Genomic DNA, 72,089 nt, shown 5'->3' on the forward strand with positions numbered 1-72,089 from the left:
AGTAGAGGAATTGAATTTAGAAATAACAACAGTTTATCTGTAGTACTAGAGAAGGCAGAGTATGGGGTACAACTATAAGTAAATTGGAAGGTTTGTTGATGGGGAGATGTGGAACTTCTCTTTTGATTGTTCTTTCCTTAATGAGTTCAGCAACGTCATCAGCACTGAAAGAGTAGGGCAAAGATGTTGGAAGAGAGAGGATATGGTGTGAAATGATCTAGAATAACACTATTTAAATAGAATTATTTAATACTTATTATATGCCACATACTGCCTTACACTTATTAACCCATCTAATTCTTTTTTTTTTTTTTTTAATTTTTTTTTAATTTTTTTTTTTAAAGATTTTATTTATTTATTTGACAGAGAGAGATCACAAGTAGGCAGAGAGGCAGGCAGAGAGAGAGGAGGAAGCAGGCTCCCTGCTGAGCAGAGAGCCCGATGCGGGACTCGATCCCAGGACCCTGAGATCATGACCTGAGCCGAAGGCAGCGGCTTAACCCACTGAGCCACCCAGGCGCCCAACCCATCTAATTCTTAATAACACTAAAAGGTGGATACTTTCATTATCCCAGTTTTACTGAGGGATAGTGCCTTAGTCCATTCAGGCTACTCTAACAAAATACTGTAGATTGGGTGGCATATAAATAAGAAACATTTATTTCTTGTGGTTCTGGAGATTGGGAAGTCCAAGATCAAGGTTCTGGCAGATTTGGTATCCGGTAAGTGCTTGCTTCTTGTTTCTTTGACATCTGTCTTTGCTGTAACCTCAAGTAGAAGGGCCAAGGCAGCTCTTTGGGGGTTCTTTTTTTATTTATTTGTTCGTTTGTTTGTTTTTCCAGTTTTATTGAGATACAGCTGGCATATTGGGGTCATTTTAGAAGGGCCCTAATTCCATTAATGAGAACTGCACCTTTCTGACTTAATCATCTCCCAAAGGCTCCAACTACTAGTAGCATCACTGGGGAATAGGTTTCAATTTATGACCTTTGCCTCCTAATCTAAAAGTGCTGGAGGATAGTCTGACAAGACAATATAGAAATGTTGAACAGTTCTGAGGGCCCATTTGACACTGTAGTTAGAAAGTTACATTAGTCAGAAGGATTTTGTGCATTCTTCAGATCCATCCAGTATAATGACTTAGTAGGTGGAGAGTTGATTTTAACAGAGCTGGCAGTAGAATCTAGTCAAGTCAGTGTGATGGAGGAAGGGCAAGGGAGTTGAGAGTGATTACAAGGGAAGGGTTGCAGTGAGCCATGAGACTGAAGCTGGAGGAGTAAAGAGCCAGGGATAGTCAGAACACTTCTGAAGACCTGGCCCTACCAGAGAGGAGAAATTTCTATGAAGCTAAATAAGATAGTTTTAGTATAGAAGTAGGTCAGTTGACCAATGAATAGAACAGAGAGGCCTGCAAGAGACTCATAAATGTAGAATATTCTTAAATAACAGAGTTAGATTGTCAGATCAGTGTATAAAAGGAAGACTGATGGAGCTGTGAAAATCTGGCTACTCAGAGGAAATTGGGTCACCATGTCATGCTAGAAACAAAATCAACTCCAGACAGATGGAGGACCTACATGTCAACAACAAAAATTTTAATTTCTTGATAGAAACAAAGAGGAATATCTTCATGAACTTGGGAAAGGAAGATATTTCTGAACAGGATAGGGAGAAATGAATTACCGAATTACCGATAGTAATAAGGAAGGACTCAGCTGTATTGCTTAGGGACAGAATTTGGAATAACTGTGCTACTATAGTGTTTTTGGAAGGTATTTTTAAAAGATTTTAAAAATTTAATTTAGAGAGAGAGAATCTTAAGCAGGCTCCAGACCTGGTACAAAGCCTGACACAGGACTTGATCTCACAACCGTGACATCATGACTTGAGCCCAAATCAAGAGTTGGATCCTTAACCAGCTAAGCCACCCAGATGCCCCTCTTCTGAGTTTTAATAATTGCTTCATAAAGTTGTTCAGACTTTCTGTTATGTGTGAATATATGAATGCTTATATATGCTGTTGGGAGGTTTTTAACTATGAATTCAGCTTCATTAGGAAATGTAATACTATTCAGGTTATTTATTCTGAGTGAGTTTTGGTAACATGTACCTTTCAAGGAAAGTGTCTAAGTTGTCAAATATATGGCCAAAAGTTATTTTTAATATTCCTTTATAATCCTTTTAATATCTGTAGATTCTGTAGTTTAATTATTACATTATTATAAAAACATAAAACAAGGCAAAAACCAATGGTTAGAATGCATTATGAATGAAAGATTTTGATTACTCTGGCTAAGAGAAGGAAAAAATAAAAGATCTTATTTTTGTTTTTGGAGCTTTGAGTTTTTCATTACCTGATAAAGCACTTATTACTTAATTTGAAGCCTGAAAAGAGAAGGAATTTTCTTTGATCTTGGGTCTAAATTTCTTAAAAGGGCCCCAAACAAGAATTGGGTTTAGGAATTAGAGGGAAAAAAGAAGGCTGCCGTGGCTAAAGCATAGCAAGTCAACAAGATAATAGAGGAAGGTAAAGTGAGAGACTTGGACAGGACAGCTCAAGTCCAATTTGTAGGCCAGGATGAGGAGTTTGCACTTTATTCTGATTGTGATGAGAAGCTAGCCATTGAAGAGCTTCAAGTAAGAGAGTGACATGATTCTGATCTACATTTTTAAAAAAGATTTATTTATTTATTTTAGAGAGGGAGCATATGCGCAGAGCCTGCAACAGGGAGCAGGGGGAAGGGCAAAGGAACAGGGAGAGAGTGGGAGAGAAACATATTCCCCACTGAGCTGGGAGCCCATTGCAGGGCTTGATCTCACGACCTTGAGTTCATGACCTGAACCAAAATCAAGAGTTACATGCTTAAGTGACTGAGCCACCGGGGAGCCCTGATCTGATCTACATTTTTAAAATATCACTGTGTCTGCTCTGGAAGGGCACTATGAAGGGGCAAGAGAACACTTGGCCTATCCAAGGAGGGGACTGACACAATAGCACTGGTCTTCGGAGATGAAGAGATGTCATGAAATTCCTAATATAATTTGGATGTAGATCGTGATGGAAAGAGCAACATTATTGACATCACCAGTACCACCATCTGTAATAGGTTTTAAAAGCTGTTTAGGTGCCAGGCATAGGACTTCACATGCCCAATTTTTTTTTTAGTCTTCAAAACAACACCTGTGTGGTAGGTGCTATTTTTAGCGCTGTTTTACGGAGAGGAAACTGAAACTTAAAGAAGGTAACTTACTTAACCAGAACATATTTGTTCATTTCCAGATTAGTTATAAAAGCAAAATCTTGATTTTTAAGGAATTTAGAAAAAATTGTAATGAATGTTAGGTACATAGGGCACAAAATTAATGAAAATAATTTTCTAGCCAGCAAAGTATCAGGAAAGGTAAAGGATACATTCTTAATATTACCTTATTCTTACTGTAAGTTATAACATGCTATCTGTAGGTTGTTAGAGGTACATGAAAACTGATAGACACTTTGTTATGAAAGAATTGTGTTTGGTAGTTCTTGAAATGTTGGGAAAGTAGGAATAAGAGGTAGAACAAGCCTTTCCCTTTTCTAGTATTTCCTTCTGAGTAGAGGGAGTTAAATTAGTATAACTCCTTATTTCTCTGCCAAGGTACCTATTCTGTGCCAGCTAAGGGTAACATCTGTGGTAAATTAGGAAAAATAGTCTAGGTATGTTGAGTGTTTTTTCCCTTTTTGAGACCCAGCCTTTCCATAGCGGATACCTTTCCCGTTTCTTCTGTGGCAGGCCTTTCTTCCTTCTTGAGAGCCTATGCTGCCATGATGACAGTCATGTCCATCTTCTGCGAGAGGGGGTTTGGTTACAATACACTTTGTTCCTGCACCAAGCTTTGTCTGCCTTCTTGCCCTTTCACGGTGAAGAGGGGGGTGCTTTGGCCGCCTCTTGTCTTTCCCCTTGTTTTATTTCTCAGTTGCTTTAGCACTCAGATGGGGCAGAGAGATATTATTGTTTGACTTATCTCAGAGTACCCCCCCCCACGAAGAAAAAAGAAAGGTCTTCATAAATTAGATGAGTCGATGAGATTTAGGTCACAGATGATGCTGATTCTTTGTACTGTATGAGAGAGAAGTTAGCTGTTTGGCGAGAGCAGCCAAGGGTTTTAACAATGTTGACAATTTATATTGGAGCATTTAGAATAGTTAGAAATGACTCCAACTGTTTTAACTATAAAAATTGAGGTATTAGTTGCTATGGAAATGTGACAAGTTAAAATAACAGCTTTAAGTGAGAAAGAAGCAGCAGTAAGAATAAGACCGATGATTACATGCTCTGTAAAACTGCTAGTGATGAATGTTGAGTGCTTCATTTTACCTGATTAAATTATTAATCACAATTTTTCCCTTATCCAAAATGAATGAGATTTCTTATCTTCTCATTCTACCTACTTTTGGTAGACTGAATATTTCTTCTCATATCTATTCCAAGGTGGAACTAAAGAAGTATGTGTATATTACCATATAAACTTAACAGTATTCAGGCCTGGTCTTTAAAATCTTGTTATTATAATTAAACCTCTGTGTAGGATCTAGGGAGAATTGACAACACTGTTCTTTGATGCTCTTTGTGAAGTTCCTGGAAGGGAATTATCATTTTAATGTGCGTATTGAAAGTTATTCTCCAGGTATTCTCTAAGTTGGCTGAGAACCAAACAAAAGAAAATAGGCTTTTATTTCTTCAGGGACCTTTGAGTTTAATAAATGATAAGAAATGATAATTTTACTCACTAGGAAAGGAAAGATAATTTCTTTCACTCAATGGAATATTAGGTTTAAAATCTCATTCCCTGGAGAGGTGTAAAGAACCTGGTATATGGGCCAGATCAGTGTTCTCTGTGAGTTCACTGAGAATGAGCTGATCTTCAGTGATGAGGAGTGGCCAAGGGTCAGTCTTTCAGCTTTTGCATTCCATGATAAAATGAAATTTCACTAGGACTATTTCTAGATTATTTAAATGTGAGAATATGTAAGTTATTATAATATATATATAAAAAATCCTATAAAAGTAAGTGTATTTTTATATCACAAGAACATTATTGCTTAAAGGACTTTAAATAGGGTAGAATAGGATTTCCCTGCCTTAAATTAAAAGAAAAAAGAAGAAGAGAAAAGGAGTGAGGAACTAGAGGAAGAAAGGAAGAAGTGACATGAGGGATTCTGGGTTTATATAGGTACAAAAAGGACAGGAGTAATTTTTCCACTGATAACACTATTGGTCCTAGCGGTCATTACTGATTATTAAGATAACCCAAATGAATGAATCTGTAACCACTTCATAGATACGGTCATTTTTCTTTTTCTTTTTTCTTTTTTTTTTTAGATTTTATTTATTTATTTATTTGACAGAGAGAGAGAGAGAGCGAGCGCACAAGTAGGTAGAGCAACAGGCAGAGGGAGAGGGAGAAGCAGGCTCTCCGCTGAGAGGGATTGATGCGGGACTCAATCCCAGGACTCTGGGATCATGACCTGAGCCGCAGGCAGCTACTTAACTGACTGAGCCACCCAGGCACCCTCATTTTTAATTTTTAAAGGAATGTTGATTCAATTTATTTAAACTCAAAAAAAGAAAAACCCAGTTTACCCATTTTTCCTGTCCTCCAGTATCCTGTGCCCCTGGTAACCACCAGTCTGTTCTTTGTATCTATGAGCTTGATTGTTTTGTTTTGTTTTATCATTCCACATATAAGAGAGATCATATGGTATTTGTCTTTCTCTTACATATTTCACTTCGCTTAATGTCCTTGAGGTCCATCCCTGTTGATGCAAATTGAAAGATTTCATTCTTTTTTATGGCCAAATAATATTCTGTTATGTATGATATTCCATATAAATATAATTTCTTTATCCATTTATTCATCATAGTTAATCAGATTCCAACAACAAATATATAGAAACATACATAGAGGTAAATTAGATGTCTGCCCCTTAGGTCAAGGTTTTAATATAAGTAGGTGAGCTTCCCTAACTGTAAGTCTGGATGTGATCAGCTGCCTCTGAGCTGGGCCCTGGGGTGAGTGATCTGAGCGAAAGAGCCCTTCTAGGGGCACTTCTTAGATCACTACTATCTTGTGGGTTTTGAGTATGAACCCCGCTGGTTTTCAAAATTGGATGTTTTGGGAGCTCATCTCTCAAGTACATGTCTTAAAGGTTAAGGTGTCCAATGTGGAATTCAAACTCTCCAGTGCTCAGGAAGAAGCTCTGGGTTTGAGTTCCCCGCGGTTGTGGGTTGCCACACCTGGGGTGGTGTTCTGGCCTCTACTACACACTTTGATTTGGTTTTATTATAATTTGCCTGATGTGTAATCATCATTCAGCTAGGCTTTAAGTTTTTTTAAATAGGAACTTGTTCCATGTGTAGTGGTAGACTCAGCATGTCTGTGGACTCAGCATGTCTGTGAGTTGAGGATCTTAGAACATAACGATTTTAAAACCAGAACCCTTTACCTCTTTGGTTAGGTTTATTCCCAGGTATCTTATGGTTCTTGGTGCTATAGTAAATGGAATCGATTCTCTAATTTCCCTTTCTGTATTTTCATTATTAGTGTATCAGCCACTGATTTCTGTACATTGACTTTGTATCCTGCCACGTTGCTGAATTGTTGTATGAGTTCTAGTAGTTTTGGGGTGGAGTCTTTTGGGTTTTCCATATAAAGAATCATGTCATCTGCAAAGAGAGAGAGTTTGACTTCTTCATTACCAATTTGGATACCTTTTACTTCTCTTTGTTGTCTGATTGCTGTTGCTAGGACTTCTAATACTATGTTGAACAAGAGTGGTGAGAGTGGGCATCCTTGTCGTGTTCCTGATCTCAACGGGAAGGATGCAAGCTTTTCCCATTGAGGATAATATTTGCTGTGGATCTTTCATAGATAGATTTGATGAAGTTCAGGAATGTTCCCTCTATCCCTATACTTTGAAGTGTTTTAATCAGGAACCGATGCTGGATTTTGTCAAATGCTTTTTCTGCATCAATTGAGAGGACCATGTGGTTCTTTTCTCTTCTCTTACTGATTTGTTCTATCACATTGATTGATTTGCGAATGTTGAACCATCCTTGTAGCCCAGGGATGAATCCCACCTGGTCATGATGGATAATCTTTTTAATGTGCTGTTGGATCCTGTTTGCTAGGATTTGTTGAGAATCTTAGCATCCATATTCATCAGTGATATTGGTCTGAAATTCTCCTTTTTGGTAGGGTCTTTGCCTGGTTTGGGGATCAGGGTAATGCTGGCTTCATAGAAAGAGTCAGGACGTTTTCCTTCTGCTTCAATTTTTTGAAACAGCTTCAGGAGAATAGGTGTTATTTCTTCTTTGAAAGTTTGGTTCAATTCCCCAGGGAATCCATGAGGATTTGTACTCGAGGAACTACAGAACACTCATGAAAGAAATTGAAGAAGACACAAAAAGATGGAAGACCATTCCATGCTCTTGGATGGGAAGAATAAACATTGTTTAAATGTCTATACTGCCTAGAGCAATCTATACTTTTAATGCTATTCCGATCAAAATTCCACCGGTATTCTTCAAAGAGCTGGAGCAAATAATCCTAAAATTTGTATGGAATCAGAAGAGACCCCGAATCGCTAAGGAAATGTTGAAAAACAAAAGTAAAACAGGGGGCATCATGTTACCTGATTTCAAGCTTTACTACAAAGCTATGATCACCAAGACAGCATGGTACTGACATAAAAACAGACACATAGACCAGTGGAACAGAGTAGAGAGCCCAGATAAGCACCCTCAACTCTATGGTCAAATAATCTTCAACAAAACAGGAAAAAATATACAGTGGGAAAAAGACAGTCTCTTCAATAAATGGTGCTGGGAAAACTGGGCAGCTATATGTAGAAGAATGAAACTTGACCATTCTTTTACACCGTACACAAAGATAAACTCAAAAGGGATAAAAGACCTCAATATGAGACAGGAATCCATCAGAATCCTGGAGGAGAGCATAGGCAGTAATCTCTTTGGTATCAGCCACAGCAACTTCTTTCAAGATATGTCTCCAAAGGCAAAGGAAACAAAAGTGAAGATGAACTTTTGGGACTTCATCAAAATCAAAAGCTTCTGCACAGCAAAGGAAACAGTCAAGAAAACAAAGAGGCAACCCACGGAATGGGAGAAGATATTTGCAAATGACAGTACAGACAAAAGGTTGATATCCAGGATCTATAAAGAACTCCTCAAACTCAACACACACAAAACAGACAATCATATCAAAAAATGGGCAGAAGATATGGACAGACACTTCTCCAATGAAGACATACAAATGGCTATCAGACACATGAAAAAAATGTTCATCATCACTAGCCATCAGGGAGATTCAAATTAAAACCACATTGAGATATCACCTTACACCAGTTAGAATGGCCAAAATTAGCAAGACAGGAAACACGTGTCGGAGGGGATGTGGAGAAAGGGGAACCCTCTTACACTGTTGGTAGGAATGCAAGTTGGTACAGCCTCTTTGGAGAACAGTCTGGAGATTCCTCAAGAAATTAAAAATAGAACTTCCCTATGACCCTGCCATTGCACTACTGGGTATTTACCCCAAAGATACAGATGAGGTGAAAAGAAGGGCCATCTGTACCCCAATGTTTATAGCTGCAATGGCCACAGTCGCCAAACTGTGGAAAGAACCAAGATGCCCTTCAACAGACAAATGGATAAGGAAGATGTGGTCCATATACACTATGGAGTATTATGCCTCCATCAGAAAGGACGAATACCCAGCTTTTGTAGCAACATGGACGGGACTGGAAGAGATTATGCTGAGTGAAATAAGTCAAGCAGAAAGAGTCAATTATCATATGGTTTCACTTATTTGTGGAGCATAACAAATAGCATGGAGGACATGGGGAGATAGAGAGGAAAAGGAAGTTGGTGGAAATTGGAAGGGGAGGTAAACCATGAGAGACTATGGACTCTGAAAAACAATCTGAGGGTTTTGAAGGGGCGGGGGGTGGGAGGTCGGGGTACCAGGTGGTGCATATTATAGAGGGCATGGGTTGCATGGAGCACTGGTTGTGGTGCAAAAATAATGAATACTGTTATGCTGAAAATAAAAAATAAAATAAATAAATAAATAAATAACAATAATAAAGACAAAGGAAAAAAAAAAAAACCAGAACCCTGCTCTGAGTATCATTTTTCATAGTATGGAATGTGCATCTGCCAACCAGTGTTTAAAATTTACTTGGACAGGATTTTTAAGTTAAAATTTCCAGTGATATTAAAATGTACTCAGACAGGTTTTTGGTGTTTTTTTTTTCTTTTAATTTTTATTTATTTATTTGACAGAGATCACAAGTAGGCAGAGAGGCAGGCAGAGAGAGAGGAAGGAAGCAGGCTCCCCTGCCAAGCAGAGAGCCTGATGTGGGGCTCAATCCCAGGACCCTGACACCATGTCCTGAGCTGAAGGCAGAGGCTTTAACCCACTGAGCCGCCCAGGCGCCCCACTCAGACAGGTTTTAAGTTAAAATTTCCAAACTTAACTTTAACTATTTAGCAGACAACATCTTGGATTTGTAGCTGGTAGCTACATACAGTGCTATCTTTGAAACTAAGTGTGCTGATTAATTTTTGTCCAAAGAATCAATTTTGCACTTACTATAAATGATGGCCTGATCTGTAGGGCAGCGTCAAAATAGCACATATCCTCAATATGAGTTTTACTTCAGTGAGTTAAAACTCAGTCTCTCTTGAGGTAGGGAATGTGGGACCTGTATGTTCCTAGTGAGTATTTTTGAGATTGTTGGAGGCCTTTTCTTCCTTAGGACCCAGATCTGTTAGGTTTTCCCTAATACTTAAACCCTCCTTTCTAATCCATGCCTCTAATTATCACACTAAATTTGGTACTTAGCAAACCCTTCTAATAAAGTTTCTTTTGCACTATAACTAACAGAAACCCATTTCAGGCTGTTTTAAGAACAAAAGCCAAGTTACTGGAAGGACACTTGCATAAGTGACAGACTTCAGTAGCAAGAGATACATACTGACCTCATGAGAGAGTAAAATCGGGAATTGGAAAGCCGCTTCATACTCTTCTAAAGAGTTAGTCATGTCTCATCTTTTGTCTCTTTATTATATACCTGCCTCCCTCTACCCCTCAGCCATTGCTTGGAGTAGAGGGGTGACCAGAATCAGTGGAGGTCACAGGATTGCTATGTGAAACATCCCTAAGATGTTTGCACTGGCAGTTTATGCTCACATTTCTGTACACCACTGGGCTAGGAGCCTCATGGGGGGAGGACTGGGTGGTTTTCATCTTGTATTCCTGGCATGTAGCATATGGCAATGAATATTTGTCTAATGGACCAATTTATGAAAGTGTAGGACTCTTATCTCAGTTTAGCTTGAGAACCAAGAACATAAATATATGCCACTAATTTGGTATATTATTTGTGTTCTAAAAAGCCAAAGGGGCATCAAAAGTAAGAAAAATTAACATTTAAATCAAAAGCACTTATAAGTATTTCATTTACTAACCTGATTCTAATCAACTCAGAAGTTGATTTGATGAAAATTAGTAGAAATCATGGCAGCAATTAGGTTCTGAACTTAATAAAGCATCTGTATTAGTCTAGATTCTTCAGAGAAAACCAAATATATATATATATATATGAAATTAATGTATATATGATTTATTACAGAAATTGACTTATGCAGTTATGAAGTTCTAGTATCTGTTGTCACCAAGCTGGAGACCCAGGGGAGCCAATGGTATAGTTCCAGTCTTAGTGAGTCTGAAAGCCGGAGAAGACTTCCCTGCTCCAAGATAGGTAGAGAAAGAGAAGTCTCTCTTACTCACTTTTTTATTCTTTTCAGACCTTTAGTGGATTGGATGAGGCCCACTCATACTGGGGAAGGTGATCTGTTTTATTCGGTCTACTGATACAAATATTAATCTCACTTAGGAATACAATCAGAGACACAGCCAGAATAGTGTTTAACCAAATACTTGGGCACCTTGTGTCCCAGTCAAGTTGACATGCATTAACAGAGTCACACCCCTCTACAATGGGCAAGAAGTACATAGTCTGGTATTTTGCTAATGAACAGATGTAACTTGGATTTTGTATATTTGTGTTTTCAAGATATGGAATTTGATGAAATACTTGTATTAGTTGATTTTCTAGTCCTAAATATTTAGCTCTTGGAGTCACAACCATGTGAGATGAAGTGAGAATTTTCACAGGCTTATTCATTATCCTATACACTTTATTGAGCATCGTCTAGGACCAGCAGAACCTAAGGCTCTAGTTAGATGCAGTCCCTGCTGCCTTGGAGCAGACCTTCGAGTGAAGAAACACTCTGTAAATAGGTAACAAGAAAATAAATGTCCCATACACAGGTGATCTATGTTATGATGAGGGTGAACAGAATGCAAGGAAGGTTAGGAGAGTATGAGGCGATCTCTACAGATGGAACAATATGTGTAGTTATTGAGGTGCAAAAAAGTTAGCATTTGGAGGGTGTTGAGCAAAATCCAAGCCAGTGTGCTGGAACATAGTATGGGGAAGGGTTGACATAAAATGAAGTAATAGAAACCAGCAAGGGCCAGATCATGCAGGGCTTTGAAGGAGGTGGATGGATTTGGATTTTGACTCTGCGCGTGAAGACCATTGTGATTGATATGAGCATTTGACTATAGTAACTTTGGGTCTGAGAGCATTTAGATGATTAGAGACTGTAGTCTGGCAAATGCTAGTTATTCCTTCAGGCAAATATTATAATTAAGTTAGGGCCATTTTTTTCCCTTACGATAATACAATTCTATATGGTCACATATGATATTGGGAAGATAGATCAGTGATAGTCAAATTTTCAGGTAACAGTAATATATCGTAAATCGGAACATGAAGCAAACACAAGATATTTTAAGTTGAAAAGAAGGCAGCATGGACGGACAATCTCCTGTTCTCTCAAGAAAACTGTTGGGATATTTTCCACACCCTTCTGAATTTTCTGCCTGTCTTATGCGTGAGTCACTAACCTTTCTGTTTTGGAATATCTTTAGGATATATGTATAGTGAATGGCCTTGAAAGGTAGAAATAGTGTCTTTCTCTTACATAGGGCAGGTTTACTTATAGCCTTGGAAACTCAAGGCTATAAGTAATGAAATCCTGAAATGAAATCCACTGTGTGTACAAGCATCCATGTTGGTCCAGTGGGATTGCTCTGTGAGCACGGGAAATTGACACAATATACTGTTGCTCATGCTGCTTGCTTCTGTGGTGAGGAATAAAGTTCTTTGTCTCTGACCCTGAAGTCTTGTGTCTTCTGCCAGCATCCTTGAAACTGGCAGCTAACTTGTTAGCCTATCGGTTAGGTAAAATGTCAGACCCGTCACAGTTCTGGACAGGGACTCCTCTGCTATATAAGCAGTGAGATGTAGTGCCAGGCAGGTGATATCCTAGCACTTTGCAGCCTGCAAGTTATCGCATTAACATTTTTGTCACTGCTTTTCTCTTCTAAAGTCACAAGATGAGCTATTCTCTGACAACCACATCTTAAGTGTGACTTCTATTTTAAAATACATGTGTGAAACCTACTAGCTACTAATTATTTTACCTTAAATATTCTTAACCAAGTGGAAGAAAATGTCAACAACAGAAAGATTGCTATGTTGAAATTTTAGGATTATCGAGTCATAAAATATATTAAAATGAAAATGATTTAAAATTAAAAGTGTTGTATCCATTTGTATGCCTGAAAATATAACGGAGGCATATGTCCATGGAAGGATTGTCACATGGTAAGCTCTGAAGAGCTTCCACTCTGGCTTCTGAGTGTTAACAATATCATAATTATCATAGTGCAGTATCTTCGTGGGCTTGGCTTCCTACCTTCCCCGACCAGAAATTTGGGGAGCAACGGGTCGGGCAGTGCTGCTGCTGCTGCCATGGGACACCATGAGGTATTGCTCTGGCAGCTGGAGGATTTGTTTTATATATGCACTGCCCAGTACAATGACCCCTAGCCACAGGTGGTTACTGACCACTTGAAATTTTGGTTAGATGTGTGTAAGTGTAAATTATATACCAGATTTCAGACTTTAGAGCCGAAGAAGAAGGTAGAATATCTCGTTAATAATTATGTTTGAGATAAAAATTTAAGGATGTTAGGTTAAAGAAAAAATAGTAAAACTAATTTCACCTGTTGATTTGAACTTCTCTCAGTGTGGTGGCTACTAGAAAATTTTAAATTACGTATGTGGCTGGCTGTCATTATCTTTCTGTTGAACAGTGCGATTCTAAATCCTTGCTACTCACAGAACAGTCGGCAGGCCAGCAGCTGCAGCTGTCATGTGAAAGCTTGTGAGAAACAAAGAAGCTCTCGCCCTACTCCAGACCTACTGGATCAGAATTTGCATTTTAACAAAATCTCCTGTGATTTGTATGCATGTTAAAATTTGAGTAGCACAGAGCTCTAAGACTGGGATTGCCAGATTTAGCAAATAAAAATGTAAGATGTCCAGTTAAATTTAATTTCGGATAAACAACAAATGATTTTTTTTTAGTATAATGTGTCTAAATATTGCATGAAACATACTTATTATTAAATTTTTGCTTTTTTGAAATTCAGATGTTACTGGGTGTCGTATACTTTATTTGGCAAACCTGCCCAAGACGAAACTTCTCCTTTCCAAACCTGTCTTGCTACCTGAAATTCCACATAATCACGAAAAATGCAGAAAGGCAAAAGACATGAGAAGTGGAAGTAAAATGAAAGAACAGAGAAGAAAAGGAAATATGATGGGAAGTAGGAATAAGATAGGCATGGAAAGGCCACCTTGATAGTGGTGACCTTTTCTATTTTATAATATTTCTTAGCATCTTCCTTTTTAATTTCTCCATCTCCATCTCCACCCCCTGCATCCCCCCCAATTCCTAGTCATTGTGCTTTCATCTTCTCTTCTCATTTTCTGTAGGGTTCCTTAGAGCTATGTTAGAAGATGGTGTGTGTGCAAAGTAGATAGTAAGGAAGGGGAGTATGTCCTTAGGGTCAAGTCCCCAGACTTCCTATAATCAATCAGCTCTGAAATGTCACTTATAGATAGCCCCTTTCAGCTACCAGTACTTTGCCATTAAAGAGATCAAGATTCTTAAGTGCCAAAAATGCTAACGCTTTCGTTTTGGAGAATTTTCTTTATTGTGGCATTTTAATTGTATTTTTAAAAAAGATTTTATTTATTTATTTGTCAGAGAGAGAAAGAGAGAGTGAAGTGAGCACAGGCAGACAGAATGGCAGGCAGAGGCAGAGGGAGAAGCAGGCTCCCTGCCGAGCAAGGAGCCTGATGTGGGACTTGATCCCAGGACGCTGGGGTCATTACCTGAGCCGAAGGCAGCCGCTTAACCAACTGAGCCACCCAGATGTCCCTTTAATTGTATTTTTTATTTTATTTTATTTTTAAAGATTTTGTTTATTTATTTGACAGAGAGCGAGATCACAAGTAGGCAGAGAAGCAGGCAGAGAAAGGGAGAAGCAGGCTCCCTGCTAAGCAGAAAGCCCGATGCGGGCCTTGATCCCAGGACCCTGAGATTATGACCTGAGCTTAAGGCAGAGGCCTAACCCACTGAGCCACCCAGGCACCCCTAATTGTATTTTTTAAATGTCAAATAACTCTTTGGGATTTTGTTGTTTGGTTTGTGTTTTTGCATGCATTTTAGGTGGCAGGGGAGTGGGAGTGAAGGCTGGCAAGGAAGGAATAACAATAGATAGTCTTTATTTAGCTAGGCATTGAAGTAAGAAAAGGCTTTCCTCTATTATATTTATTTATTTAAAATTTTATTTTATTGTGTTAAGAACACTTAACACAAGATCCACCCTCTTAACACATTTCTAAGTGTATAATACTGCATTGTTAACCATAGGTGTGCTCTTGTACAGCTGATTTCTAGAATTTATTAGTTTTGCTTAACTGAAACTTTATGCCCATTAATTGGTAACTTCCTATTTTCTCCTCCCTCCCCTGCTGCCCAACCCGTGGTAACCACCATTTCTCTCTTTGATTCTATGCTATGCCTATTCTAGATGCCTCATATAAATGGAATCATGTGGTATTTGTGACTGGCTTATTTCAATAATAATAATGTCCTCAGGGTTCATCCATGTTGTCACATATTGTAGAATTTCCTTTTTTTTTAAAGGCTGAATAATATTCCTTCGTGTGTATATACCATATATTCTTTATCCATTCATCCATCCACAGACACTTGGGTTGTTTTTACATCTTGGCTGTTGTGAATATCAGTGCTGTAGTGCACTAATACTTCTTTGAAATCCTGATTCCAAGTATTTTGGGTAAATATCCATACGTGCAATTGCTGGATCATATGGTAGTTCTATTTTTAATATTCTGAGGCATCTCCATATTGTTTTCCACAGCAACTGTACTATTTTGTATTCCTACCAAAGGTGTACAAAGATTCCAGTTTCTTTACATGACAACACTTGTCTGTTCATTTGTTCTTTCTTACCTTCTCTCTTTCTTACCTTCTCCTCTTCTTCTTCATCTTCATCTTCTTCTTTTTTTTTTTTTTTTAATAATAGCCATCTTGACAGGTGTTAGGTGATACCTCTTTATGGTTTTGATTCACATTGCTGTGGTGATGAGTGACATTGAGCACCCCCCCTTTTATTCTTAAAGATTTTACTTATTTATTTGACAGAGAGACACAGCGAGAGAGGGAGCACAAGCAGGGGGAGTGGGAAGGGGAAAAACAGGCTTCCAGCGGAGCAGGAAGCCCGATGCGGGGCTCGATCCCAGGACCCTGGGATCATGACCTGAACCAAAGGCAGATGCTTAATGACTGAGCCACCCAGGTGTCCCTGAGCACCCTTCTATATATATGTTGGTCATGTGTATGTCGTCTTTGGAGAAATGTCTTTCCAAATCTTTAGCTCATTTTTAACTTAAGTAATTTGTGTTTTGTCTGCTACTGAGTTGTAAGAGTACCTTACATATTTTGGAAATTAATGATTTGTTAGATGTATGTTTTCCAAATACTTTCTCTTATTCTGTGGATTGCCTTTTACTATTGATTGTTTCCTTTGCTCTACAGAAGCTTTTTAGTCTGATGTATTTCCACTATTTTTGCTTTTATCGTCTGTGCTTTGGTGTTATATCCATGAAACCATTGCCAAGAACAGTGTCATGAAATTTTTCCCTATGCTTTCTTCTTCTTTTTTTCTTTTTGAAGAGTTTATTTATTTATTTGACAGAGAGAGAGAGAGTGTGTGTGAGTGCACAAGTAGGAGGAGCTGCAGAAGGAGATCGAGAAGCAGGCTCCTCACTGAGCAAGGAGCCCAACTGTGGGGGCCCATCCCAGGGCCCTATGAACATGACATGAGTGGAAGGCAGATGCTTAAGCCACCCAGGCGCCCCTCCCTTTGCTTTCTTCTAGGTTTTAAGTCTTTAATCTATTTTGAGTTGATTTGTGTGTCTGGTGTGAAATAAGTCTCCAATTTCATTTTTTGCTTGTGGACATCTAGTTTTCCCAGCACCATTTGTTGAAGAGACTGTCTTTCTCCCATTGTGTGTTCTTGGCACCCTTGCTGAAGAGCAGTTAGCTATATATGTGTGAATTTATTTGCCTGTACTGTGTTCTGTTGATCTGTATGCCTTTTTTTTTAAAGATGTTATTTATTTATTTATTTATTTATTTATTTGTCAGAGAGAGAGAGAGCACACAAGCAGGCAGAATGGCAGGCAGAGGCAGAGAGAAGCAGGCTCCCTGCCGAGCAAGGAGCCCAATGAGGGACTCAGTCCCAGGACCCTGGGATCATGACCCAAGCCGCAGGCATCAGATTAACTGACTGAGCCAACCCGGCATCCCTCTGTATGTCATTTAAAAAATATATTTTATTTACTTATTTATTAGATGGAACGAGAGAGAGTGTGCACACACACACAAGCAGGGGGAGCAGCAGGGAATGGTAGAGGGAAAAGCAGGCTCCTCACTGAACAGGGAGCCTGATGCAGGGCTTGATCTGAGGACTCTAGGATCATGACCTAAGCTGAAAGCAAATGCTTAACCAACTGAGCCACCGGGTGCCCCTGTACATCAGTTTTTAATGGCAATACTATGTTTATTTATTTTATTATTTTTTTAAAAGATTTTATTTATTTCTTTGATAGAGATCACAAGTAGGCAGAGAGGCAGGCAGAGAGAGAGGGGGAAGCAGTCTCCCCACTGAGCAGAGAGCCCAATGCAGGGCTTGACCCCAGGACGCTGAGATCATGACCTGAGCGGAAGGCAGAGGCTTAACCATCTGAGCCACCCAGGTGCCCCTGACAATACTATGTTTAAATTACTGTAACTTTGTGGGGCACCTGGGTGGCTCAGTGGGTTAAAGCCTCTGCCTTCAGCTCAAGTCATGATCCCAGGGTCCTGGGATCGAGCCCTGCATTGGGCTCTTTGCTCAGCAGGGAGCCTGCTTCCTCCCCTCTCTCTCTGCCTGCCTCTCTGCCTACTTGTAATCTCTGTCTGTCAAATAAAATAAATAAAATCTTAAAAAAAAATTACTGTAACTTTGCAATGTATTTTTAAATCAAGAACTGTGACACTTCCAGCTTTGTCCTTTCTCAAGATAGATTTGGCTGTTTAGGGCCTCGATATATCTTTGCAACAGTTCTTCGAGTAAAATACTTTTGTCCCCAGTCTGCAGATGGGGTAACTAGAGCTGTGAGTGCACTTGAGGGGTGTCTGACTCCAAAGTGAGTGCTCTTTACCATTATATTCCAGATCTCTTAGCACATGGAGAGTCATGAATTTAATAGGAAACTGTGAAGTAGGACACATATGTAAAATTAGGTAAGTTTCAGAGATTTTTATCATTTATTCACCTGAAAAATACATTTAATAATGTATATTTTGTAGATTTTTGAGGAGAATATAATAGCTTCCTGAAAAGCAGTATGAGATTCTTACTAAGAGTGAAGAGTATCAAAACAATGCTAGTTACAGGCACCTGGGTGGCTCAGTGGGTTAAAGCCTCTGCCTTCGGCTCAGGTCATGATCTCAGGGTCCTGGGATGGAGCCCTGCATTGGGCTCTCTGCTCAGCAGGGAGCCTGCTTCCCCCTCTCTCTCTGCCTACCTTTCTGCCTACTTGTGATCTCTCTCTGTCAAATAAATAAATAAAATCTTAAAAAAAAAAAAAACCCAACAATGCTAGTTTCTAAAAAGAGGTTAATTGAAAATCTGCTCCCTAATAATCTTTCATGAATAAGCAAACATCCTAAATAGACCCACTGCTTTCACTCTACACTCTAAATTAAGCAGTATCAGGCCCCTCCCTCCACCCTCTCCCATGCATAATGCATCCTGGGAATATGGTCTTTTTATTGGTTGAATATGTTGTCAGTCACAAGACATGGAAAATACTGCCTCTGCTCTTTTTGCATTTAAGAATTAACAGATGTGCTTGCTTTGAAGAAACTGATTCATTTCTTGATGGGAAGAAAAATCTTCTTTAGTTTTTCACTTATCTTTTTATGTATAGGATTTTCATTAACTTTGGATCAAATACTTGCCAGGAAGAATGTAAGGTGAGTAACTGCACGTTTTTTTTTTTTTTTTTTTTTAATTCATTGCATCTGTGAACTTTAACACAAGTGTGAAATTAGATGGTTCTGTAATTTCTTTATATTGTTGCATGTTATATTTGTTTATAATTCAAATTGGTTAGATTAGATCATTCTGTAGCTAATAAAATCATTGAACTGTAGTTTATAAATAAGAGATGAAAATACAGTATTTATTATAAGAGGCAAGAATTATTAAAAATGCACAGAAGCATTTGTATTATGTATCAAAGTATATATGTGAGAAAATGACTCAAATCAGTGTTCAGGTTTCTTTTATACTTACAAGTAAATATTCATTTGATGGTTTTCTCCTGCTGTTGTTACAAGAGAAGAGAGCAAGGAAAAATTTAAAAACCTCAGAAATACATAACCTGTTCTTCAAAGAAAAGGTGTCAAATCCTTTTAACTGGTAGGAGACAATAGTTGTTTGGAGTACATACTGTTGAAAACTAACAAGCAAAACTTCTATTTCTGTATCCTTTGTCTTTTAGCTCTTTCCATCCGTGTGAGGGAGACTATAGAGATTTATCTATAAGGGAAGATATTAAGAATTTGAATAACAGTTAACTTATGTTCTGTCTCCTAATTGCTCATCATGTGTCATCACAATGAATATCAGAGAATTTAGTGCAAACACAAAGGATAGCGCCAAGTAGGATGGTCTGCCAAAACTCGTGTTAAAGAATCTTTAAGTCACCAGCTGATAAAAACTATAAGTACAGACATGTCCTATTTGTTTTTCCCGTTGTTTCTAAATCAGTTAGTGCTTTCCCTCAAGTTCATTTTCAAATAATAAGAGGCCTATACTTCTTAGGTTATTAAAGCTTAGTAAGGTTTCCTTACTTTGTTTTTACAGAGATGACTAATTTGTGTATTTCACTGGTAAAATGTACACCAAATACTATAAAAATCCCAATTCTGTTTTTGAAGGTTAAAGGGTTTAAATAATCTCAGCTTCAGAAGGGACCCTAGAAATCACATCAATCGATGATCATTTGAATCTAATAATGTAGCATATTAATTTATTATGAAAGAAACAACAGTTGCTATTTTGTGAATGTCCTCTAAATCATAGATCTGAAATTTAAAATATCTCAGTTTTACACATCAATTCAAGGTTCTTAAGTCTCTAGGAAGGATGACTGTATTTTAAATTAATACTTGTTTCTTAAGCTTAGAGAGAGTAGGGGTCACCACTCTTTTTTACATATTGCTTCCTTAAACTGGGTTTAAACAATTCCTTTAATGAAAGGAAATCTTTTGCCTCTCACACAGCATCCTTTGTGATCTCTCTTTTTCTACTTCTCTTCCAGACTTTGTTCATTAATTAAATCTGTTTATTCATTCATGCGTGTAGCACATATGTTTTTAATACTTGGTACTTTTAAATAGCTAGGTGCTGTGCTAGGTACTGGGTCTAAAATGGTGAGCAAAACAGATCTAGTCCCTGCCTTCATGAAGCTTTAAGTCTGGTGGAGGAGGTACTCTTATTAGTCAAAGTGAATCATGCTGTGAAAGAAAAGTGTGGGAGGCTATGAACATGTCTAACAGGTGGATCTTAACTGGTCTGAGATGGTAGAAACAGTGCTCTTAAGAAAGTGACATTTAAGCTGTGATCTGTAGCAAAGGGAGGAAGAGGAGAAGGGGAGGATAGAGAACATTCCAGGTGGAGGGAACAGCAAATGCTGAGACTCTTATGAGAGAAGAAGGAAACATGAAGCCTTCAAGGAGCTGAACTAAAGACGGCTGGTTTAGATGGAACAGACAACGTAAGAGGTCAGCTGAGGTAAGTATAGTTAGCTCGTCTTTTAGGGCCGCAGAGGCCAATGGTGGGAATGTGGTGTTCATCCTGCACAGAGCCATGACAGAGCTGTTTCACCTTAACCTTCGTGAAGGTATTGCTTTGCAGACTCATGAGGGACCACCGCGTATTTGAAAAAATATGGCACCAGCCACTACAAGCTTCAGGCTCTTGATTACTTTTTCAAAGGTATTGCAGAGATCCCTTTTAATGAACAAGGACTGGAATATTTTAGAGACAATATAGGTTTTGTTTCTTTATTTTTTTTTCTTTAAAAAAAATTTTTTTAACCAGTGCCCCTCAGTTTATTCACATGGATAACTTTAACCAGTTAATTCTTTACAACTCTTACTTTAGTTCAGAGATTTTGTAGTGATGTGAAAATGTATGTGTGTGTGTGTGTGTGTATAAAAGATTTTATTCATTTATTTGTCAGAGAGAGAGCATAAGCAGGGCGGGGGGTGTGGGGTGGGGAACAGCAAGCAGAAGGAGAAGCAGGCTCCATGCTGAGCCAGGAACCTGATGCAGGGCTCAATTCCAGGACCTGGAGGAGATCATGACCTGAGCCGAAGGTAGATGCTTAACCATCTGAGCCACCCAAGTGCCCCAGAAGTCATCTTTTTAACAAGAATAAATTAGAAAAAAACATCAAAGTAATGCATGTACATGGTTTTAGGAAAATCAAGTGTTACCAAGACACATAATAAATTAATGAAAAAAAAGTGTCTCCCGTTTAGTCAGCTTCTCTAGTAACAAACAACTTCAGCTTTCCAGTTGATAGCTGTTCAGTGGGCTGTTGCAGGCCTGACCTAGCTGTTTCCCATGTCTTGTCATTCCAAGGCCTAGACTGAAAGAGCAGTACCTGTTTGGGCCCACCATTACCATGGAAGACAGAAGAGGAAAAGGAGGTGACAAACACATGTAGCACCTTGAAATGTTTCTGCAGAGCTGGTACACTGTTGCTTCCACTCATGTTCCAATGACTTGACCAAGAAACACAGCTGAGACTTATTGTGGGGTAGGAAATATTCTCTACATACAGGGAGGTACTGCAAAGCAAATGGCCAAGGGCAAGGATATATACATCTCAGATTATTTCCAGGGAGTTGGGGACAACCATACAATCCACAACACTGCCACATTCTTTAAATATGTGTAAGGGATTTCTCACTTTGTACATTTTATCTTATTTTTTTAAAAGATTTTTTAATTTATTTACTTGAGAGAGAATGAGTGAGAGAGAGAGCACGAGTGGGGAGCCTGATGTGGAGCTTGATCCTAGGACCTTGGGACCACTACCTGAGCTGAAGGCAGATACTTAATCTACTGAGCCACCCAGGCGCCCCTCAGTATATACATTTTCAACATTGTCTAACAGCTTCCTATTCTTGGTGACAAGTTTTTGCCTCCTTCCTTTTCTTCCTCACCTTCCTTTTCTTCTCCCCCACCCCATCACCCCTCTAATACATAGTAACATTACTACTTTCAGTTAAACCTATGCTGGCATCAGTGTGACTATGCATATAATATTCACTGACAAGCCAGTTAGCATACTATAATTGTTTCTTTTTCCTTTGTACAGCTCTTTCCTTTTCTCTTAAGTTAAAGATTACCCTTTTTCATTTGCAATATTTAAAAATATATATATTCTTTTTTTGATTAATCAATTTATTTGAGAGAGAGAGAAAGAGAAGGGAAATGGGAAGAAAGAGAGGGAGAGAGAAAATCTCAAGCAGACTCTATGCGAAGTATGGAGTCTGATGTGGGTCTTGATCTCCCAACCCTGAGGTCATGAACTGAGATGAAGCCGAGAGTCTGATGCTTAACCAACTGAACCTCTGAGGACAAAATATATGTATCCTTAATTCTTTTCACACGTCCCCTCAGCTATCATGTAGTGTAGCACCTCAAATCCTTTTACCTAGAACCCTCCCTCTAGGTCTCCTCTTTGGAGCTCTTTTGTCCTCTCGATCTAGATTGATGCTCTCTCTAGGTCTGATATGCAATCGGCATCCTGAAGTTTCTCTTCCTCACTCTTCTGCGTTAGAGCCTCTGTTGGTTAGTGCCTGTGCTTTCCTCTTTCTCGGTTTCCTCTCAGTTTGCTTGAGCACATCCTCCTTTAGCTTCTGTGAAAGGGTGTGAGAGATATATTTTCTGAATCCTTGCATGATTCTTGTTTTTTGTTTGGTTTGTTTTTCAGTTTCTGGAAACTAATAGGATGCTTTCCTTATCTCAAGCTCTAAAATGTTACAAGTACCGCATCTTACAAGTACAACTTAAAATGGGTAACAGAATTAAATGTAAAAGCTAAAACTTTAAAACTTCCAGATAAAACACAGGAGAAAATTTTGTGACATTATGTTAAGAAAATGGTTTAGACTCAGAAACACAGACAATAAAAGAAGAAAAACAAATACATTAGACTTTATGAAAATTAAAATGTTTCCATTTTGAAATTCACCTTTAAGAAAATGGAAAAGCAAGATAGAATGGAAGAAAATGTTTTCAGTACATATATCTGACACAGGACTTGTACCCATGCAGAAAACTCTTTCAATTCAATAAGAAGAGGACAGTTAACTTAATTTAAAAATTTGATAAAAGGTTTAAAGACACAGTTCACCTAAGAAAATACATGAATGTTGAATAGGCATGAGAAAAGATGCTCACTCGTTAGTCATCAGGGAAATGAAAAACTATAATGTGATAGCAATCCATATGTATGAGAATGGCTGAAATTAAACAGATTTACAGTACAAATGTATTACAAGAATGTGGGGCCATAGAAAAGCTCATATAGTGAAATGGATTGGGAGTTTTGTTTAAAGTTAAACTTTTACTATATGACTCAGCCATTCCTCTCAGTATCTATTCAAGAGAAACAAAAAAAATGCCATATAAGCCCTATACACAAATATATTTATATCTTTATTTGTAGTAGCCCCAACCTAGAAACATCATAAATGTCCATCAATGAATGCCTACACAAACAAAATGTGGTATATCCACACAGTGAAACATTTCTCAGCAATAAAAAGGAATGGGATATTGATCCATATAATAACCCCAGTGAATTCTAGTCATTATGTTTAGATGGAAAGAAGCTGAGCACTAAAGAATATATATGATTCCATTTATAATTCTAGAAAATGCAAACTATAGTGACAGAAAGCAATTCTTTAGTTTTCCTGTGGCTGAAGGTGGAGGGAACATCTCTCTACTGCAAGAGTGCATGGGGAAACTTGTGGTATGTAAAGAAATTCTGTATCTTTATTATGGTGGTGTGTCATAGATATATGCATATGCCAAGACTAATCAGATTATACACATTTGAGTGGATGTAGTTTTTTGTACTTAAATATATCTCAGTAAAGCTGATAAAGTGAGAATGAGTTTGTATACATGCAGGAATTTATTAATAATAATGAGTAGACATCATGGTCACCAACTTGTCATCTTCAGAAATTCTCATTAGATAATAGAGATTGTATTGCCAAGAGAATGATGCATTCATTGTGTAATTGGTTCCACATAATTCATTTTAAAACATTTTATGTTACAGTTTAGTAACTCTTGAGCTAAAATTATGTTTTGCCTATGGACCATGTTGTGTAATATGTATATATATTTCTCTAATTGTAAGTATATTAAGTTAATATAACAATTATTTATATAGGTCTTGGATAGCAATATCTTAAATATAGAATTTGATCTACATTCTTATATACCACAAGGTACAAGTTCTGAAAGAATTTAAATATACAATAAACAAAATTTTTATGACATTTATGACACAGTTAGAGATTTAAGCCCTGATATGATAGTTAATGTTAAAGAAATTATTAATATTTTCTAGATGTAATTGGGCTATTATTATAAAAAGCCCTTATCTTTTAGAAATACATACTTAAATCATATAATATCTGATATTTCCTTCAAAATAATACCAAAGAAGGGAAGTGGGTGAGCTCATAGGTGAAACAAGATTGCTTATAACATGATAATTACTAAAGCTGGGTGGTGGGTACAAGTACCTGGGGGTGGGAAGAGGGCTTATGTTTTTCTATTTATATTTGTATGTGTTCACAATACTCCATGATAAAAGATGTATAGATCTTCTAAGTTAGGGTCTAAGTTATAATTACATAAGGAAATATTTGTGATATATTTTTAAGTTGAAGAAAATTTTGCAGGCTCCAAAACAGGATGATTACATATACCTGTTTTTGAGTTTTATAAAAAGTAAATTTATGTGCGTTGTGTGTTTAGAGTTCTGTGTTTGTGTGTGTGTAGAGTGAAAACCTGGAAGAATATATATTATAATTTAAATCCCCATAATTTTCAGAAATAGCTTTGTGGTAATTGAGTCTTTTTTTTTTTAATAAAAAGGATTTAATATTTTTGCTTTAATATAGTAACAATATGATGAGTATAAAATTTCATTGTAAAAGATTTTATTATGCTTCATTATTTGATTATTTGTTTACTATTTATTTTGGTTAGACCTCAGTGTTCAGCACACTACTTGGCACCTGGTAGACCCTCAACAGTAGTATTCAATGGATAAAATTAGGGTTGATATTTACAAATTTTAAGAAGTTTTGACTTTTCCTTATTTTCTTTGAAGAACATGTATAATTTTTTAAAATCAGAAACTCACTAGGAAAAACTGGACAGTTTTGACTTCCTTTAAGTTTCTGTCTTCTCTTGAGATGTGATAAACAAATATCCTCCTTAAAACTTCCTATGAAATCTGAAATACAGATCTATGTTCAGCATCTTTTTTAATTTTTGTTTTTTCTAGTTTCATCTCTCGAACATCTTCAAATAAAGAAGTGGTTATAAACGGTAAGAACTGTATTTGCCTGTATGATTCCTTGAAGGGTTGAGGAGAAGGGTGTTGTTTGTGTTGGGCTTCTCTGAATATGGTGATTGGAGCAGGAGTATCTCATGTAAAAATCTCTTAAACTAGTGTATTCTAAGGTTATGAGCCAGAAGAGGCCCAAGCCTCGTATATTTTATAGTGCCTACCATTTTAGTATCATTCAGGTACATTAATCAATCAGCCTTTGTATTCATATCATTTATTTGACAGATAAGCAGAGTAATGGAGATGTGAATCCAATCCAGAATTTCACAACAGTACCAATCACTCAGGTAAGGATATATTAGGAAACTAGGTTGTATCTTTAAAAAAAATTTTTTTAAACACAATTGAATTAGGTCAGAAAAAATGTGAAAATATAAATAATAATTTTTTAATAACTAACATTCTTGCTTAAGCTTTGGGGGGAGAATGGTTTATGGTAGTCTTCTAGTAAATAAAAAACTAGTTTTACTTGCTCTTGTGTATTTTCATTACAATATTCAGTTTTGCTTTTGTTGTTGTCCAGAGAGGATCACTATAGTGAGAGTTTATCTTTGGTTACTGGTAAGCTTGGATTGCTACTACCCCTTTAATTTTTCTTTTAGCTGTACTTATATTGGAGTAATTGGTATGGAATAGTTGATCTAGATAAGTGGATCTTCTTTCAGATATCTGTGACTTCAGTAATGGTCTCAGATTTCATAAGATGAAGAATGATGTTAGAAGACCCTGGTAGTTTTTATATATTCCATGATCTGGAGATGCACTGCCCAAGGCAATAGCTATTGGCCACATGGGACTATTTAAATTTAAATTCAAATGAAGTAATGTTAAGTGAAATTAAAAATTAGTCTGAGTTGTACTGCCTCCATTTCCAGTACCATAATAGCTACAGAAGTCAGTGGCTGCTGCACAGGACAGTGTAGATACAGACTATCCAATTTTGCAGAATGTTCTGTTGGTTATTAGTGGTCTGGAGAATTAGGCTTGATATCTAGAAACCTCTTGTTATGTTTGCATTTTAATTTCTTAAAATCTTGCCTTATTTGGGTACCTATTTCCTAAAGAGATAAAGTACTGCCATTAGTTCATGGCATGGTGAATTTTTGTTTCTAATTACTAGATTTTTTTTTTTGAGTAGTTTTAAAATGGTTTACAGAAGAAATTGAACAAAATAGAAGATTCCCATATGCTCCCTCAATCCCTCCCCCTCCAGTTTCCCCTTTGTTTAACATCTTGTGTTATTGTGGTATATTTCTTAAAGTCGAGGAACAAATATTGATACAATATTATTAAGTAAAGACCATGGTTTACATTCGGATTCACTCTTCATGTTGTATATATATTTTTTAAGATTTTTATTTATTTGTCAGAGAGAGAGAGAGAGCGAGAGAGAGAGAGCACAGGCAGATAGAATGGCAGGCAGAGAGAGAAGCAGGCTCCCTGCTGAGCAAGGAGCCCGATGTGGGACTCAATCCCAGGATGCTGGGATCATGACCTGAGCCGAAGGCAGCTTAACCAACTGAGCCACCCAGGCATCCCTCATGTTGTGTATTTTGTGGGTTTTAACAAATGTATGATGATATCTGCCTACCATTATGGTATTTTACAGACTTACACTTCTGTGGCCTTAAAAATCTGTGTCCCACCTATTCATCCCCATTATCTCTCCCAGCCTGGTAACTTTTTGAAGTCTATATTGCTATTATGGTTGTTTGTAAAGTTGGCTTTTTTTTTTTTTTTTTTTTTTAAACAATTTAGTTTTTTCCAGTTTGGGTGCTTTGTAGAAGCACCCAAACTGTAGGTAGTATAGGTAGATTCGTATACCTTTCAGTTTAGGTATACCTATCAGTTTAGGCTTGTTAAGTGATTAAGATGGGCCCACCTATCATCTCCTTTGTCTCACAGTAGCATGGACTCTGGAGTGAGAGAGATAAAAGTTTCAATAGGTTGTAAATAAGTCCTTTTACTCCAAGAAGCGTATTGTGCCGTGGAAACAAACCTGTCTCTTAAACTTTGTTTATTTGATTAACTAGACTCTCAGCTCCACTCTGAGCAGACATGGACATTTAGAAAAAGAACCTTGGAATGCATTCAGCCATCATAGCCCAGTTAATGTCTCCATGGATGGAATTCCCTGCATCCTTTTCTGGGCCAAGGGAATAACAATAAAATTTAAGAATCAGACCTGGCTGGACCTTACAGATGAAGCTTTTGGTCAGAAGACAACAGTGGACATTAGCAACTCAAACTGCAGTGAAGAAAGTGCCATGTAAGTTGACTGCTTTGCTGGAGGAGACCGTTAGAGCAAATTGTAGTCTGTTAACTGGGAAGCCGAGTTTTCTGACATTTCAGAAAACGGCAGTAGGTTCCTCTATAGTGAACTTGAAACACATCTCTGATGAAAGGTTTAATGTCTAAAATGTCTAAATTATACCTAAACTGAAATGTCTAAAATGAAAGAAAAAAATCAGAAATTAATTAAAAAAAACTTTTCCCCAAGCAATTCTCCTGTTACAATACCTTGAGGAAAATCAGGGTTGTGAAAGTGAAGGTTTTCCAAATTCATTCTGAAAAATGAACAGGATTCCAGGCTTGGTATCAACTCCAAATGTGAGATGTCCAACGACTTTTGTCCTAGCAGGAAGAACTCAGGTATCAGGCAGCAGAGTCATACATTTTCTAGTGGGTAAAAAAAGATAAGGCTGATTGTAGCCAGGACAGATTTCTGCTTCTAGGGAGTGTTCCCAAGTAGTGGAACGTTGCCAGTTTGCAAATGTGCAAGGGTACCTTTGAATGGCTGTATTCCAGATAATTCTTTAGGATATTTGTTCAAAATGATTTTAATAATTTCTTTTGATTTGAGATAAGCAGATTAAAAAGTATCTCTTTTGAAGAAGAAATCAATTTCCAGTACCTTTCTCTGCTTTCTAGTCATCCAAGCAAAAGTTTTTGCTTGTATTTGTTTTGGTCGAGGAGGAGTAAGTCTGGCATATCCCACTTGCTTTCTGTAAATCTTGCTTTCAACATTTGCTGGTATAATAAAAGCTTTTGGAAGATTGTCTGCATTTGTCCTGGCCTGGTTTAGATGGGCAGAATGCTTTGTATAATCTGTGTGTGTGTGTGTGTGTGTTTTCATTTTAGATACATTGGCTGGAAATACTTTTTTACTACTGAACTTTACTTTTCATTTAAAAATTATTGATGATGGGTAAAAATGGATTGTATTAATATTACAAGTTTTAGTAAGTATCTTGCTCTTCAGAATGATTATGTCTTACTAGGGAATTAGGAAATTGTGAGTATAAGCATCCAGAGCCCTCCCAGATTTGTTTATTCTGTGGCAACACAGACTACCAGAGACTCCAGCACTGCTGAGTGTTTAGGACTTTGTCCTTGGGCTCTAATTAATTCCCTACAGGGCTCTTTATTTGTGGTCAGTTGCCTGGAGAGAGGCTGATTGCTTGGGGATCATCTTGCCTGTCTGTGGCTGACTGGCCTGCCTTGATTCCATTTATTCTTACCCCAGGATATTTGTGGGAAAGATCAGAGCACCACAGTTTTTGGTGGTTTTTTTTTTTGTTTTTTTTTTTGTTTTTTTAACTGGGCTTTAGAAATCTTAGTGATCACTGGAACTCAGAGACTGAAAGAATGAAAAGTTGGCTTCTAGTCCCAGTTCTGCCAGTGAGCTTTGTGACTTTACAGATAGGAGACACCATAGGATCATCATCTATGAATGGAGATGATGGCATTTATTAGTTGTAATAGGCCTGAAGCATTTGCCTTGGGCCAGGCACAATATCTGTTATTCCTCACAATACTATTGAGTCACAGACTGTTACCATCCCAAAGCAAGGCTTGTAGAGGTTAAGAAATTTGATAAGATCATACAACTTATTTGGTAATAGAGCTGGGGCCTACAATTCATCTTTTTTTTTTTTTAATTTTATTTATTTATTTGACAGACAGAGATCATAAGTAGGCAGAGAGGCGGGCGGGGGCGGGGCGGGGGGAGCAGGCTCCCCACCGAGCAGGATCCTGGGATCATGACCTGAGCTGAAGGCAGAGGCTTTAACCCACTGAGCCACCCAGGTGCGCCTAAAATTAGTCTTTAACAATGATGTTTTACATCCTCTTTTTTGTCTCTGTCTCATTGCATTGTGAAAATCAAACTGGGAAATGTATGCATGAGAACTTTGGGAACTCTTCAAGTGCTATGCAAGGTAATAATATTATCTTCCTAACATACTAATAATAACTGGAGTAAAATAGTGCCTATGCCTTGTTAACTGGTGAAGCGACCTAGGGAAGCTTTGGTTTTCAGGACGCACAAAGGAATGATTGGGTGGGACCTGATCTTCTTGGTTAGCATCTACATATTCTACTAGGATGCGTCCTGAGTGAGCAGCATCTACCTCCTGGAGTTCTGTCCAGGTGAGTGTGCAGACATCCTGGACAGCCCACGCATGGGGATGAATGGAAGGCTTCCCAGTACATGAGGCATGCAGGGACCAGATACTGAGACCATCCCTCATTCCTGTGAATCATGGATGTTAGTGAGATGCCGTTGTTCTGCTGGCAAGGAAATCTTATATTCTCAATAACCAGGGAGGGAGTTGCTGAAAGAATAAACCCAAGTAAAGACATAACCATGTAAGGTCAAAAGCACAGATTAAAAAAAGGTGACCTTGTTTTAGTGCTTGGAAACAAAATGTTCAGGGGAAGGCAAAGTGTTGGCAGACGGATTAGCTACGGAAATCTTTCTACATAGTGAAAGCCCTACAAACAGAGCATAATACGAGCATCTGGGGGTATTTTGAAGTTGGGCAATTATGGTCTGAAGAATTCAGAGTCTGTTTTGAATGTGGGAGGTTGGAGCACTTGGAAGAGTAAAAACAGGTCTTTTTTGAGTGACTTGCTAGATTGTATTTCTCCTTCATGTTCCCAGGTTATGGTGCAGTGCCTGGCACTTAGGAGAGTCTCACTGAATGGTTGTTGAATTTGCTGTGTTGAAATCAGGCACGTTCTTTACTCTACAGCAGAGCATGTTAGCAGCTTTCACTGAGATCATGACTGCTGGAGAAAGCTCTTGGAGTACCACAAGCTTAGAGGCCATGGAGCTGCTCCATCAGGAAAAGGGGACAGCAGTTAGGTGGATTCAGTATGGCCTTGCTTTGAGGTTTAGTTCATCAGCTACACAGTCATTTTATGGATAGCCAAACTATTCTGATTCTTTGGAAGAGGAAGAGAAACTTCTGTTAAAATTAGTGACCAGTCAGATTTGTAAAATACTATTCAAGAAAGAAATTTTATTTCATTCAAGTATTTTAAGTACTTTGTAATAGACTATGAGAATATTCTTAGAGAAAGGCCTTTTTGGAGACTTGCTTTACTGAATAAATCAGCTTATAAAATATTCATAAATGGGGGCGCCTGGGTGGCTCAGTGGGTCAAGGCCTCTGCCTTCGGCTCAGGTCACCATCCCAGGTTCCTGGGATCAAGCCCGGTATTGAGCTCTCTGCTCAGCAGGGAGTCTGCTTCCTCCTCTCTCTCTCTGCCTTCTTCTCTGCCTACTTGTGACCTCTCTCTGTTAAATAAATAAATGAAATCTTTGAAAAAAAAAAAAAGTTCAGGGGCACCTGGGTGGCTCAGTGGGTTAAAGCCTCTGCCTTCGGCTCGGGTCATGATCCCGGGGTCCTGGGATCGAGCCCTCCCTCAGGCTCTCTGCTCAGCGGGGAGCCTGCTTCCTCCTCCCTCTCTCTCTGCCTGCCTCTCTGCCTACTTGTGATCTCTGTCTGTCAAATAAAATAAATAAAATCTTAAAAAAAAAGTTCATAAACAAATGCTTCTAATGTATCTAAGCTTACAGTGTTAAGAAATAGAGATAATTCTCTTAGTAACTTTATCTGGCTTATTTTGTAAATATACGAAATATTCCCCTTTCCCCATAGTATGATAATAAATTTCAGCTCAATCACTGACATTTCTATTTCTTGATAGGTAGGACCAAACTAATGAGATTACATTTGTGTGATATTGTTTCCAAGCTTGTAATTGAGCATTTATGGTTATCCACTTTTGCTTTTTTGGTTTTATAATGTATGTTGAGGTGTTATAACTTCTGTACATTATAATGTCACATAGCTGCATATCCTTTCTGTATTTAAAATTTTCACATTTTCTCATTTCAGTTCTTCAGCTTTTTCTCATTTTTATTTTTAACCGTATTGAAACATTAATAAAATGCACTAAACTGCACATATTAAGGTACACAGTTTGATCAGTTTTGACATATTTGTACACCCACAAAACCATTACTATGATCAAAACAACAAGCATTTTCATCATCCTCAAAAGTTTCCTTGTGCACTTTGTAATCTTTCCCTCCTGCCACTCCCAGGTCACCCCTCCAGGTAACCACTGATCTGCTCTGTATAGTTATAGGTGAGTGTGCATTTTCTAGAATTTTATATAAATATAATAATATAGGGGCACCTGGGTGGCTCAGTTAGTTAAATGTCTGACTCTTGGTTTTGGCTCAGGTCGTGATCTTGAGGTTTTGGGACCGAGCCCTGCTTGCACTCAGTGCAGAGCCTGCTTCAGATTCTTTCTCCTTCTCCCTCTGCCCCTCCCTGCTCTCATATATTCTCTCCAAAATGTATAAATAAAATCTTTAATAAATAAGTAAATAAATATAGTCATATGGTATATACTCTTTCAGTCTGGCTTCTTTCACCTAACATGATATTTTGATATTCTTCTACATTGTTACACATATCAAAGTCAAAGTAATGTTTCTTTTTAACTGCTGAGTAGTAAGTATTCCATTATATGGATAGACTACAACTTATTTATCCATCCACCTCCTTTTTAAAAATGTAATTAATTTATTTATTTGAGAGAGAGTGAAACAGTAAGAGACGGGGGGAGGGTCAAAGGGAGAAGCAGACTCCCCGCTGAACAGCGAGCCCATTGCGGGACTCAGTCCTGGGACACCAGGTTCGTGACCTGAGCCGAAGGCAGTTACCCAACCAACTGACCCACCCAAGCGCCTATCTGTCCACCTCTTGATGGAAATTTGGTTTTGCCCCAGATTTTAGATAGCTTTCTAAGGAAAGTTGCTTTAAACATTCATGTACAAGTCTTTGTAGGAGTGTATATTTTCCTTTTTCTTAAATACCTACAAGTAGAATGGCTAGATCATACGGTATGTGTATGTTTAGGTTTTTAAGAAACTGCCAAATTGTTTTTTAAAGTCATTGTAAAAGTTACCTTTCCACTAGCATTGTATGAGGAGGTTCTATTTGCTTTACATTCTTGCTGACACTTGGTATGGTCAATGATTGTAAGGAAAATAGTTTTATGTTTCTTCATGGTTAGTAATTTCTGGACAAATTTGACTGTAACTTGAGTTAAAAAATAAGCCTTGGAGTTAGTAAGAGATTAACCATCTTAGATGAATGTCAATGAGTCAAGGAGTAATGAACTACTGTCAAGGAGTAATGAACCTCAGGACCATGGAAACATTTCAGTGCTTGGAAACATACAGAGGCTACTTGCCTTCTTCTTAGAGACAAATTCACATTCACCTTTATGGTAAACTATTTATTCCCATCCAAAGGCTGATAAAACTCATCAGCTTACATTGTGAGGTAGGTACCTAGTACTCTTCTCTTTTTGCATGTCAAGGAAAATCTTTGACACTAAGGAAGCAAGTGTTTCCCTCTCTCAAAGGGAACTGCTGTCTCTCTATTACATAAACTCCCAGACTCACAATTTTGGTGTTCCTCACTTGTATTTCAAATCACAGTATGAACAGGATGACATCTGACTCTCATCATTTTGCCCAGGCACAAGAATTGGGTTAAAAGGGAAACCAATGTGGTTATTGCTATGAATTGGTAATACTCTGTCTCACATCCAGGAAATCTTGTGTTAACTTTCAGAAAAGTGTGAATAATGTGGATATTAATTGCTTAAGAATAGGTTCTTTTTTTTGAGAGCAAAAATGTGGGGAAAGGACAGAGGGAGAGAGAGAATCCCAAGCAAGCCCCTTTCCCATTGTGGAGCCTGACACAGGGCTTGATCTCAGGACCCTGAGATTCCCACCTGAGTGGGATGCTCAACCGACTCAGCCACCCAGGCACTCCAAGAGTAGGTTCTTAAAAAAAGTTTTAATTATTTCAATTACTGTACCATGATGCTTTTATCTTATTGTGGTTTTATTTTATGTTTTACTGATAACTAAGGATGTTAAGCATTTTTCCATGTATTTATTAGCTATATGTATATCTTCCTTTGTGGAGTACTTTTCTTTTCACTATTTTTAAGCTAAGTTGTCTTCTTATTATTGAGTTGTTAGTTAATAATATTCTGGATACTAGTAGTTAGTTAATTATATTCTGGATACTAGTTCTTTGTCTATATGTATTGTGGAAATATTCTCCCTTGTTCTTTGGCTTATGATTTTTGTTTTCTTAACACTGTCTTTTGAAGAGTAAAAATTCTCAATTTAAGGAAGTCCAGTATATCAATTTTTCCTTTATAGTTCATACTTTTATATTAAGTTTTTTAAAATTAACATATAATGTATTATTGTTTTCAGAGGCAGAGGTCAGTGATTCATCAGTCTTATGTGACACCCAGTGCTCATCACATCACATGTCCTCCTTAACGTCCATCACCCAGTTACCTCATCCGTCCACCCCCATCCCCTCCAGCACCCCTCAGTTTGTTTCCTATGATTAAAAGTCTCTTATGGTTCTGTATTTTTTCAAGAAACTATTGGCTGTTTCAAGATTATAAAATTGCTATATGTTTATTCTGTAAGTTTTATTATTTTAGTTATATTTTGAGGTAATTTTTTAGTGTACGATGAAGTAAAGGTTATTTCTGTTCTGATGGACTGTATTGTTTCTGTTTTCTTAGTTTGTCTCTGAAGTTTGGTGATGCTGAAATTCCCAAAGGTCTTGATATAAGGTAGGTGAGGATACTACTTTGAAGGGTCTTAGATTCAGCCCTTCACATTGGCTCCATGTAATTTATTCATTCAACATGTAGTATCAAGGGCCCACTATGTGCCAAGCAGTGATGTGTGAAATGCCACGTATAACTAACTACACAGAGTCAGTGATATTATGGTAGGATCCTATAGGAATGATTTCTTTAGTTTCTACCAAAGCATCTGTATCAATTTTTCCTTCTTCAGTTAGGACTTAGAAATCACATGAACCTGAAAATGTGGTACTTTTTTCCTCTGAGCAAAGAATATATGTAAAGCTCCAAAACTGCATCTCTGGTTTGAAGTTATTTTCTATATCGTGGCTTACAATGAATCACACTTATCACTTCATAATAGCAAATAAAGTCTCTGTAGCTGAATTTCTTAGCAGACAATCCAGGCCTCCATTTTGCTATGTTTATGTCTGGAAGAATGCATCTGCCAACAGTGGTTTATTCAAGTAGTTAGGAACTGCTCCAGGAGTGGGGGATGACTTCAAGGCATTACATTTTTTTTCTTATAAAAATAAAATGTTTCCATTCCTATTGGGCCAACCTTTTAGTGGAGATAAACAGCTGTGTCTTTAACATCACTTGAAAAAGCAGCAGGATGTGCTAGGACAGTCTTTCCTAAGCTGTGTTCTATGGAGCACTTATGCTATGTGAAAATATTTATAAGATTCCCCAGGGAAGGGGTTCTGTGGTCAAATGTGTTTGAGAAAAACTGCATACCATGTTCTTCTCTTAGAGATTCACAGTATTAATTTGTATATTAAAGTAACTGTGAAGACATGCTTTTAAGGAAGATTGCAGCACTTGGTAACTTTGATGAACCTCTCATTTCCTGTGTTTACTTTGGAAAGCTCTTTCCTCTTGCCTATATTTCATGGAACCACTATTGTTTCACTGGTCATAATTTAGAAAATACATGTCCTCATCTTTTAGATAAAATTTATAAGGAAAATAGAATCCCACAAGGTGAGGAAACATATACAAACAAAAATATACATATCTGTTTGATATAGGAATGAGTAGTTTGGCTTTATTATTTTTTTTTCTGATGATAAAGGAATGTGGTAGATGCTGTCAGTACCCCATCTATATCACTTTGAGCTTTTCCATTTGAGAGCACTGTAGTCTACCAGCTCAACTTTGAACTGTCAACTTTTCTTTGCATAAAAGCTTTCTTTAGCCAAAGTGGTACACTGCGTCCCATCTCTACCCCAGCAACTCTGAACCAATGACTGAAACAAGTGTATAAATACCCCAGATCCCTCACCCAAAGGTCAGATAACAGGCATGTGAACTACCTTCATTCCCAATGTACCCCATGAGTGTCAACCCCCACTTGCCCACAGTGGAAACTTGCTTAATAATGTGTCCTTTTGGGGTATCGTCCATTCCTCTGTCATTTCTCTTTTCCCCATTTGACATATTTTGAATTCCTAAATAAATTTGGGACTGCCTCCCCCAAATACTTCCTTCTCTTAACATCATTGTCTCAGGGTCTGGTCTCTTAGAGCCCGATACATGACCAGAAAACAAAACAAAACAAAAAAATCAGAAAATACTTCTCTTTAAAAAGAACTTGAAAATCATTCATAATTTAACCAGCATTTGTAATCATTATTAACATTTGATCTCTGTCCTTCCTGAATTTTTTTTTCTATGCAATTACACATTTGTTTGTTCTTTTAATGAAAAAAATAATCATGGCATATTATAACTTTATTATTGCTGGGGAATATTCCATTCTAAAATGGCTAACAGTAAAGGCTCTAGTCTCAAATTGGATTCGGAGCCCAGCTCCAATACTCAATGTCCAAGTAGACTTGCACAAGCCATTTATTTAACCCCTCTGTGTTTTGATTCCTCCCCTGTGAAATGAGGACAATAATAGTGTCTACTACATGTTAAAAAAAAATACAGATAAAGCTTTTTGTATTTTTCTTTTCGAAGGAATTTGTACTATTCACTTTCAGGGTCTGCGCTATCATTTGCTTTCATTCATACCTATTAGGAGACTGGTTTAGCACTAGACGTAAACTCTCCAAACCAGTTCTACTACGTGACAAAAGAGGGTGCTATTGCACTGCTCATAGATGATTTCCTGTGTCAGCAAATATCAGAGTGCTTTAGCAGTAATACTGTTTATAACCATTTTCAGATTCACCCTTACCAATTACAACAAGTTGTACCTCCAGAGCTGGTTTAGTCTGCAGCGAGTTGAGATTATTTTCAATAATTCAGTCCAAGCAACTTTTAATGCAACTGGCATATACGCTCCGTCGAGTTATTCCTACCATTGCCAGCGTGTCAGCAGCCTGCAGCGGTATGATGCCCTCTTGCTGCCCAGCTACACAGATGATACGTCAAGCCTGTGGGAGGTCACGTTTGTTGATTTCCAGGTAATAAACTAAAACATATGCTCAGTGTACCTGTCTGTTTGGTGCCAAAGAAATCCAGTGTTGGAAAACACCTGAAATATAGATGTTTAAGGAAAAGAGGGGAATGGATACCTTTAAAATAATATGGGTATTTTTTCTTTATCTTCTAAGTCATAAAATGGAATAGGATAGAATATTCTCTCCCTGTGCCCTACCCACACCCTACGCACTTCCTCCCATCCCCCTGACTTGCTTTTACATTCACATTTATGCAGCCACTAATAATTATCAATGAGGAATGCCAGCAATCTAAACTGGAGGGAAGCTGTGGCATGAAGCCCAGTGACTGACACTTCCTGGAGTGAGAGGCCCTTCTGGGGAGAGGAACTGTTGGATAATTATTTTATTTCCTTCAGGGAGTGGAGCAGTGATCCTATCAGGACAGATAAGTAGTACATCTGTAGCCTGAGTGACAGCTTAGGCAGCACAGGAATGGAACTGTCAGCCAAGAAGTAAAAATATCTGAGAGATCCTCTTGAAAGTATTTGGGGAAAGGCATGGGGGCATTAGACGTTTCTTTCACCACCAGAATCTCAGGCAGAGAGACGTCAGTCAACTTCCTCTGTCCTGTTAACCTGTGAAGAGAGCTTCACTCATTCTTCTAACTCACTGCAATAGGCATGGGTTTGCATGTCCCTTTTATGGGCACTGCCCAATCTTTTCCAAATGTAAATGTATTGACTTCCTCTTCCCTTCAGCGTGGAGAAGTGTGCAGCTTGGGGTAGGGAAAGAGTTTGCATTTTGGAGTTTGAAAGAAAGACTTGGTTTCAAATTGCTTGTCAGCTACCTGGATAAACTACTTCACCCTCTTGATTTCTGGCCTTTCTTTTATGGAGGTAAAGAAGTCATGGCCTTACTGTGTGGCAACAGCCAGGACTGTGTCTGGCATGGATTACCAGTAACTACTACTTATGAGTGCCCCTCCATCCTGTGTGTCAGCACTCTTGTGGTTATTTTACACACTTTGTCTTTAAAAGTTATCATAATGTTGCAGGATTGCTGTCATTATCCCTGTTTTAAAAATGGGATGACTGAAGCTCTGATGATTACATAATTTTTCAAAGTGATATAACTGGTAAATGGTAGAAGCAGATTTTGAATTCTGTACTGTCTGACATCAGAGCCACTTTATAATGTATATAATGTATATTTATCAATATTTTAAAAGTATATATTATTATACATATTATATATTTTATGTATATGTATATATTATATATATTATATTACATATAATTATAATATATATAATTATTATACATATTATTATTATACGTATTTCTCTCCCTTGCATTTTAAAAAGAGAAGCAGGCACAAAGTAATATTGAAAACAAGGAATAATTCACAAAAATCTTGCCTGATTGAGAGGAACTGACTGATTTATATCTCTTTCAGAAATGATTTAGGGTGACTTAGAGAAACATTGGAAGAAAACAGACTTTGAAAAATGCACAAACCACTTCACACCCATTAGGATGGTTGTTATTAAAAACAAACAAACAACAACAACAACAAAAAAACCCCAAGCAAACCCAGAACAGAAAATAACAAATGTTGGCAAGGATGTGGAGAAATTAGAACCCTTGTACATTGCTGGTGGGAATTTAAAATGGTGTAGCTGCTATGGAAAATGATATGGTGGTAGATCCTCAAAAAATTAGACCTAGACTTAACATGTGATTCTGGGTATATACCTAAAAGAATTGGAAGCAGGGACTTGAACAGATATTTGTGTACCCATGTTAATAGCAGCATTATTGACAATAACCAAAAGATGAAAACAACCTAAATCTTCATTGATGGATGCATGGAAAAGGCTAGTGTATATGTGCAGTGGAATATTATGCAGACCTGAAAAGGTAGGAAATTTAGATATAGGCAACAGCACAAATGAACTTTGATACTGTGCTCAGTGAAATAAAGTGGACATCAAAGGGTAAATATTTGTATGAATTCACTTATATGAAATACCTACAATAGTCAGATTTGGGAATAGAATGGTGTTGTCAGGGAGCTGGGAGAAGAGGGACAGAAGGAATTGGTGTTTAATGGACTTAAAGTTCGCAAGATGAAAAGTTCTAGAGGTGGATGAAGGTGATGGTTACACAATAACATGAATGTACTTAATGTCACTGAACTGTACACCTAAAAATGGTTAAGTTGGCAATTTTTTTGTCATGTATATTTTACAATAAAAATATTTTTAAAATGGGCAAAAACACGTGGCTTAAGAAAAACAAAGGAGGAAAAAATCAATTGGAGCCACCAGTGAGGTTGGTACACAAAACTGCAAGACCTTCTGTCTGATCTGGCTGGAAGTGGTACAGTGATTTGGCCGTGAAGCTTTGGAACATCCACTATAAGAAAGAATTGCTCATTTACATGTGCTTGGGGTTCAAAAGACTGTTGGAAGCATGCTTGTGGGGAGCACATTCATCGCTGGTACGGTTGTGCCAGTATCTGTGACAGCAGCCTTACAGCGAACACAGCGGTGGATGTCACAGGTGGGCCTTGTTAAAACACCTTTGCTATAAGCAGATAGTGGAGTGCAAGGTCAGTCCACGAAAGATGTGGTAGTGATAGTGATCCAGGTGTGTATATACCAAAGGCTGTATTCCATGTAGGTGGCTTTGCCCATCTGATTTATTCTAAGAAGAAAGTAGCGTGATGTCACATGCATGGCAAGCTGAGATGCCTTTGGTGGGCCATCTGAGGACTGGTAAAGTGTAACCAGCATCACAAAGAGTATGTTTATTCAACTCCAGCTATTTAATTTTTACTTCTTAAGAATGTTGGATGTGTTGCTGGGTCTTCAGTTTTTCAATGGAAGCTAGAAGTCTTGATTTTTAATAGGAAATTCTCAGGATGTCCAAAACTTTGGGCCTAACAAAACTCGCCAATGGGCTCGATACAGGGTGTTTACAACCACTAGTCCAGAAAATGGATGGACAAGTTACCCTTTAGTCATTCTCCACAGATACTTGTCTCAACAAAGTCTTGAGAATGAAATAACAGTCAATGTGAGGACAGTCTCTTTGGCTGGAGTTGCAGCATCAGATGAGGCCATCTTTTGTCGTTTTGTCAAGAGCGTGACCCTGCAGGCACTAGTCTGAAGAGAAGGTCACTTTGCCTCCAACAGAGAGGGATGGGCCAAGGACCCCAGAAGCCAGGTCAAGAGTTTCCTTTTGGAGCTGGTTTTGGATTCAGTCTAGTGTGCACAGACAATTGGATGGGCAAGGCCTCTAGTCTATGGCTACAGGCATTTTAGCATGGAAAAATGGCCAAGCACCCACTTAAGTCATAAAAATGAGTTCTCACTAAGCACTCATGGATAATTCAGTTTTCTGATGTACCTCTGTAAAACCAACCAGGTGACTGAGGTGATGTTGTGTAGCATCCGATTCTAAAAGCCAACTAGGTGTGGGAGCTGTCTTCTAGAAATGATTACTCTCATTTAGAGTAGTTCCCCTGTAGCTCAGTTTCTTTCATTGTGACTGTATTTGGATACAGAGCCTGTTGTCCTTTCCAGCCTCTTCTAGTTCCAAGTATTTGAGCCACTTTGTTTGCACATGTACGAAAGCTCTTCTTTCCATTCTCTGGGCAGGATGCACATAGGGGCTGGTGTGTAGCTCTTCCAAAAGCAGTACAAGTATGTATGGTACAACTGATAAAGAGTGGGCGGTGGTGTCGGACTTGTAGAGTTGTAAACTGAGAAGAGAAGCCAACCTGCCTGAGTTTGAATTATAATTTCAGTGCACTTAAATAAGTGAAAAAGTAAAATGAATTGAAATATAAAATATCTTTACTGTACTTACTGTTACGGGACTCTGGGGAAGTTACTGAACTTTTCTGTGCCTCAATTTCCTCACCCATTAAATAGTAACATAATCATAGTCTCTTGTGATTTTTTAATGAGTTAAAGCAGTATCTACTACATAAAAAATCTTTGGTAGGTATTAGCCTTTATTATCTGTATTTTGCCTCATTGCGGACTATGATAGCTTCTTTTAGGAGACTCATCCTGTCTACTTCCTATTAATAGAATCAAAGGCAGAGGAAGTGAGACTTAATTACTCTTTGTGAAATTTATGCTAGCATTTATAAGATTTTGAGTGTACTTTGAATTTTAGAGACACCACAAAGTTATTTTTCAGATGAACTAGAATATTTCTAAGGATCAGATTGAGAGGTTTTACTTCAGAGACTTGAGTTTCATGAGCCTCTTAATTATGATTACCATATATCTCAGAGTATCTGGGTCAGTCTTGATTGAAAATTGTTTCATTGTCCCCATAAGCACATTCACATTTGTTAGATCATTTGCTCAAATTAGTCAGAAAGTAGAACTTACTACCCATTGTCTTAAATTCGGTTAATTAGGAGTCCAGAACCCTCAGCACAGGTGCGAGGTAGATCTTAGGAGAGAAAGAATATGTCACTTGAGCTCTTTGTCCTGACAGATCCAAGGCTTCACCATCAAGGGGAGGCAGTTTGCCAAGCCCCGAGACTGTGCCTCCTCCTTCTCGCCAGCCATTCTGATCGGCCTGGCCATGTCCCTGATCCTGCTGCTGGTGTTGGCCTACGCTCTGCACATGCTCATCTATCTGCGCTATCTGGAGCGGCACTACGATTTCCTCACCTCTCCGGCCCACTTCCCCCAGCTGAAATCTCGAGATGCAGCAGAAGAGAAGGAGTTGCTGAGGAGCCAGGGCGTTGAGTGCTATGAACTGAGAAGCCCACAGATCTGCAAAATTTATGTGTAACGGCACAGGCCCCTCTTCCTTGTGAAGTCCACAGTGGGCTCTGAAAGGAGTTATTTCTGTCCATCCTCTTTGACTTGTGATATAAAGTGTTTGCCTCATGGCTTGATTAAACAAAAACATACATGCAGAAACTACATTTTGGAGCATCCACTGGCCTACTTAGACTTGAGACAATGAAAAAGTTGTCCCAGGAACCCCACAGAGATAAATATGATTGTTGCCCAAAAACTACTTTGAAAGCAAAAGCATGTTTCAAGTTAGGAAGACAGAAAAAAACCAGTGATGCCACTTAGAGAGGGGAAAACATATTTGGTCCTTCTGCCTTGTTCCCGTTCAGATGTGATAATATGGAAATAATAATTCCAAGGTTATCTAGAAGTTCAGAACTTATTTTGTGAATTTGCATTTTTAGAAATTATATCCCAATTTTGTTTTAAGAAGTAGTCTTTCCTGGAGCTGTTTGGGGAAGACTCTTGTCAATATGGTAGAACACTCTTTTCAAGGGCTCACTTGTCATTTACTTTGCTGTTCAGAGGCACCCCAGTTCGATTTGTGAAAGTGAGGTAACAGTCTTGCAGTTTCTTTCCTATCTGGTTGTGGTGTCAAGGCTTGTCTCATTTGTCTGACTGACTAGACCCCCATTAATTCTCCTAGGTACCAGTTGAAATAAGCAGCTGAGCTAAGAACAGTGTCCTTGCTATTCATGACAGATATCCTAAAACCTTTTCCTGTGCCATCATGTCCCTTAAACTCTTCTTTAGTAGAAATTCTGCTGCCACCATTGCTCTTCTTTTTTTTTTTTTTTTAAGATTTTATTTATTTATTTGACAGACAGAGATCACAGGTAGCCAGAGGGGCAGGCAGACAGAGAGAGAAAGGAAAGCAAGCTCCCTGTTGAGCAGAGAGCCTGATGCGGGGCTCGATCCCAGCACCGTGGGATCATGACCTGAGCCAAAGGCAGAGGCTTTAACCAACTGAGCCACCCCGGTGACCCCCACCATTGCTCTTCTTACAGATGGGTTTCTCCATAGTCTTTTCCAGTGCTTGACAGATACTGAAGATTAGCTTTCCCTGAATTTTCACCAAAGCTTCTCTAATATGCCCTGTGTGCGAAAGAGATCTTATGTGTAAAAAGTACCTTGTATTTCCCTAACTAGCGTTCCACACATGACCTGCACAAAACTTAGAAAGCAGATGGGAACGATGTGGGGTAGAGGATCATGCACATAGTAATTGAATCTTCTGGGCAGCTGTGGAAATGAGTTTACAATCTAGTACCGTCTTGGATGCCAAGTGTGAATGGCAGTGATTGGGGTTTCTGATAAAACAGTCTTACGTTGGACATTTCTTTTGGCTGCATTACTCTTGGCTGTGACTATAGGTTTGGTTCCAGCCCTCTCAGAATTCCGTAAGCTCCTAATACTCTATAGTGAATTTTTTGTTGTTGTTTTAATACCTGGAGTAGATTCTGTATTCTGTAATAAGAATCTTGATTCATGTGCTTATTTGTACCAAAGATAGTTATAGGGAACATAAACTAAAGAATATGGGAATCTAGTATTGATTTTTTGGCCTTGTTTAGCTGAAAACCAAGAAGGACACTTAGCGCTAGATAGTGGGAAACACAGAGCTCACATCATTCTATAATGAAATTTTCACTGTAGTTGTTTTGAGTGTCCTTTGGTGGTATAAGTGGTTGTTGTTGGTAGACTATAGGTACTTGAAGGGTAAACATAGCTTATGGTCCAACTGGGACACTTCTGAAAGTGAAAATGTCATTAACAATTCCTAGATACAGACGTAAGCAGAATGATGCCAGACAAGCTGGGATATATAGTCACCCTAATATGGGAAGACCATAGAAGTATGGTGATTGCCCTATAGGGTGATACCCTATAAGGTAAGATGGCTCTTTCTAACTGTGCTGGAGGGCTTACAGAAAGAAAATAATAGATTAAGATTAAAAATTCACAGCTCAAGTCATGGTTAAAAAAAAAAAAAATCCAGGGAGTTTTTATGACTGATCTGCAAGGATCGCATACCTCTTATCAAGGGACTGACATAGTTGCAAATCAGACACACAGGTCTGACCCTGCAAATTGGTAAAATGTGTGGTAGGTGAAATTCACAGCCTTGCTGGATCTCTTCTTAATGGATATGAGAACACTGATTACAAAACAGAAGAAACTTGAAATAAGAATAGTAACTTTGGGCATAATTTAGACAGCTTTAAGGATACTGAACCCATAAATTCCACCAAGATTTTCTTGCTAGCAGAAGCAGCCCTGCGAGATGAAGCTATTCTGACCTCAGCAAAGATAGTTACTGCCAGGGGGTGCCGGTTTTCCTCAATGTCTCTAAATAATTAGAATCACATTCTAGCATATCCCAGGGAAGCAATTGCAAAGTCAAATATGGGAGAATAAAAATTGGAAGGTTTTGCTAATTTATGCAAGAAAAGACGGAGGGATATGTGGAGGAATGGATTCTGGAGGCACTAGCTCAGAGAGAGAAGTATATAATTTATATTGGGCTAAATTTTTTAATAGGTTCTCTTACCAGATTTGGGGTTAAATATTTTGGTTTGAGCAGCTGGCAGTGTTTCTAACTATTTACTCAATTGATTAAGATATGGCCTCAACAGTGACACGCACTAAATGAAATAGACCAGAAATTCACTGGTATAATATAGAGGAAGAAAATAAATTTAACATCTTAGAGAATTGCAATATAGGAATGGACTTAAGCATGTCCTGCTCTCCATCCCCAAAACTATTTTCCTCTTTGAAGGCCCAGTGAACACTTATGTTGTCATAGCACTGAGCTAAAAAATACGTTGGAAACATAGCTTCAGCATTTTCGAAAAGTGCTCTAGTGGCTGTCCTCTGTAGGCTATGGATGAAGGCAGGGAATGCTATCCTTGATTCCTTAATGTCAGTGGGAATGCCTAGATCCTGGAGTGGCAGAGGTCAGATAGCATAACAATGTTAAGCAGCTTTAGGGCAGGAATGTTAACTGGATTGGATCATGTTTGTTAATGGTAAAGTGATCTATATGACAGATGTATGGGGGCAACCCACTAAAGAATCGCATTTGTCTAAATAATCATAATCTTAATAAAATCTAGTCGTCATATAAAAATACCTTATTTGAACCATCATGATAGATTCCCAGAGCTGAGTGTGTTGATAACTCAATAAGAGAGCTCTTGACTGAAGAGGAGACCTCCTAAAAAAGGGTCTGTGGTCTTCATATTTAATATTGAGCATTACTATGAATGATTTTATGTTTATCCATTAAGTATATTTCTTTTTTGTATCACTTATGGTGTGTTCTGATTTTTAGGTGAAGAACTTATGCTATTCCCTTGGATACCTTTATTATTAACCCAACAGGTATGTGATTGCAGCCCCATAATTGTTAGTGCTATCCAGGAGCATAGCCCAAGAGATGTCTGGCGTCCTGGGAGGTCTGGAACAATATGGCAATGAAAGTGATGTTTGATGTAAGTAGGAGTTGACTGGGCATGTAATATGGAGAAGGACAGAGATGGCCGAAGGAAACACATATGCAAAGACTGGACTTTACCCTGTGAGGAGAACTATGAATATATGTCTTTGGGCAGTCATGTATAATGTATTTAAAGGAGTGAAATATTAACTTGGTAATAATCAAGGGAACAGGTCATTGTGCTCAACTAAGACTTAGAATCTTGACATGAGGGAATGGAGACATTCCTGGTAAGATTTTGGAGGATTTTAAGCAAGGGGATTAGATGGCAGCTAAGTGCGAGTAGAATCAGGACAGATACTCCATTTGGAGATTATGGGAATAGTTCAGATGAAAAATAATAGGGCATAAGCTTAGACAGTGGGGTGAGAGGAAAGAGCAAGAAGAAGTATTTAGGAAATTGGTTCAGTAAGTTTTGGGAACCAGCTGTCAAGTTACAAATGTCTGTTAGGTATCTTATTTGGGGCGCTAGGTAGATGGTGATACCAATTCTGCAATCAGGGAGAAATGGGAAAGGGTAGGAGTTTGAGATGGGAGATGCCTACAGGCAGATCCTATAATGGAGGTCCAAGTAGTTTGGTTTACGAACCTGGGTCAGAATAAGGAGATCTGGACTAGAAATTTAGAAATGCAACAGATGCTGTCCGTATCCTAACCATACTTCTTTGCCCCTTAACTGCATCCTGACCCATCTGTCCATTGCCAGTTAGTGCCCTCTAAGGCTGCCCTCCATGTGTTCATGGCAAGCTGGAAGTGCTGAAGATTTAATGCCTTCCCAGGAGCAGCCCTCATGCCTCGACTCTCAGGAGTTGTGAATAAATAACACAGCTTATTTGTCCCTCAACTAGAGTATTTCTATAGTGTGCTGTACACCATTTCCTGGAGTTTCCCAACAGGACTTTGTTCTTTTGCCCTTGTGGTATCTTGCTTGATAATGTTTACTTTATTAACTCCCTTTCTTTCTTGTCTTCCTTGCTCCCCCTAATGTTTCCGAATGATGTTGGCATTACCTCCAAAATAAACTGCTTGTGTTTAAATCCTTGTCTCAGGATCTGCTTCTGAGGAAGTCTTCCAAACTAAGACAAGCAGGGAAAGTTGACTAGTTGGCTGCATTTGAAAATAGCTTATTTTTACAGTTTTTAGAAAAACATGCAGTTATTAAAATATAATGCCCGGGTACCCTTCCAGGGCCCTGGAAGAGAAGCTGTGTAGGTGAGTGAGTGAGAGAGTGTGTGTGTGTGTGTGTGTGTGTGTGTGTGTGTGTTTGCAGAGCATTGACTTCATACACAATGGTGGACACTGGTTAAGTAGTTTCTGTGTGATTGTTATCTTCATCTTTGATACTAAAATTTGAAGTTTAACACAGCAGACAGTTGGCAAGGGAAAAAGGACATAAGGTAGTGCAGAGGAAGGATGAGCGAGAATCCAGGAAGAGCTGGGACTGTAAGAATGAACCGGGGCCTGTGTCAGTGTTCACTGCCTCCAACTTTGATTAAGTCGTGCCCTTTGTTTAAAATGGCCCAGAGTGGAAGGAAAGGCTCAGGGATTGAAGATGTTGAAGAAAGATCCAGGAGAAGGTAGAGCATCTGCCAGCCTGGGTGCTGCCCTCTACCAACAAGGTGAGCCAGCAGATAAATGTTAATTTGTTTGAGCTACAAATGTACCCTGACCCCACCAAGTGAAGGTTAAAAAATTATATGGCTGCTGCTTCATTTCCATCTTCTAAATCTCATGCAAATAGGTCTTTCTAATATGGCTTACCTTAACCAGAAACATACAGGGAAATTAATTCTGGGAAACATAGTTCAGCTTAGCTGTATTTTCCTTCCAGGGACAATGAACAGCCAGGTGTATTGCTCAAAGTCCTGTCCACAGGGAGGATTTCCCTTTACAATGGTAATATGCAGGTTGTGCTTTGCATCTATTAAGTAGAGCCATCTGTAGACCAAGTCTGAGGTTTTTTGTTTTGTTTTGTTTTGTTTTTCCTTAGGAACTGCTCACCAATTTTTCCATAGGAACTGCTCACCCATTAGGCCATAGGTACAGGCTGAGAGAGAGAAGGCAGTTAGTAGGTGTGGGAGGCGTGGACATCTAGGCTACTTTCTCACGCGACTGACTTTGCCTCCAAGACTTCCTTGAACCTCCTTTGTAGATACAACTCTTATTTGAAGCTGGAGTGTTGCTACTGTGCATGCCTAACTTCGTGGGCTTGGTGAGTCAGACAATATCTACTTCATGATGGGCACCTCAGGGCACATGGTTACTTGGTGGCCCATGGTCAGATGTTCTATCTCTACTGAGATCAAGTAGAAAGTCAAAAAACCAAAAGCTATTTAGGACCGTCGACCTCCAGAACTATAAGATAACAAATTTGTGTTGTTCAGAGCCACTGAGTTGGTGGCAGTATGTCACAATGACAATAGGAAACCTGATATGAAACTGGACCCAAGGGGAAATGAAGTGTCTGAGCAGAGTTCCCTCCCTCCCCGTGCATTCCTCCTCCCCTCCCTTTCTCCATCATTCTCCTCAAGACTGGCTCCAGGCAAGCTTACAAAGGATGCAAGTGGGTTGCATCATTGCAAGATTTTCCTTCTACCCCCTCTTCTGTGTCCTGCCCAATCAATTTTATTTTTTCAGCAAGCTTCCTTTTTAATTTTTTTTTCTTGTTTATGATTTGAGCTCTAGTGGAAAAATGATAAGCTGTTAATGAAGCAGTAACTTATATTTTCAAATATATTTGAAACACTTAATATTTTCATAGAGTTTTTTGCAGACTGTCTTAGACACATAAAAAATTACTGGTAGAAATGTCAGTATTGTGGCAGGCTAATCCTAGGAATTTTGGAGCCTCTCAAATTGCATTGGGTAAATGCCGGTCTATGTGCAGGGCATTTTCTGACTTCTTACTGCTTATCCCTCATGTCCATCAATGAGTGTTTCCTGTTGTTGGGTTCGGCAAATCGTAAAATCCTCAAAGATTTATGTCATTCAAATACAAACTTGTATTTGATATGATTTAGGATCGACCACCCACTGAAATAACTAAGTTCTCTTGTCTAGTTTGTTTTGCTCCGAAGGTTTGCAGATGTGAGAGTGACCCATTTCCTGCTTCTCCATCCTCTGTATGACTCAAAGCCGTGTTGCTGGTGTCCTTGGAACTGCATAGCTAAAGTAAGTCGTGTTGGAGGCTCTATAGGGACGGTGAGTCTGGGCAGGAATGGGAGAGGTACTTATGGAAGATGCACATCCATCTTTCTAGCCAAGGAATTTTAGTTAAAATAGTATACAGAAGAGATACTTTTTTGTTGTACTTTGATTTTTTTTTACACCCGTTTTATGGAGATGTAGTTGACATATACCATTTCATGAGTTTATATATATTTTTTAAGATTTTTATTTATTTGTCAAAGACAGAACACAAGCAGGGGGAGCAGCAGACAGAGGAAGAAGCACGCTCTCCGCTGAGCAGAGAGCCTGATGCGGGGCTCGATCTCAGGACCCTGGGATCACGATCTGAGCTGAAGGCAGACACTTGACCTACTGAGCCACCCAGGCACCCCATCATTTCTTGAATTTAAAGTATATACTGTGTTGATTTGATACTCTTTCATACTATAAAATGATTATCACCATAGTATTAGCTAACATCTCCATCATGTCACATAATTACCATTCTTTGTGTGGTGAGAACAAATAAAATGTAATCACTTAGGAACTTTCAGGTATATAACACAATATTATTAGCTTTAATAAATATGTGCATTAGATCCCCAGATCTTATGCATCTTATAACCATAAGTCTATAGTTAAAAGAGATAATTTTCAGTTGCCAGGGTCAAAATGCACCATCTCATGCCCTGACAGTGTTTGCATTGCTGTTCTTTGGATGAAGTCTTCTCTTAAACTGTTAAAACCAACTGTGTCTGTTTTTCTAGCTTCTAGCCTCCCATCTTGCAACCTTCTCTGTCCACAGGTCTGCCTTGTAAATCTATGCCCTGGATTTGGTTCTCTGCATCCTATGACTCTCTATATGGCAGAAGGGAGCCAGTAGGGAAATGGAAAATAGCTTTCCTCCTCTGGTCTTAGAGCAGAGAGGACTAAGCTGCTGCTCCATATCTCTCTTTTGTTAACAGGCCCTACCCTGGGGCTGGGAAGACAGTCTGTGGTAGATTGTTTGCAGAGGGGCCACTAGTATTCCCCTCTCTCCATCTTTATCCTTTGTGTGATATCACTTCCCTTAAAAAATGGACTGTATTTCCCCGGCATTTGAATCTGCCCTGGCCTGATGATTTGCCTTGACGAGTAGAATGCAGCAGAAGTGATAAAGGGCTGATTCTGAGCCTAAGCATCCACTTGTTCTTCCGGAATCCTCTTCAGCTGCCAAGTAAACAATTATGAGGCAGAGCCTGCTAGAGGATGAGAGACCACCTGGAAGAGAGATGAACCATCTGAGCTGAGGCCATGCTAGACTAGCAAGCCTCCAGCTGACCCAGCAGCTGACCATGGTTGTCTAAGTTAGCCCAGCTGAGACCTGAAGAACTGCCAAGCTGAAGTCAGCCTAATTGCCCACCTGCAGAATTTTGAGCTAAAAATGGTTGTTTCAGTCACTGGGTCTTGGAGTGGTTTGTTATGCAGCCAGAGCTTACTTATTTGTCATCAAGGTTAGAAGTATTTTCAAGTTAGGAGTTATTTCCACATCTGAATTATCACATTTTCTACATAAAAGGAGAGAAAGAGCAGAGGATGAAGCATATATGGAAGAGAAGAGATATAAAAGAAGAAATATAGAGTCAGGATGCTATTATTCTCAGCCAATTCTGGTTATAATCCAATTTCTTCTCCCACTAAATCACTTACAGTTCAGCAGGAATCTTTTGTTTTCAAGACTCAGAAACTCCCTACACTAGCTTAAGTAAAAAATTTGTCTCAGGGGAATCTCATGGGTTCCCAAGAGTCTGGGTCCCAAGACCTAGCTGGGTCTTCCTGAGTGACTAACCTGGAACTGGCATATAATGCAGAACCAAAGGAATGACATTCTCTGCTTGGTTGTCTTTCCATGCCTTTCGCTTTGGTGTAAGATCTCGTATCACTTCTGCCTGCTTGCTTCACTTTTTCTTTTCTCAGTTTTCTGAGTGCCCATAGCTTCATCATGCCTATTCCAAAATAGCCTCGGCTTCAAGTCTTCATGACCTACTAGCTCACTTTCCATAAATTTAAATTCCCAGTCAGAGAGAATCTAGTTGGTCTTCTGTGGTCCCTTAGGTATGCTTGAGTGGTCATTGGCAGGGCCAATAAAAATACCCTTGTGTTGACATTGGGCAAGCATCTTTTGTAAGAAACAGAAGATTCGATTGCTCTTCCTAATGTCTCCTGTTGGCAGGAGTCCCCACCCTGAGTTTCTGGAATTCCGTTTCTACAAGTCACTGGCAGATTTTTTACCCTTGCCTTCCAGTGGAAGAACCCCTTCTGCATCCTTCTATTGAGGAATATGAATGAGAATGATCAGCAGTTTCCTTTCCTGATAGGCTAGGGCAGGGATTAGAACACTTTTCTTAGCCCATTGCTTTCTGCTCCATATGCATTTATGGTGCTCTTGGTGTCCCAAGATTTAGTTCCAGCCTCTCCTTCATATAAAGCTAGCTTCCAGTGCTATAGTGTTGTATTCAGCATCTGGGTCTGTCTTTTTTTTTTTTAAATTCTGTTTTTGTTTTGTTTTATTTTACAACAGTCAAAATCTAAAAGGCTGCTGGTTGAGACACTCTCTGGTGGCAATTTATAGTTACATGGATTTTATGGACTCAACATTTTTTGAAAACAAATCTGAGTATTGACATATGGTTACCAGGTCTATATTTTGCCACATAAGGTCATTACAAGCTCCCATATTCAATTCAATCATCATCATTTAATGTTGGATTGAAACCTAGGAAATTGCTATTTTTGTAGGTCAAAAATAGTTAAGTATTGGCAATTTCCTGTGGTTCAGTATAGTATATTAAAGCATATTTTAACGCGAGAACTATAGAAAGGATATAATCCTATAAAAAATGATTAGCCTTTACAATGCTTTTATTTAACTTTATGAGAAATGCACTATACTTTCCTTAATTTCCTCGTTTCCTGAATAGACCATGAAAACTTCATCAAGGTATAGCACTACTTTTTGATGTTTTTTTTTTTTTAATCTTAATTTTAATTTTTAACTTTGTTGTTGTTGTTTTTAGTTTCCAGATTTTATTTAAATTCCAGTTAGTGGGTGGTGGAGTTATGGACATTGGGGAGGGTATGTGCTATGGTGAGTGCTGTGAAGTGTGTAAACCTGGTGATTCACAGGCCTGTACCCCTGGGGCTAATAATACATTATATGTTTATTAAAAATATTTTTAAAAATTATTAAAAAAAATAAGTAAATTCCAGTTAGTTAACATTGGTGTGTGTGTGTGTGTGTGTGTGTTTTAAATACTGGTCTAGTGAAACATGTCTGTGTGATCCTCCTAGGATAAATTTCACACCAAGAATGCTTTTTTCCTAGCCTCTGAGGTAGGGTTCTGGCCCTCTCTCTGGCCAAAGTAATGCTCAGAGGCCCTCTTAAGTGGTTGTTGGGTAAATTCTTTACTAGCACCCACCTTGGGTATTTGGGAGCCATGTTTGCTGCACCCAGCTCATTGTCCCATTCCCACTCATACAGTACACAGTCACATTTACAAAAGGAACCTCAGCCACCTCCCAAGGCTCCTCGGGGAAATATGCAAACCAGTTTTCCATCAATCAGGAGTTAAAGATTCTTCCCTTGGATTGTGTTTTTTTACACAACTTTTCTATCATCTTAGACAACTCCCTCATCACCCTCTATTTCCTACACAAGGGATCTTAGTCTCTCTTATAAGCAAGATCCAGACAGATTGTATAACAAACTGGCTTTAGCTATTAAAAACATCTTTTTAGCTCTTGGCACAACAAGCAAAACCACTCCTGATGAAAAGAAAGTCTCTCTCTCCCATATGGTTCTCTAAAGAAGTACAATTTTCTGAATTTACTGTACATGTGAAAACAATAAACAATTTGCATTTCTTTCTTTTTCTAGTAATTCAAACTCTAACCTGGGGGTTTTTAAAGAATAGATTTAGTAATTTCTACATTGCACCATTTTCTGAAATATTATTGATTCTCAGTGAAGTAACTAAGCCTTAGCCAAATGTTCCAGTTTATCTTTCTTTTTTTGTGAATCTGCAAATGCGTCAGAAAAACGTTTACTGTAATGTTAGAATGTGCATGTGTTGGCATTAAAAGTGTGGTTTTGTCCCTACGGGGAATCAAATAGAAGCAAAATTACAGTTAATTCCTGGTATCTGTGGTAATGGAGAACAGACTGAGTTTGTACCAAATAATATTTGAAAAATTTATTTTAGAAATTAAGTTGAACCTTGTTCTTCACTAAGCCTGCCAGAGAGCCACAAGTAGTCAAGTTGTTCTTCTCTCTGCTGCTGGCTCAGCCAGAGTCTGGGATAGAAAAATGGCCAGCAAGAAAGAAAGGTAGAATCAAAAGACTTATTCACAAATCTCATGGTCATTAGATTTTCTCAGCATGTTGACTACAGCTCTTTTGCAGGAAAAAGAAACCACTCTGTAGTAAAAGAAGAGGACAGTCTTTCTGCTCCTTTGGTAAGGCATCTTGTCTGTCTTTATGATTTAAGAGATGATCGTCCACCAGAATTCATGTTACCTCCTTTCTAAATTCAGTTTTCATTTAATAACTGGAAAAAGTAGACAGATTTCAGAGAATTCTGAAGCATCTTTAAAGTTATTCTCTCAAAAATGGAAGATTTGAAATGTACCCCCGAACAGGAAGAATATCACCACAGAACCATCTACTTCTAGCCACAGGCCTGCAAGAGAAAGGATTTATTTCATCTGGTTCAGTCTCTGACCCTTTGGGAGAGGAGATAATATACATGTTCTCTATGGCCTCTTGGCTCACACAAGGGTTTTCAATAGACCAGAGGGTCAGGGGCTTACTTATTCTGGATCTGTAATAATTCCTGAATGCAAAGACCTCACATGCTTGCAGGGACAAGAGTGCATTGCACTCGTGATGTCCAGATGTGATGCTCCAATGATGTCAGTCATTAATTTGTTCTGAAACTATTATTGTTATCTATTAAAGAAGATTTAGAAAATGACTTACAGTTTAAAAAAAAATCCTGGAGAAATTTGCAACGCTCCACCACTCACAGTGGTAATCTTGACACAACTCTGCAAATGCTTTGGAGAGATATCTTTATAAAATATATATATAAGATTATGGTAGGGATACAAGAAACCTTAACTAACTACATTAGAGAATCTCAAAATACAAAATGTAATGATGGTTTCAAATAAGGTTGGATGTCATAATTAGTCCCAGATGGTTCCTTTGTAGTCAGGAGAGTTCTCCCAAATAGCCACATATCTTTGTTTGAATGTCACAGTTGAAACGGAGTTAGTTTTCTGTGTTCTCATCCTCCCAGATTTTTCAGGACCTTACAGTGTAGACCTTGTGAGATGGCCATTGAGACGAAAAGATTGTGTCTCTGCAGCTGTAATGTTCTCTTTACAAGGCATCAGATGGTCTTACAACCAACCTCTACAACCTCAGAACCAAGGGTTTCTCTTTCCTCCCAGTTTTCCATATTTGCTTTTGGTAAGGGAAGACATTTTCTATTCTATGGTTCTTCTACACAGGTGCCCATTTCCCTGGAGGAGCAGGCCTCAGAGGCCTCATGGTATCATCCTCATTTGTTGTAGGAAACCAGACTCATCACCAAATAGGGAGCTCTGATTCTCATGGGGAATAGATCAGGGAGAGATGTCTTTAAGGAAATTCTGTTCGCCATGGAAAACCAGGGAAAATCAAACCAAAGGAAACGCAGTTGATTGCTGAAGAGGGCGTTGTCTTCAGTCCTTTCCAAGAGACATCAGTTGGTTCTTGATATCTCTAATTGAAAACTTGTCAGAATAAATAAAAAAATTTATTTCCAGTTCTGTCCTACTAATAAGTTTTGCCAATTAAATTATTTAATTGGTTGCAGTCATCAGTAGGGAAAATGTAGACACACCCAGGCTTTTCCTATAAATGATTCCCCCAAATCTGCATTTGTTTTGGGATCCAAGGTTCCTTTTAAAAATTTTCAGAATGTTTCCCTTTTAAATAGATGGATTAACACACAAAGTCTGTTTCTTTCTTACTCAGAGAAAACTAAGTTAATGATTCATTGCTTTTGGTCAGCTGGTACTTGATTTAAGCAGGATGAAGCAGGCCTTACCTCCATGTTGTGGGTGGTGGACTTCTTAGGAAAGTCTACAGAACAGTTAACAAAGAATAGAGTAAGGCATTTTGTATCTATTAGATTCATTTGTATTTAGACTCAAGGAAATGATATTTATTAGATAATATTTGGGTAAATAAACAGTTCTACTTCCTTCTCTCTAGATCTATGTGTTCATTATATGTGCTTTTTAATTTTTTGTAATATAATAAAATGCAACCTATTTTGTAATAAATGCAATGCATACGAGACCAATGAATCACACTAAAACTAAGGTTTTCCATGGACTAAGAATTACTCATTACATGTAACTATCAACTTTTCAGGAGAAAACTGGGGCTATTTCCCAGACCATGTGAAACAAAACCAGCCCTTTGTATGAGATATTTAGTGGGCCAAGCAAAATACAGTTCCTCTTTTGAAATATCTGGATAATTCCTGAAATTCTCCACTCTTCTCTTTAGTGGATATAGAACCCAAACTTACAGTTTTAAAATAGATATATCTGTTTCACTTCCTGATATAAAAACACCGTATTTCTGCTTTTAATCTCCCCGTAATTTGTGTTTTCCCCATAGGACATTTTGCTTTTATAGCTAATTTGAAACAAATTATCAATATTGAGCAGCTAGCAAAATGTTCATCAGCAAGCATTGATCGCCCAGCAAAATTGTCATCAGCTTGGCATTCTCTTATTAATGTCAAGGTGATACTGATTATGCAGTAAGAGATTATCAATTGCCCGAGTAGCAAAATAGCATCTAAATTATAACGAATATCTTCAATAGTATCAACATACTATGTATGTACTTGTGAATATTCACACGGTTTACTGACCTATTACTTTTGGTTTCAGGCTCTGTCCTCATAAGTTCATGTGGGTTAGCATGGCCCTATTATTATATATAATAATTTGTTGCTGGAGCTGATTTCCCAACTGCAGCATATTTTTTGGGTTTAGGAGCACTAAAAAGTTGGTATTAGAAGTGTGAGAAGCTAGGCAAGTCATTTAAATTAGTTTTATATTATTTAAAACTCCAGATGCTCTGAGGCAGAAAGCAAATACGAAATGTCCATTATTAATGCTATATAATATTTGTCACTCTTAAAATAGACATTTAGAATAATGATCCCTCATTCATGAATTCATTAATTTACTCATTTATTTGTTCATTTATTCAAGAAATGGATACTAAGCACTTACTATGTGCCACACTCTGGTAGATACTGAGACACACTGATGAGAAAATTTAGATACAGTCCTTGCTTAGAGTCTGATGGAATAGTAAGTAGCATTTATTGAGCATCTAATCTACAGTTACCTTGAGAATTTTGACCATCCATGAATCTGACAACCATGAAGTTACAATATGGGATCTCTACTCTTGATGGAAATCAAGATGATGAAAGTCTTCGTATTTCTCATTCACATTCTTGTATCTGGAGAGCAGAGGGCTGGGAAAGGGAACATGGCAGCAATGTGACTGGAAACATAGGTAGCTGCTGCTGTTAGGAATGGGTTTATTTTTCTTGAAGAGTAAGGGTAGCTATATGTGTGTGAGGCATACTATGAAGGGTGAGGGTTATGTTCAGATTAGGAAATACAAAGCTCAAATCTCCTTGCCTTTCAGAAAGTCAGCACCAGTTTTGGAAATTTGAACCCCAGAATAATACTTCTGAGGTCTTTTATTTGCAGGTCTTGCATTTCTTCCCTTGCCTAAAAAATGTGTTTCCTCTAGATTTCTTTATTGCAAAGAATGAGGAGTAAAAGAGATTCCTTAAGGCCAGTGAAATAAAGGAAGTCCATTTTCTGAAGGGAATTCATGTGGTAACCCATCTCTCATCTCTGGAATTTCCTGGGCTTGCCACTAAAGGAGTGCATAATAATCTTGCACATACTTGTGTTTCTAAGTACGCAATTCATTTGGATATGCTGAGTACCATCCTTGGTACGGGAGATTTGTTAGAGGACTAAAGAGAGTAGTGATAGATTATTTGAGTGGATTTTAGTACACCATTCCTTTTAGGATTTGATGAGCTCTCACCTACCTAGAAGTGAGATATGGATGTGTGAAACTGTATGGGTTTTCTGATCGACGAGTGGAAACAGACTCTGAGAACTGAGAGCTGAGACTATATTGGTGTCTGCCCCGCAGTGGAGAGATGTTTCAGGCATTAAAGAAGTTGTGAGGTGCAGACTTATTGAACATCTTTGGAAATATTTTGGTGAAAGAAGCCGGTAAAATGTAACTGACACTGGGTAAAAGATGTATTAGGAGAGACTTGCAGTGTCACTGAGCACAAGGAGACAGCAAAGTCTGAAGCTTGGGAGATAATTTTTGTAAAATGTAGTTCATCTGACTAAAAGATAAGGCAGGATAACTTGATGATCTGTACACAAAGCTGGTGCTCATGTGCACACTGATGAATGGCAAACTACATGTACTGGGAAAATGACTCTTTTTTAAATTTTTACATTTTTTAAAGATTTATTTTTTTAAGATTATTTATTTATTTATTTGGCAGACAGAGATCACAAGTAGGCAGAGAAGCAGGCAGAGAGAGAGGAAGGGAAGCAGGCCCCTGCTAAGCAGAGAGCCCAATGCAGGGCTCAATCCCACGACCCTGGGATCATGACCTGAGGCAAAGGCAAAGGCTTTAACCCACTGAGCCACCCAGGCACTCCAGATTTATTTATTTTAAAGAGAGAGAGCTTGAGAGTGCTTGTGAGTGGGAGGAGGGGCAGTGGAAAAGGGAGAGAGAGAGAAGCAGATTCCTCATTGAGCTTGAGCCCATGACCCTAAGATTATGACCTGAGCTAAAATCAAGATTTGGATGCTTAACCAACTGAGCTACCCAGGTGCCCCAGAAAATGATGCTTTTAACCTGAACCTTGATTTCTAAGAACAGATGGACAGAGAGAAGCTCCAGAAAGGAACAATTCAAATGGGGAAAGTAAGAAATGTTTCAAAGAAACGAGTAAGTAGAAGAGTTAAATGTGAAAATATGAGCATAAGGAACTCATTATCTGCCTCGATCTATTATAGTATATCTATATACTATATATAATCTATTATATACTCTGTATATTATAATGCATACATATATATGATTTTTTTCCAAGGAGGAATGGTGTACTTTAAATAGGGCAAGTATGCCGAGAAGGAAAAAGAATAATAGAATTTAAGACTCAGAGTAAAGTTCCTTCAAGAGGAGCACTATTTTAGCTCATCTAGTAGGTCATACTGTCAGGGATCAAGGAACGTAGCATGTGGTCCCACATATAGTGCCTTCCCCATCCCCATCTCAGGAGCAGTGGCTCCCTGACCCCTCAGATCACACACCATGTGACTCTCCTTGTGGGGGGTATGTCAAGAAGCTTATCTTCTGACCACTTCATCCTCTCACATCTGAGGGCATGAGGGACCACGTCAAGGCTACCCTTTCTGCATTGGCGGTATACTGCTGTACAGGTTCTGAGATGAATGAGATGAAGGACTGAGGCCTGCCAGGTGACATGCAGGGTACGTAATGAACATCTGTAAGAGAAATGAAACTGCAGTGGCTTCTTTACAGATTGGTTTGGCTGCATGTTCACATACAGCTTAGATACTGAACAATGAATTTTTTTAAGTGTTCAATTCATTTTGAATAACCTGACAGATATTCAATAAATATTTGAAAGAGTCTGTTATAAAGTAGTGTTTATTACATGTGTGGTGTGTTTCCAGAACTTTGATAGAACTGTAGGGAATTTTTAAAAAGGCTCCAAGGAGTTTATAATTTTGTTGACTTGTTTAAAAATGGATGGGCTAAATTCTTAAGTTCTTTATTTAACAAACATTTATATAAAGAATTCTGTGTGCCAGGGATTTTTCTAAGTGCTTTATGGATATTAATGCCTATATTCATCTAGATTAAGTGACTCAGTAATTGGAAGTGCATTTATGAAAGACTTTTATAGAAAAGTCTTCCAGAACAGAGGGAATACAAAAGGTTGGGTATGTACTGTGAACATATGAAAGCCTAGAAATGGACTGTGATTTACTATTTTTCATGTCCAGAGTCCCTTTGTGTAAACTTGTCAAGTAAGCAAAATTTGCCTATGTGTTACTCTGCCTTCAGATATCAACTGAGCCCTTAGTTTGTTTTTTTGCTTCCTACAGTCTCTCATTCTGGTTTCCTGGTTGAGTTTATCTACCTGTGATTTCTGAAACACTGGCATAGGCGTGCACTGATGCCAGTTTTGGGTGCCAAGAATTATGGTAAGGTGTTCATGGATGGGGGCCCCTGAGATGTGTTTTGAGGTGTCCAAGGACTCTCCTTGCATCTAAAGTTTCTGACTTTTATCACCGGAAGATGTGAATTGAACCAATTATCGTGGTGGTTAGGGTAATGCAGACTAGCAGTGCCCCTCACCTTTCATGAGAACACCCAGATCCATGGGTGATTTATGTTGATGAGTTGGCTTGCCAGAACTTCCGTTCACCCACAGGATGGCTTAAAATACCCTAACTGAAGTTACAATCCTCATGCTCCATTCCTTACCAGAACAGACATTCTTCTAATGGAGGCGCCAACCTGATCCCATCCAAATTCAGTGTCGTTCCTAGAATAGCTAACAACCACTGCTAAATATTTCCCAAGTAAGCCCAGCTAAGAATAGTGTCTTACTTCTAGAGCTCTGACATGAGGAACTCGACACCCTGTCGGAGTCAGATAAGTGGAACTTTTTTTTTGAGAGCTTTGTCCACGTGAGACTGAGGAGAGTGGAGTCTGAGAGAGATTCAGGTTGACTGGAGTCTTGAAGACTCCCTGTATCATCTGTGACATGGCATTGAATGATGCTGTATGAGACCAGAAAGGCCTGCGAACATGCCTAAATGCTGAACTGACCACCTGTTGGTGCCTTCGGCACCAAAGAGACTTTCATTAACTCTGTCCAAAAATCAAAGTTTCACTTTTCCTATCTTGTGGCTCTTTTTAAAATATATCCTAAATTTATTTTTAATTTAAAAATTTCATTTACTTATTTGAGAGAGACAGAGAACATGAGAGAGCATGGACAGAAGGAGGAGGGGAGTGGCAGAGGGAGAGGAAGAAGTAGGGAACCTGATGTGGGGCTCGACCCTAGGACCCCCGTATCATGACCTAAGCTAAAGGCAGAGGCTTAACCGATCGATCCACCCAGGTTCCCCCTATCTTATGGTTCTTAAATATTAGTTGATACCCTATTATACCTCTTCTACTTGTGCTACAATTTGTTGAAAAGTTAAATCTCTGTCTTGCTTTCTTTAAGCCAGAAAGACGTGTTTTCTTCTTAAGAGGTTCAATTTATAAGAACTCATTATTAGTCCCCAAATTTACTATCGTCTGGCAATTGATACGGTACTGGGTCCTCCTAAGGACATTGAAGGAGCTAGAATTATCATCCCATTCTTGTTAATGAGAAATAGAGGCTCAGATGGGTATCTACTAATGGTTCATACTTAGCAAATAATAGCAAATTTTGACTAGACCACAGGTCTTTGGACTTCCTTGTGTGATATCGCCATTACTTATTCCTTAAGTGTCCAAGGGCTGGTCCCCACTGCCTCCTGCTCATGTATTTATCTGATTTAGTTTGGCAAGGAAAAAAGGCTTTGGAGCTAAGAATGGCCTTTATCCACAGCACAATGTTTGAGGCAAATGGTCTAATTTTTCCCAGTACCAGAAAGCAAAATTTCTACAATATTTCTTATGTGACTCTCTGTAGCCCACAAGAGTATCACAGTATTTCTTGGTCTGAAGTACAGACTATTGTTTCAGCATGGCTGCATTTGTTTAACATAGATGGTTTGTGTTTAGACTGCCTTGTGCTTTCCTCTCTGGCCTAAATTATTCCTTCCAAGTTGGAAAGGTTTTTTCTTCTTTGGCATCCATTAAAAATCATCAGCAACATGGCCACCCTCCAGAAACACTTCTGTAATGCCAACCACAGGACTCGACGTCTAAAAATACGAATTGAAAATGAGATTTAAGTTAATGCCCAGAAAGAAATCTTCCCATGTGTCTTTACTAAAATTTGTAAACCTATTCTAGGGAAAAGTGTGAACTACATGAAACCTTTATTGCTACTTCCTACAGAACCTTTGGCTGAGTAATTAGCGAGAGCTCATTCTTTTCAACCTGAGTTTCTCCTATTAGCCACTTTTCATCTTTTGACTTAAGATTATGTAAGTTCAGAAGAGATCATTCTGTCCAGAGCCCACAGCTGAGCAGCCTTACTGGGAAGAACCAGCACTCCTCAGTGATGATTCCCAAGCTCTTGAAGTTTATATTGTCATTTGGCCATCATTTCTGTTTCCTTTATGGAACTGATTAAATTCACCAAATGATGAAACATGAAATAAAATAGTTTGGGAAAAGTGTGGGCAGTTTAAGATTTCTTTGACATTTAGTGGGGAAACTGTAAAATTAAAAAAATTATCTATCAAAATTAATTAGCTGGGATTTCTTCACCCTTTCTTCGATCTACAACCCCCTTCCAGTTCATTCCTTAAGGATGATTATATGCTTTAATAAACCATTCTTAGTTGCCTTTTATGTCTTTACTCAGCTTTTTCCTATGTTTTTCATCTTCTGACTTTTAAGTACAGTCTAATGATAAAGCCCTGTATACCCAGTCCAATCACTTATAATTCCTCAAATGCTCCTAATCTGGCACGTTACTCCTCCTCCCTCCCTCCCTTCTGTCTCGCTTTTTCCCTCCTGCTTTCTCCCCTTTCCTTTTTTGCACAGAAACTAGCATAGACATTCTTAGGGAAGGCTGTTAGGGATTTGTAGTAGTTAAAATTACCTTCTCTAGAAGATATAAAAATAAAAGGCTGAATCCAAAGTTGAGACAGTAAACCCATTTAATATGTAATGATGGCTGACTTTTTTTTTTTTCTTACTGCATTTTCTTATTTTCACAGCCTTTCTAGGTGGTTGGAAAAGTGCAATGGACATTAATTCTGGAGAACAATGGAACAATTCTGCAGCTGCTCTCTCTCCTCGATAGTCTGTAAGCCTCATGGCACTCAGATTCAGACTTAGATTAATGGATTTAGTCACTCAGCCAGGTTTGGAATCTGTCAGCCTTATTGCTACTTTTGAAAGAAACCTTGGTTTTTCTCTTCTAAATTTGACTATTTTTATTTACTGTGGATTTTTATGCATTCATACAACCCTCAAACTTAATTATTTTTTCCCAGAATAATTTTGTTCTCTCTTGGTCTCTTGGACTCATATTTGTGGCAGACTTTTGTGTGCAAAAATTAGGATGTCACAAAGTTATAGATTTTAAACTTATGTGGCTATCCTTAGGCTATATCTGTATTTTTTCAGTAAGGCAGTCTTAGCTTTTGTCCCAGGCTGAATGTAGACTGCACAGTTTTCAAAATGTTGAGTTTTCTCTTGCCAAGGAGACCGTGCTAGGATCCATTGAACCAAAAGGAGGATTCAAAAATCTGTATCTCATAGCCCGTAGTTTTTGGTTGTGTGTGTGTGTGTGTGTTGTTTTTTCCTTCCTGTTCATTTCATGTTTTGCCCTATTAGATTCCTACTGGTTTTTTTTTTCAACTTTATTCAGGTATGATTGACAAATAAAAGTATATATTCAAAGTATAACGTTAATATGAGAGCGCCGAATCCTAACCACTAGACCACCAAGGAGCGTTTAACATGTTAATTTGATATACACATATATTGTGAAGTGATTACTAATGTGTGTGTGGTGAAAATACTTAAGATCTATTCTCTTAGCAAATTTCAAGGATACAATACATTACCATTAACATAGTCATCATGCTGGACATTAGGTCTCCAGACTTAGCCATCTTGTAGCTGAACCTTTGTACCCTTTGACCAACATCCCCCCATTTATTCACCCCTCAGCCTGGAATTAACCACTGTTCTCTCTGCTTCTGTAAAACGTTCTGTTCAACATTTTTATATTCCACTTTTAAGTGGTGTGAAGCAGTATTTGTCTTTCTGTGGCTTATTTCACTTAGCACAATGCCCTCCACTTCACTCCTGTTGTTTCATTTCTTTCTTTTTTTAAGTTGATTAATATTCCATTCTCCGTGTGTGTGTGTGTATTGCATTTTTCTTTATCTGTTCATCTGTTGATAGACACATAGGTTGTTTACATATCTTGATTATTGTAAATAATTCCCATATCATGGGAGTGCAGGTGTCTGTGAGGTCGTGATTTGATTTCCTTTGGTTGTATACCCAGCAGTGGAATTGCTGGATTGTATGGTAGTTCCATTTTTAATTTTCTGAGAAACCTCAGTACTGTTTTCCATGAAGGCTATCCCAGTGTACATTCCCATCACATCTTTACTAGAACTTGTTATAGTTTGATTTTTTGGTAATAATCATCCTAATGGGTGTGAGATGGTATTTCATTATGGTTTTGATTTGCATTTACTTGATGATTAGTGATGTTGAGCACTTAATCATGTACATATTTGTCATTTGTGTATCTTTTTTGGAAAAATATCTATTTAAATTTTTTGCCCGCTTTTTAATCGGGTTATTTGTTGTTATTGTTATTGTTTTTTGTTTGGTTTTGCTGTTGAATTGTATGAGTTCTTTATATATTTTGGATACTAGCTTCTTATCAGATATATGGTTTGCAAATATTTTCTTCCACTGCATAGGTTGCCTTTTCATTCTGTTTATTTATTTATTTGCTATGCAGAAGCTTTTTAGTTTCATATAATGCCATTTGTTTATTTCTGCTTTTGTTGCTTTTGCTTTTCACCTCAAATCCAAAAAATCAGCACGAAGATTGATGTTGAACAGCCTTTTCCCTGTGCTTTTTTTCTAGTTTTACGGTTTTAGGTCCTAAACCATTTTTATAATTTTAATTACATTGCAATTAATATGCAGTGTTCTGTTTGTTTCAGGTGTACAATATAGTGATTCAACAATTCCATATATTACTCCGTGCTCTTTAAGATAAATGTACTTGTAATCCCCTTCACCTGTTTTCCCCATCCCTGCTCCCACCTTCCCTCTGGCAACCATCAGTTTGCTCTCTATAGTTAAGAAATCTGTTCTTTGGCTTATCTCTTTTTTTTTCCTTTGTTCATTTGTTTTGTTTCTTAAAGTCTACATATGAGTGAAATAATATATTTGTCTTTCTCTGACATTTATTTTGCTTAATATTATACTCTCTAGATCCATCCATGTTGTTATAGCTGGCAAGATTTCATCCTTTTTATGGCTGAATAACATTCCATTGTAGATATATACCACATCTTCTTAATCCATTTATCTATCAGTAGACACTGAGGTTGCTTCCATAATTTGGCTTTTGCACATAATGCCACAATAAACATAGGATTACATTTATCCTTTTGAATTAGTGTTTTTGTGTTCTTTGGGTAAATATCCAGTAGTATGATTACTGGATTATAGGGTAGTTCTGTATTTTAATTTTTTGAGTAATCTCTATATTGTCTTCCACAGTGGCTGCACCAGTTCACATTCCCACCAGCAGTGCACAAAGGGGTTCCTATTTCTCCATATCCTCACCAGCACTTGTTCCTTGTGTTTTTTTATTTTAGCCATTCTGACAGCTGTGACGTGATATCTCATTGTGGTTTTGACTTGTATTTCCTTGATGATGAATGACGTTGAGCATATTTTCAAGTGTCTTCTGGCCATCTGGATATCTTCTTTGGAGAACTGTCTGTTCATGTCTTCTGCCCATTTTTTAATTGGATTATTTGTTTCTTTGGTCTTGATTTGTATTAGTTTTTTTTTTTTAATATGTTTTGGGTACTAAACCTTTATTGGTTATGTCATTTGCAAATATCTTCTCCCATTCTTAGTAGTAGGTTGTCTTTTAGTTTTGTTGGTTGTTTCCTTTGCTGTGCAGAAACTATTTTGCAGTCCCAAAAGTTTATTTTTGCTTTTGTCTCCTTTTCTTCTGGAGACATATTTAGAAAGATGTTGTCGCTCTCGGCCCGCAAGAACGACCCACAGACGAGGTGAGTGGCAAGCTTCTTTATTACTTCTTTGCCGGGGCCCCGAACCAAGCATTTACAGCAGTATATATTCACGTGTGTACGCCCCCCTTCCTGCCCAATCAGAATGCCGTGCATGCAGTGTCCTCGTGCGCTCTTATGTAACCGTGCAGGATTCTTTTGTTCTCTAGCAGTGATCATGCATATATCTCTTGGCTTCTAGTGCTGTTCACGCGCCGGCCATGAGCGCGCCCACATCCTCCTAAACCAATCACTCTCAGTTCCTCTATCTTCAGGCACTCCCGTCTACGTGACTCCTTGCATCTGCTGGATGGCTCTCCACAGATGTTATGGTTGACGTCTGAGAAATTAATGCCTGCGCCCTCTTCTAGGACTTTTATGGTTTCAGGTCTCATATTTAGGTTTTTAATCCATTTTGAGTTTATTTTTCTCTGTTCTGTAATAAGAAAGTGATCCAGTTTCTTTCTTTCATATATATATATATATATGTGGTTGTCTAGTTTTCCCAACCCCATTTGTTGAAGAGACTGTCTTCTTCCTGCTGCATATTCTTGCCTCTTTTGTTGAAGATTAATTGACCATGTAATTGTGGGTTTATTTCTGGGCTTTTTAATCTGTTCTGTTGATCTATGTGTCTGTTTTTGTACCAGTACTACACTGCTTTGATTACTACAACTTTGTAATATAACTTGAAAGTCTGGAATTGTGATGCATCCAGTTTTTTTGAGTTTTTTTTTCCTCCTTTCTTTTTCTTATGGCTTTGGCTATCAGGAGTCTTTTGTGGTTCATTCCATACAAATTTTAGAATTGTTTGTTCTGGTTCTGTGAAAAGTGCTGTTAGTATTTTGTTAGGGATTACATTGAATGTATGGATTGCTTTGTGTGGTATAGACATTTTAACAATATTTGTTCTTCCAATCCATGAGCATGGGATGTCTTTCCATCTTTTGTGACACAATTTCCTTCATCAGTGTTTTCTAGTTTTTAGAGTACATTTCTTTCACTTCTTTGGTTACATTTATTCCTAGGCATTTTATTTATTTATTTATTTATTTATTTATTTATTTATTTATTTATTGGTGCCATTGTAAATGGGATTGTTTTCTTAATTTCTCTTTCTTTTGCTTCATTATTAGTGTATGGAAATGCAACAGATTTCTGAATATTGATTTTGTATTCTGCCACCTTACTGAATTCATTTATCAGTTCTACTGGTTTCTTGGTGGGGTTTTTAGGGCTTTCTATATATAGTATTTAGTTTTGGGTCTTAAGTTTAAATCTTTAATACATTTGAGTTGGTTTCTGTGTATTCATGTATGGGGTAAGATAAGGGTCCGGTTTCGTTCTTTTCCATATAGAAAACCATTTATTGGGTGAGATCCTGAGATGCGTCCACCTGTGGGCAGCACATGTCCTGTGGGATGGCACACAATTGGGCCTCACAGATGATCTATCACATAGTTTGCACTCATTTGGTGAACTGAACATGTGGCTTGTCAGAAACATTTTTCTTCAGTGTTTTAGCATGTGCCTTGTAAGGGAAATTTAATCCAGATGTGTCAAAGATTCATTTACACTTAAATCATTAAAGCATTGTTCTGAGGTTTTGATGCCTAACAAGTCTTTCGACTTTTTCCAAGCCTTCCTAAATGCTTCGTCAAAGGCAAATCTAATGCCCAGCACCAGAATATCCAGGTTTTCTCCTTGTGTCTAAAATCCTTGCTTATATCTGAGGGAAAATGTTTTCTAGCCGTCAACGTCTACCTGCTCCTGTTTCTAAGTGTCTCAGAGGAACGGCACTCTGGAAGGGTAAAATATGATTTGGCATGATTTACACATCTGGCCCCAATCTGGGCCTGTTTTCTAACTTGGCAGGAGGTACAGGATGTATTTTACTTTCATCTACCTCTGCTTCATTGAAGACATTGTATGATGCAAACCCCAGACGATTCTGAGTTCATCTGGTCAATGGAAATGGAAAGGAGGAAGCCTCTCTTCATTACAAGGATTTGGGGTAAACATATTAAAGAGCATGAATGCATAGTGAAGCATTATGTTTTCTATTGTTTTCAAGACCAGAGCCAAGCCACCACATATCAGTCTGCATTTTACCAATAGATTTACATCCCACGCCTGGCTAATAACTTCGGTTGCCTCATGTATGGTTAGGGCTGATCCCAGGGCCATGATGCTGGAAAGACTGCCACCAGAAAGAACCTCATTTAGTATCTTTCCCCTTCTTGTTCCCTTTTGACATTTACCTTTAATTCTTTCCCTGTGCTCATAAATTGCCCCAGGTCCTTCTGGGCATCCAGGAAAAAAAATGAAGTAAATTAAGTTCTATGAAATTCCTACTGAGATCACAACATTTCCACAGGACAGGTGACAGCTTGAGGCAGGGATTATGTCTCTTTTACTTCCGTGTCCTTCGTGTTTAGTAAAATACCTGTGCATACAATTGGTGCTCAAGTCATGTTTGCTGAATAAATTTAGTATCTTTGTATGTGAGAAAGTCATGCTAAATTCAAAAGGCTAAATTCCTGACCATGAAATTTCAGCTGTTAACCTAATCTCAGCAAACAGCCTGTCTTTCTATATTTTGTATAGTGATTTCATCCATTCAAACCTCAAATCCACATCAGGAAATACACCACCCAGTAACAGCCCATGGGACCTTTTTTCCACTACCCTCTAGTCACCCAGTGAGTGTAGGAAATGTTGGAAATGTCCAACCTTTGAGAGAGAATGAAGCTGAGGCTTCTTTGCCGATTGACTTGCCCTTGTGCTGGGGCAGTGTGAGGATCCACTTACTACCTGTGAGATTCTGGTCTTTTTTTTTTTTTTTTTTTTTCTTATTTTTTTTTTAATTTTTTATTTTTTATAAACATATATTTTTATCCCCAGGGGTACAGGTCTGTGAATCACCAGGTTGTTTATAGCAGCAATGTCCACAATAGCCAAACTATGGAAAGAACTTAGATGTCCATCAACAGATGAAGAGATTCTGGTCTTTTATCTGTGGGTTGAAGTTCTCCCCTCTGTAATGGGAGGTGTAGACTAGATCAGTCGTTCTATCTATACCATTCATTTCATATGTCCCTTTCTGTGAAGATAGACTTCAGAAATTATTCAGCTTCAAGTTATTTGGGACAGGGACAGTGTCAGTCTTTTTCTGGCTATCCCTATTGGTCTCTCTACTATAGTCTTGAAAACTCGTGTTAGCCAATTTAGCCAATGACAATGTCAGTTTCTCCTTTTAGTGATTACAGGTCACTTCCAACAGTTAGAAGTAAGTGGGAATTGGATAGCTCCCTCCCCATCCCTAGTTACCAGGTGTTAGGAATAGTGAAAGCAATTCTTATACGTAATTCTACTATAATCTAACATTTTTCAGCAAGCAGTCATGTAATCGGCTTGATGACGTTCTTGGCCTTCTAGGCACTCAGGCTGAACATTTTGCATAAATATTCACATCAAGGCAAATAAAATAGTATTTGTGAAAGGGGAAAAAAGCCCTCTAGTTTGAATAAGCAAAAAAAGTCCTTCATCAAGTGGTGAAGACTGGACCAGATCTAGGGTCGCATTGAGAGGGAACATGACAATTTTTTACCCTTTTTCACAAGGTTAAGGTGCCTGCATACAATTTCCACTGAGCACTATCCAGAGCACCTGTTATTTCACTAGTGGAAATATTATCTAGCATGTTTATGTGGATTCTATCTTCTAGTGCAGATTTGAAAAGCCATGTTGAAAGTTGCTTGCAGTAGTCTTCTCAGAGAATGTCTGATTAGGGTCTTTTAAATGCTAACTAATCACCCCTGAGAAGTTCAGGTTAGTTAAATTTTTTGTACAAATATATTGCCCTGTTTGTGTGTAAGTATTTTATTTTATTTTTAAAAAGATTTTATTTATTTATTTGACAGACAGAGATCACAGGTGGGCAGAGAGGCAGGCAGAGAGAGAGGGGAAGCAGGCTCCCTGCTGTGCAGAGAGCCCGATGCGGGGCTTGATCCCAGGACCCTGAGATCATGACCTGAGCCGAAGGCAGAGGCTTAACCCACTGGAGCCACCCAGGTGCCCCTGTGTGCAAGTATTTTAAAATAAATTAGATACTATAACATTAGCCTTGAGAACTAATAATTTTTATGATCCTATCAATAAAAATGTGATTAGCCTCCTTCCATATGTATGTAAGAGTCGAAAATGTCAAACTGAAACAATTTTGAACCAGTTTAGTTGCATTGTTCTCTAACTTAACATCCAACAATATATAAAATGATCTCAGGCATCTGCTGTTTTTAATGTGTTTATTTTAAAAGAAAAATGGAAATAATACTTTTAAAAATGAAATTATTTATGCAATCAGTTTATTATTCACAACAAGGTTAACGTGGATATTTTTAAAGTCTTGAAATATTTTTGAATAAGTTATTTTGGTAGGTTTTAAAATTATATAACATGACATCTTTGTGAAATCATGTATTTGTATAAGGAAATGCAATTTAGTCACAGCAGGGAAATTTCATCTAACTCATTCAAGCATGACTTGTACATTTGTTAAGAGTATGGTAATTATATTCTAGTAGAAGATTCTTTTATTCTGTCATTATATATTGTCATTTTTAGATACAAAACTAATTTCTGTCATATCTTGCCCAAAAAAGGGTCACATTTCCAAGCAGTCACATTATTATTTGTATTCTGAGCATTTTTTTCTTTTCTATTTTTTTTTTAAAGATTTTTTAAAAAATGTTTTTATTTGGCACAGGCAGAAAGAGCAAGCACAGGCAGGGGGAGTGGTAGGCAGGGGAGGAGCAGGCTCCTTGCAAGCAAGAAGCTTGTTGTAGGGCTTGATCCCAGGACCCTGGGATCATGACCTGAACTGAAGGCAGCCACTTAATCGGCTGAGCCACCCAGGTGCCCCATCTGAGTACTTTTTTTCCATATAGAAAGATCTCCCCTTAATCAGCCATGCATGAATCTGGACTTCAAAGGAGATGTATACATGTGATGGTTAAATGTGGAGGCAGGATTACTTGCCTCATTCACCTGTAATCCCCCCTAAGTGCCCACTATATGCCATGTTCAGCACAGGATTGGATGGGTGAACGTAGCAAGAAGCAGATACCTAGCTAGTGTCCTGGGCATATAGCCAAGTACCAAAGGAGTGACGTGCACTGGTTTCATGGGCCAGACAACAACCTTTGTGTCTTCCCACTCTGAGTTCCACCATGGCATCAGGGGTTGTCTTACTAATTTTGTTCTCAGTGAGTGGAGGTGGGGGGGGGGAAGTAAAACAGGACAGCGGTTAATTCTGTGTGTAAAATATTGCATACATATAATCACATACATGAAGACAGAGTGAAACAATCAGCTTATATAGAAGTCTCCCTGGGGCATCACACACACTCTCAAAGTTTTAAATGCTACCCATATGTGGATGATGCCAAAATATTAATTTATAGTTCTCATTTTTCAGACCTGTACATGCAAATGGCTTCTGTACCGTCTATGCAGACATGGTTCAAGAACTTCAAATTCGAAGTGAGGTAAGGTGTTGCCCATCTAGACCTGTGTGCCTCAGTAAGTGGTAGATCCAGGGCTGAGGCAGAAACTTGGGAGCCATTCTAGACTTTTCCCACTCTTTTAGACCCATGTCCAGTGCAGTGTTATATCCTCCTGATTCTGGTTCCTAAATACTTGTGATCATTATCTCCTCTTTATCCTTATTATTTTTAATGCAATGCCCTCATTGCAGACCACCTTAAGAATCAGAACCACCTGTCTGATCTGCCACCTCCGTTTATCTTCCTCAGAGTCAAACTCCACACAGCCGAGAGCACGATTAATTAAAAACACAAATCTAACTGGCCTACTTCTTTATCGATGTCTCTTCAATGGCTTTACCTCAATTATGGCAGCAACGTTTATACTATGGGTGGGAACCCATCAGTGGGTTATGAAATCAGTTCAGTAACTTATGATCAGAGTTTTAAAGAAAGTTAAATTGGATATATTAGGATAGAGTAGACTAGAGTACGGTGATTCCCACATAGTAAGTAATGCTTGCAAAATTTGGGTTGAAAATGTGTGTGTGTGTGTGTGTGTTACAGGGCAGGGTGACTGTGAAAAATGCACTTCATTTTTTTAACTGGGAATCCTGATTTAGCAAAAATGAAAGTTACTGATCTAAAGCACTTCTCAAAATTTGTTACAGAAATACGCTTAAGGACTGAAGAGGACAAATGCAATCCCCAGGGATCATAGGGATATCCTCTTGATAAGTAAAAAACAAAAAATTCCTATATTATCTTTATAAATTACTCATCAATTTTTACCTTCTTCTCACTAACAAAGCTACATTTGTCTTATCATAAATGCAATGATTGAAATTACTTATATGTGTTTCTTTACCCTGAGGCTTTGCATGGTTCTGCCACAGCACCTGGGGTCCTCATTCCTTGTCTCAGAAGGCAGATCAAATGTTAATGGTCGAGCTACTCAGCAGGGACTAAGCTGTCTTTTTTTTTTTTTTTTTTAAGATTTTATTTATTTATTTGACAGACAGATCACAAGCAGGCAGAGAGGCAGGCAGAGAGAGAGGAGGAAGCAGGCTCTCCGAGGAGCAGAGAGCCCGATGCGGGGCTCGATCCCAGGACCCTGGAATCATGACCAGAGCTGAAGGCAGAGGCTTTAACACACTGAGCCACCCAGGCGCCCCCTAAGCTGTCTTTTGATGACCTACCCCTATCTGTGAGGACTCCTTTGCCTGTACTTTGGATTCCAGAAATACTCAGGTGCTCTTGTGTCTCTCTGTCCCTTCCCTTCCATGATGGTGACCTTCATGCCTTTGCCCTTCCTCTAGCTTCTGTCTCAAATGTCCTCCCTCTTGACCTTCTCTAGGGTTTTTCCCTTTCTTATATTAGAGCTCAGCTAAGGAGTCATTCCCCTATGGGAAGCCACTCACCATTATCTGCTGAGGTGACCAGGCTGCTGCATTACCCTGCCCCAAGCTCGCGGGAAGAGGTGTGATGACATAGAACACAATCATGTTTAAAAGTATAGATCCTGGTGACTCTGTCGTCAGCATGATGCAATTGAACATTTATTTCCTGTTGTGTTATTGCAGCAGAACGTTACCTTGGAGTATTGGTTTGTGTTTTGCTTGTTGCATGTTCCCATCTCCCCTTTTAAACACTTGGCTGACAGGCCCTTCGGAATCCTTACCTCTGGGAAGAAAGTAGTAACCGTGTAGAGTGAAATCTGCCTGCCTTTTATCAGGTAATCATATGAAGTATACCAGATGGAGAGAAAGGAGCAGGGCTGTGGGGGCACCTTTGTGGATAAGCAGAAAAGGAAAAGTGAGACTCTCAAAAGGGGAGATGGGAGAGGCTGGTAAATACTAGCAGGTCCTTAGGCAGCCGGAAGACCTCAGAGGTGGCTGCATGGTGTTTTGAGCACGTGGTCTCCAACCTTCGCAAAAGCCCCTCATCCCAGAGAGGCAAGGAGATGGCAGAGCTTCTGGCCCAGGGGGAATCATGTGGGCTGAGTCACGAGGCACTTCAGCAGAAACCAGAACAACAGGGCAGGCACGTGCCACATGAAGGAGGCGTCCTGGTGTCCTTGAGCTATGGAAGGCTCAACCCTGAGAGGGAGTGAGTCCAACAGTGACTGTTACATTGATAGGGGACTTGAGTTGTGCTTAAATTGATTTAAAGAACTTGGGAGATGTG

At 38.4% G+C, this 72,089-nt stretch overlaps 1 protein-coding gene across 1 annotated transcript; it reads left to right on the forward strand.

Moving 5' to 3' along the window:
* The first annotated feature begins 18,491 nt into the window (after window positions 1–18,491).
* LOC132027969 (V-type proton ATPase subunit S1-like protein) lies at window positions 18,492–42,318 on the forward strand. Its single transcript, XM_059416656.1, has 7 exons — window positions 18,492–18,602; window positions 25,247–25,290; window positions 25,538–25,599; window positions 27,346–27,581; window positions 34,238–34,288; window positions 36,477–36,717; window positions 41,217–42,318. Exons 1-7 carry the CDS (start codon window positions 18,508–18,510, stop codon window positions 41,517–41,519), a joined length of 1,032 nt encoding a protein of 343 aa, XP_059272639.1. The 5' UTR covers window positions 18,492–18,507; the 3' UTR covers window positions 41,520–42,318.
* Window positions 42,319–72,089: the final 29,771 nt, after the last annotated feature.

Source organism: Mustela nigripes, chromosome 12 (genome assembly GCF_022355385.1).
Source record: "Mustela nigripes isolate SB6536 chromosome 12, MUSNIG.SB6536, whole genome shotgun sequence".
In the NCBI taxonomy this organism is placed as follows: domain Eukaryota; kingdom Metazoa; phylum Chordata; class Mammalia; order Carnivora; family Mustelidae; genus Mustela; species Mustela nigripes.

Bases quoted from the DNA above. Each gene is read 5' to 3' on its own strand.
- LOC132027969 (XM_059416656.1), top strand. From the start codon at position 18,508: ATGGGAAGAAAAATCTTCTTTAGTTTTTCACTTATCTTTTTATGTATA. The intron at 18,603-25,246 runs GTGAGTAACTGC...TGTTTTTTCTAG, and splicing joins CTTGCCAGGAAGAATGTAAG to TTTCATCTCTCGAACATCTT. The intron at 34,289-36,476 runs GTAGGTGAGGAT...AACCATTTTCAG, and splicing joins CCCAAAGGTCTTGATATAAG to ATTCACCCTTACCAATTACA.